The sequence below is a fragment of the Aythya marila genome, assembly GCF_965140915.1.
Source record: "Aythya marila genome assembly, chromosome: 2".
NCBI classification, from domain to species: Eukaryota; Metazoa; Chordata; class Aves; order Anseriformes; family Anatidae; genus Aythya; species Aythya marila.
The window spans coordinates 68,211,606-68,282,789 of NC_139043.1; the positions used below are offsets into that span (position 1 = coordinate 68,211,606).

Consider the following 71,184-nt stretch of genomic DNA (forward strand, 5'->3'; position numbering starts at 1 on the left):
TATATATATATATATATATATATAATGATAGAAAGTAACGTTTTAAGTAATTGTAAGAAGAAAATCGCTGCCCCCCCCCGGGGCGGCTCAGAGGGGCAGGACGGCCGGGGAGCAGGCAGGGAAGCCCCAGAGCCGCGCAACTTTCGGGCTAGGCGAAGGGCCACCTTTCCTCGGGAGGTTCCCCGGACCCGGGGGGGGTGGGGGGAGAAGGGAGTGGGAAGGGGCAGGGCCGGGTAATTAAATTCCGGTGCCCGGCTAATTGCTGTAATTTGACGCTAACTGTACACCGCGGGCAGGCGCTGGTAGCAGCGGTGCGCAGCGCGCCTCTCACGGCCCATTGAGCGCGCTCAGCGCAGGAGCCCCCGGGATCCCCGGCTCTGTCCACCCCTCCTCGCCCCCAGACCCCTTCCCCTGCCCCTCCCCGGGGACTGAGCCAAGCCCAGGACCCCGTTTCCCGGCCAGACGCTGCTGTCCTCCCTCGGTGTCGCCCTGTCTTTTGGCAGGCCTAGGGGTGACCCGCAGACGGGACAAGGTGCGGCGTTGTCCCGGCTGCGAGATGCGAACAGCTTTTTCTCTGCGCCTTCAAAGTGCAGATGGATGGCAGTCCCCCCGACACCCCCCTCCTCGGGCTGGGAAATCAAAACTGCCCTAAAGCCGGGCCGCCTTCCCGAGGCATTTCGGCACTCGAAAATAGGGTCGGGGGCGGGGGGTAGGAGGGAGGAGGAAGCGGGGGAAGAAAACAGGGGTGGGAGGTTCGGGCACCGGGAGGCCCGAAGCCCCCAGGATGTCCCAGAGGGGTCGCATCATCCCCGGGACCGCCCGGGATGGGGAACGGCGGCGGGCACCCCCCTTTACCCCCTCGTAGGGGGGCTGGGAAGATCTTCTGCGTCTCTCTTATTTCCTCCCAGCTCTCCCGGCAACTTGCAGCATCCCCGTTCCCCCCTCGGGCTAATTCGGAAGCCCCAGCCCCGAGGCGCTTTGTATTTAGGGCTGCTATTGTAGGCCGGTTATTGTTGTTATTATTATTATTATCATCATCACTGTCGCAGTTAGGAATTCGCCCCCGAGGGACCCGCCGCCCCCCCCCCGGGGAGGGGAGGAATAGAAGGGCAGGGGGCTCGCCCGTCCCCACCCCGGCCCGGGGCAGCCCCGGGGCTGCGCGGCGGCGGGGGGCAGCGCGCAGGCAGCGCGCAAGTAGCGCGCAGGCGCAGGCAGGGAGCACCCAGCTCTTTATGGCCAGGTGAGAGAGTCCCGGCGCAGGTAAGGGGAGGATTTACCCACAGGCGTCGCGGGTAAATCGCAGTCCATGACCAGCGGGGATCTGGGGATACGCAGCCCGCAGCCAGGATGTCCATCCTTGCCAAAATGGGGGACTGGCAGGTAACGCGAGCCTCCTTCGCTGTTGGATTTTTGTTGTTGTTGTTTTGGGGTGGTGTTGTTATTTTGGGAGGGGAGATAGGGCTGGAACAGGGAAAGGCGTCGGGCCCTGCGGCCGCTGGCTGCGGGGGAAGGAGAGGGCTAAATTGTGGGGTGCGCCTACCTGCGCCCCCCCAGCCCAATCCCACCGCTTGCTACCTGTTGCAGGGGGACAGCCACGCCGTGGGCTCCCCCGAGCCTATCCCATGGGGAAAAAAAAAAAAAAAAAGCTCCCCGCGGTTCCTACCTGGCCGGATAGGTGCCAGGAGCGGCCCCCGAGACGAGTTGAAATCGGGGAGGGTGGCTTGGGGGGTAGCAGCATGGCCCCGACCCCATGGGGCCGTAGGGTCCCCCCACCCCACGAGGGAGCCGCCACGCGTGGAGTAACTGGGGTAGTTTTGAGAAATCCCACAGCCTCCGGAACGTGCGGCCGCGATTTGGGCAGTTAATAAAAAGCGGAGGCGAAGGGGGCAGTTAAAGCACTCATGTTTTTGCTGCCGAAAACGATTTACTTTTTCCCGGACAGTGCAGCGCAAGATGGGAGCCCATCTTTTCTGCTCCCAACTTTTCGATTCTCGCGACTAAGTCTTTCCTTGTGCTGCTTTCTTCTTCTTTCTTTCTTTCTTTGGGGGGGGGGGGAGGGGGATTTAGGGGTTAGGGGGGATGTAGCAGTAAGTTTTCTGCGGGAAAACATGCAGTAAACAAAAATATCTCTTAAGTTATTTTCCAAGTTAGTCCGGGCGTTATTTTATCAGGTCGGCGCGCAGAAGTGATCAAAAAAGTATTTCATTATTATTATTATTATTAGTTTTCTCCTAAAAGCAACCCTTACACGATTCCACCTACAGGCTATCTGCCTTGAAATTCACTCCTGAGTTCGCCGTGTGCCCCTTCCCTCCTTTTCGCCAAGCCACCCCTGCGGCTTTGTTGGGCCGTGCGGAGCCGTGCCCGCAGCCTCGAGGGGCTGCCCCGGGTGGTCCCGGGCGGGGGGCTCCGCACTCCTCGGCCGTGCCCCGCCAGGCCGGCGCTAAGGCGCGGCGACCCCCTGGGTTCCCTCCTCCCCCGGCCCGCATTAGCCGGCCTTAATCTGCCAGCTCCATTTGAACCTCAATGGGAGTAAAACCAACAATTTACTCTCCTGCCATTTGCAGACAAAAGAGCTGGTGAGGGGAGAGGGGGAAAGAAAGAAGAGCATCGAGGGGTAGGGAATGGAGGGGGGGAGCGCTGCATTTTGGGGCTGGGGGCGCGCAGGGCAGCGTGTTTCGGCTCCCCCGTAGGCACCCATAGGGGTTCCCCGCGGCCTGAAGGGTTGCTCGCTCCCGCAGGCGGTGAATGCGGCCTCGGTGTCGGGCGGTGCCCCCTGGGGGGGTTTCCCAGGTCTGGAGGTCCCCTGCGCGCCCCGCTCCGCAGCGGGTATGGGGGCCCGACCCGTTCGAGCCGTGCCAGGCCCGAGGCAGCGGCCGCAAGGAGGGGAAAAAAATGGGGAAATGGAGCAACAGAAAAGAAACATTTCGTCTGGGCATCGCGGGAAACAAACAAACAAAAAAAAAAAAAAAAAAAGAGGAGGTTGGAAAAGAAGCCCTAGAGGAGGGCAGGAGGAGCGCTCAGTTAGCAGTGGATTGTTAGGCAAACGAAGCGCTCCACCTAAGAAACAACCCAAGTTTTATTATGGCCATTGTTCTGTCCCTCTGCCGAAGTGCTTGCAAAAGACTTTTTGGCTCCTGATGCGTTCGCGTTACCGCTCGCTCAATGCTGTCTGGGAGGTTACGTTGTTGGTTTTTGTTTGTTTGTTTGAAGAGCAATAGCCAACAGACCCGAGAGGAAGCAAATAGTTTGTAAAAGACAGAAGCTTAAAAAGTATCCACCAAAAAATATAATTTAAAAAAAATAAAAATCAAAGCCGGAGGGCGGCAGCAGCTTCCGCAGAGAGCAATCAGCCTGGACAGAGCGCGGCCCGGGTCTCGTTGCTCTCCTCTTGGGTGTTTTCAACCCGATGGAAAGAGGAGGAAAAACCCTAAAAAGGAACGAGAAGGGTGGCTTCTCGGCTAGTCCCAAACTCCAGGCAGGCGGAGGGAGCCGCGCACGGGTGGTCAAAGGCCTCTGCCCCCACGCGTGGCTCGGCAAAGCCCCGTGGCCCGTGGGTCCGTTGTACCTGTGTCCGCCGCTGCAGGTTGTTGTGCTGGAGAGCAATTGGGCTATTGTTGATATGCTAATGAGGCGATTAGGCTGTTGGTAAAGAGCTGGAAAAGGGAAAAGTTTCGACCATTAGAGGGAGATCTCAGAGCGCGCAGAGGAGCAGTGCACAGCCTCCGCCAGCCGCGCTCCGCATACCAGAGGCACCACTTTAGTGAAAGGCAGGGAGAAACAAATCCTCTCTCACGCCAATCCATGAAAATGCTTTGGAAACTGACGGATAATATCAAGTATGAGGAATGTGAGGTAAGCGCTTTCCCGGGCCGGGGCAGAGAGCCCCGGGCCCCTCAGCTGCGAGCAGGACCCCGCAGCATCCATCGATCTCTGAATTTCGTTTAGGAAAACTTCTGCTCCTTCGCCAGGCTTCCTCGCGGTCCTGCAGCTGGAGAGGGGCTGGGGTCCTTCCCCAGGAACTTCGGGGCTTGTGGAAACCCAGCTTTGTCGGCAGTGTGTGAGGGAAGACAAGCAGGACGGAGGATGCAGCAACGGTCTTGTCTCTAGGTAGATCCTCTCTAGATAAGGCTCTGTAGGATGCTACTACGCTCATCCGTGTGGATGGATGGCTGGATGGACGGATGGCTGGATGAATGAAAGGGCAAGGAGACAAAGGGAAGAGAAAGAATCGCTCTCGCACACCAGGTGCCCGAGGCACCCCTATAGATCTACTCGGGACCGACGCCTAAAATCCTATATTTCGCTGGAGCCGTGGCTCGCTCGTTGCGAGCTTCGCGCCTTGCGGGGCCAGCTGTGGAGCCGCAATCCGGGGCTGCGGAGCGGCGCCCCCCAGCCAGCCTCCGCCCCGCAGGGCCGCGCTCCCCTGGCTCTGGGCAAGGATTTTGGGTCCTCCTGGGAGTGCAGCGCCCACCTAACGAGGGCTGGGAGACGTTCAGCATAGCCCCGGGTGCGTGCGTGTGTGTATGGGTGTGCATCTGTCTCTTGAGAAAGAGGCGAGTGGCTTTTGACCTTCCAGAAAGGAGAAGACGAAGAAAAAGAAGAGCCGTGCCCGGAATGGTTTGCCTCATCCCAAACCAACGAATACCCTTGTCATGCGTTTTGCAAAAGTTGCCTGTGCCGTGCACTCGAACCGCGCAATAAAGGACTGCACTGTGCAAATGAATGTATTTCTTTGGTGCTGAGCCGGGCGGGGAGGCAGCCTCAGCCTCGGCGGAGCCTCTGCCGGCATCCATGCCAAGGGAGCGGGGGGGCACGCTCCCGTCCTCCCCCGCCGCGGCTTTTGGTGATGCTGTAGCGTAGGAAAGGGATGGAGGACTCGCCGTGCTTGCCGGAGATTAAATTATTTGGTGCTCGGGTCCTGGATCAAGCCGTTGGGATGAAGCTGCTCTCCCGGCGTGGGAGCCGAGCACTTAGATCCACTTGCTGGCGGAAGCCTGATTTCTAGGAATGAAGTGTCAGGGCTATCTTTCTATTTTTTATTTTTATTTTTTCTTAAGTGCTTTCCCCTGGCTGGACTTGGGGAGCAAGCCGTACCTCTCCCCTTCTTCCCCCACCCAGGACATGGGATTTTTAGGCGTGGGATTTCGTCCTCACTGCCTTTTGTTGCCCCCGCGCTGAGGGGATGTGGCACCCCGCTGCCCCCGGCTGCGGGATGCCACTCCTGGGAAGGGGATGCGGGCTGCAAGGGGGTTTGCGGGGGAAGGGGGGAAAAAATGGGGGGGAGGGAGCTCCTGCCCAGTGAGGGGCAGGCTCTGGGGAAAGAAAACCTGGGGGAGAGCGGCGGGGCGCAGCCCGACCGTTCCCGTCGCCGTTGCGTGGCCGGGCGGCGGAAAGTGGAGCAGCGCCCGGCCGAGGGAGTAGCTGGGGAGTTGCGCAGCCAGTCCGACGGGTTGCGCCGGAGCCCCGGCTTGTCTGGGCCGGGAGAAGCTCTCGCCGTGCCTCTTTTCCCGTCTCCCTCTCCCCCCCGCCCTCCTTCCCTTCCCTTCCCTTCCTTCCCCGCCCGCTGTCTTTTCCCCCCTTCTTTCTTTTCCCGGCTCCTCCGAGAGGGGGGCCGAGGGGAGCCCGGTGAATGCTCCCGGGGATCCCCAGCCCCCTACCCCGGGCTCGCCTCGGCCTCGAAGAGGAGGAGGAGGAAGAGGAGGACGGCGACGGGGAGGCGGAGGAGGGCTGAGACGGAGCAGGGGAGACACCCAAAAAAAAAAAAAAAAAAGACCAAAAAACTTTCCCAGCCGCTTTCCGGGACGCACGGAGGCGAGCCGGCTCGGCGGCGCTGGGAGCCCCCCGGCGGGGCGCCGTCGAGGCATGGACGGGGCGGCGGCGGCAGCAGCGGGGGGGGGCGGCCCCCCGGAGCCCACCCCGCGGAAAGGAGGCGGCGGGGGCTCCTCGGAGGGTAGCAAGAGCCAAGCGGGGAGCCAGCAGCCGCTCTTTGCCGTGGGCTTTGAGGCCGGCTTCGCCCAGCAGCCGCAGCCCGAGGTGCGCCCTCGCCGGCCCGCGGGGGCAGGGGAAGATGGACTGGTGGGAGGGAAGGGAAGGGGAAGGAAGCGAAGGGAAGGAAGGGGGGATCCCGCGCCCCCTCCCCTCTCTCTTTCTGCCCGTCCTCCCCCCCCCCCGCTCCCGCCGCACGCCCTCCCGTCTCCCACCCTCTCCCTCTCTCCAGATCTCTTTCTCTTTCACTTTTGCATGCCCTGCAACCTTTTAAAATGTTGCCCCTTTCCTGTGATTCGTCAGACGCAGCAGCATGTCCCCCCTCTCGCTCTCCCTCTCTCTCCCTTTTTGTCTCTCTCTCTCTCTCTCTCTCCCTCTCTCTCTCTCTCTCCCTCTCCCCCATCTCTGATTAGATACACTGATTCTTCATTCAATGGACGTCATTTAGAACAGGCTCTGCCTTGAGTTGCCTTCTCGCTTCACGCTCGATTTCCAGCCATTCTTCCCTTATTAAGTATTCGTGTAATATTAATAGTCATGAATATCTGCTATTAGGAGTCTCCAGGAAGGCAGCAGATCTGTTATTAGGAGCTCAAGTGAACCAGCAGCTAAGTCAAAGGAGAAAAAAAAAAAAAAAAAGAGACAGAGGAGAAAAAAAAAAAAGGATTAAGAAACAAACACACACGCTAAAAAGCGGGAAAAAAAGGCAAAAAAAAAAAAAAGAAGCGCAAAACCAAAAAAAAAAAAAAAAAAGCGACCAACTTTGACTCCTCACACCACGCCAGGATAGAGAGAGAGCTCGCCTTTGCAAGAGCCGATGAAGGGCAGCCGGGATCGGTGCAAGTTCTGATGGATTATCGTGGCGCACCCGCGGAGCAGCCCCGGCGCCCCGGTCCCCCCCGCGCCTAGCGCCGGGCTCCGGCCGCGCTCCCTCCGCGCCCGCGCAGGCTCCGCCGGGGGCTGTGCGCGCAGCTCCGGCCACTTTGCTCTGCTTTTTTGTTGTTGTTATTATCGTTATTTTTTTCTGCCCTGCCTCGTAACCCCCCGACTCTTCGCAGATGTTAGTGCACAGTTTTTCGGCTATGGTGAGTGGCTTCGCGGCTCTCTCGGAGGGGGATCCGGTGCTGGGTGTTGCTATTGTTGGTGGCGGTGGCAGCCGGGCTTTCGCATCCAGCGTGCTGGAGAGGGCTCTTTTTCCTTCCTGCATTTTTATTAAATCGGTGCTTTACCTTCCCTTCTCTCTCTCTGTCTTTTTTTTTTTTTTTTTTTCCTTCTCTCTCACTCTCGTGATTTTTTTTTCTTCGTTTCGTTTTTTTTCTCCCCCTACGATTTTTATTTTATTTTATTTTGTTTTTATTTTATTTCGTTTTTATTTTATTTTGTTTTATTTTATTTATTTTTGGTTTGCGAACGGCAAAAGGCTTTGCTTGGACCCCGCCGCTCAGATTTCTCCCCCTTGCCACCTGCAAACGGGATATTTCCAGCTTTCCCGTTTCCTTTTTGCGGGCCCGTGGCCCTTTCCCTCCGACCCCCCCTTCCTCCTCCTTCTCCTCCTCTTCCTCCTCCTTCTCCTCCTCCGCGGAGGCCATGCCTTTTTCCCCGGACGTACCTGCGGGCTCTTTTGCCCGGCCTCAGAAGCCTCCAGAGCCGGGGATCCCGCATCCCCCCGCCGACCCCTATTTCCCTCGGGCAAACGGGGGGCTCGGTGCGGCTTTGCCCCCGGGTGGTCTGCGGAGGGGCCCCGCGGCAGTGCCTTCGCCCCGACACATTCCCCAAAGTTGCAAGGGGAACGGGTGGGTGGTCAGAGCCCATTTCGGCGTCTTCTGGTAACAAGATGGCAGTGGTCTTTGATTTCCCACGTTTTTCTTGGGATGCATTAGCGGTAATCTCGGCGGCTGACTCCGTCTTAATTTTGCTCAGGGCCGGCAGGAGTGTTTTTTGGGTGGCAAGAGCGTTATTCTTATTATTATTTTCCTACGGCACGCTTAGAAATGATTCTTTCTATTTGCGGGAAATACCTGCTCCTGCAATGCCCGGGCGCGATCTGTTGTGAATCCACGCTGTGCCGCCGCAACATTTCATGAATTGTTGTGAGCAGTCCTGCTATGAGTAGTGCTATCGCCGCTGCTATCGTCGTTGTTATTGTTATTATTCGAGAAGCGAGAGTACCTCAGGATTTTGTTGAAAGGGCGGTGGGGGGGGCAGAAAAATCCTCAGCTCTGCCTCCGAGCAGGCGGATCGCCCGGCGGGTGAAATTTGGAAGCCGCTTTTGACGAGAAACAGTTTGATTTTATCTTTTGTTTTTCTTTTCTCCCCCCCTCCTTCTCCTCCCCGTGTCCTTCCCCCCTTCCCCCCCCTCCCCATTTTGACACCCCCACACCCTAGGAGCGCCACGACAGCACCAGCAACGGGACGGCCCGGCTGCCCCAGCTGGGGACCGTGGGTCAGTCCCCCTACACCAGCGCCCCGCCGCTCTCCCATACCCCCAACGCCGACTTCCAGCCTCCCTACTTCCCCCCCCCTTACCAGCCCATCTACCCCCAGTCTCAGGACCCCTACTCCCACGTGAACGATCCCTACAGCCTCAACCCCCTCCACGCCCAGCCGCAGCCCCAGCACCCTGGATGGCCGGGACAGAGGCAGAGCCAGGAAACGGGGCTCCTGCACACGCACCGGGGGCTCCCCCACCAGCTTTCGGGCTTGGACCCCCGGAGGGACTACCGGCGGCATGACGACCTGCTGCATGCCCCACACGGGCTGGGCTCGGGGCTGGCTGACCTGCCCCTACACTCCATCCCTCACGCCATCGAGGACGTGCCGGTAAGCCCCGCTGCTCGGGCCCTTGCATCCCTCCGGCATCACTCCCCACATCCCTCGGGGGGGCAGAGGGCAAGGGGAAGGGGGTCTCCCCCCAGACCTTCTCCCCACTAAGCAAAAAAGGGAGGGGGGCAAGGAGACCCTGAGCCCCCCACACAGAACAATGGGTTCTCGCGTTTCATCCCTGCACGATGCCTCCCTGTTAGCGTGCCCGCTAAAATATAAATAAATCAAATTACTGTCATCGTTAACAATATCTTTCCTTCTCAATGACAATAAGCTGTTACGATTGGAAGAATGTATAATATCACCACAGGGCCGTGCATTTGGGGATTTCTCGCTGCCTTGGGAAAAGCATTAGTCTGAAATGCGAGATCTCATTAAATGTCCTCTCAGGCAAACGTAAAGGGAAAGAGGGGAAAGAAAAGGGGAAAAAAAATAAAAGTGGGTGAAAGTGGTCTTAAAAGAAAAAAAAAATGTTCCCCATGATTACAGAATTGGCATACAGGATAATGACATCTAAAGTTGTAAGAGGATACGGGCAGATCCTCTTCTCCAAAGGAATTAATTGACAAATTAGAGGAGAGGTATATTAAAATGCTGCCTTATTCTTTTAGCAGTAGTGCAGAGGGATGACCTCATAAATCATTAGCTATAGGTTATCAAATTCTAGCCAGACCTGCTACACCCTATATTAAATTAAATGTTTGGAGCCTATTGGGTGGTGCGTTATTTGGGGGATCTAATTTTGTTATCAATAAATACAGATTAAAAAATGATTCCTAATTAAGCATGACATTAGCACGAGGGCTATTTACAAAGTGAGCCGTGCTATTGTTCAGTTAGGAAAGTGGCCTTATGCAATGTGATAGGAATGACTGCTTGTGATCAAAGTTCATCTTTCTGGGTTTCTCCCTGAAAATAGAATTAGAACATGCCAATAAATTTATTAAAGCCCACAGAGCTTGTGCTAAGGGGCTGAAGCTGCTTTACTTTGCAACGAGGAAAGAGGAGGAGGGAATTGTGGTATCTGGATGTGATTTTTGCTGAAATGCCATCCCAAATTACAGGATCAAATATTACAACAATATATTCACTGACAGTTTAATGAGTACAGTTTCGTGTTGCAAGGATAATGTTCAGATGAACTTACCTATTTTGGGGGGTCATTTTGAAATCTTTTGTAAATCATATTCGGGGAAAATAGTGAATTTATTACAGCCCTCATCTGGCTAAATTAGCCACAGAAAATTGCTGGTTATGTTTAGCAGTTTTGCAATAAACGCATATGTTTCCCAAAGTGGAGGATTTAGTAAGCAATTTGGATCCGTTAAAAACAGGTCGATTCTTTTAACCTGATATAAAATAACACGGAGGCAATAGTAAGAATAAACTAATTTGTTGACTGTGAGCCCCTGACTGCTGTAGGAACGTGACCTAAAATGTTCTCTTGAATTCCCCCTCACTGTGATTGTGCTTTGTTGCAGTGGGCTGGCTTGGGAAGCCTCTTGTGCAGATATTTTAAGTACAAATCATTTTATTTGCCTTTGTAAGATCTATGAATTAATAGCATTGCTATAGTTTATGAAAACCAAATGCCATCTGGTTTAAATCCTTAAACCAGCCCAGCCAATTTTATTTTACTCTCTGTAAAACTGAATCAGCAGGATGCATGAAGGAAGGCATAAAAATAAGATAATGTATCTTTTGAGAGCATTTATCTAGTTATGAAACAACAACAACAAAATCCTTTGCAGAAATTTGGGTCGTGGAAAGCGTGATTTTTCAAAATTTTCTGTTGCTGCAACAGCTAACCTTTAATAAAAGGGACCGCTAAATATTTAAGAAAATCAAGTAGACGGTGAAAATTATTTAATCATAAATATCTCTGTGGGATTTTAAACTTAACAGTCCTCCCTGTATGGAATATGTGTAGAAATAACACAAATAAAAGTATTATGCCACACTACATTTACTTTATGGGTTTAGGGTGCATGCATAAAGGGATCATATTTCCCCATATAGTTAAAACACAAGAACTGCAGCAGTAGTCATTTCTGAACATTTCTCAATTTAATTATACTTAAATCCAGAAGCACTTTAGGCAAGTTACAAATGAGAGCATTGAGTATAATAAAACCTGTAATAAAGCAACTTAGTACCATCCACCCGGAATCATTGAGATCAGGCACAATTAACAGGAGCATAAATCCAAGACAGAATGGAAAATGTTAGAATCAGTATTATTGTTGGACAAAGACTAGAGAAGGAAGTAATAGTTTTTTAAATGGTAATGCCTGTGTTTTGTAACGATTGCGAAATCTTCTATCTCAGCACCACTGGTGTTAATTTGTAAACACAGCCAGACATTATATCGCTTGTCATTTTTTTTGAATTAGAAAACATGATTTCATTTGACTTTCTAATCACGTTGTGGCGCGGGCGCGCAAAACCCCATCTGCAGCCTCCAGCGCGCAAAAGTGCGAGCGGACAATAGTGGGGACCCCGGGGCTGCAGGGGCTCGGCCCGGCTTGGCTCGGCTCGGCTCGCCCCGTCGGTGCGGTGCGGGCGCTTCTTTGTGCTCCCTTGCGGCGGGGAGAGGCCGGGCCGGGGAGGCAGAAAGGGAGGCTGGAGGCCGACCGGGCGTCGGGCTCGGCAGGACGAGTCCCGAGGGTGTGGGGTGGATCTTTGTTCTTTTTTGCTGTTGTTGTTGTTAGCATTATTATTTTTTCTCGTTTTTTGTGGAGAAGAGCGGGGAGGGAGGCAGGGTTCTTCCGTGCGAAGGAAGCGCCCCCGAACCCCGTCTCCTCTCCGCCCCCCCGTTGTCGCTTTCCCTCTGCCCGGTGCCCTCCGGGGCTTCCCTCCCACGCCCCGCTGCCTTTCGCCGGCGCCGCGCACTGACAGCCCGCCTCTCTCCCTTTCGTTGCAGCACGTAGAAGACCCCGGTATTAACATCCCGGATCAAACTGTAATTAAGAAAGGTGAGCTGCTTCCTCGTGCGTGGTGGCAGAGCCTGGGCGCCGCTGGCCAGGGGCTCAGAGGCAGAGCAGGGTAGCCGGGCTCAGCCCTGCCCTGGAAATGTCCAACAAAGCCGAGCCGGTGCTCTGGTGCCTCAGCAAGTGGCTCCCTTCCCAGCTCTGTGCAGAGCATCGGTATTTAATCGTTGTTACCAAACTGGGCTCTGGAGGAGAACAATCTCTTCCTTCCCCTTCGTGTTTTTGTGGCTAAAGTGCAGTGGAGAGTAGCTGGGCTGCTGGAGAGCAAGGGGCTAGATGCTGGGAGATGAGTTGTGCTTAGCTTTGTGCTCTTTGCTTTGCTTGAGATTGAAATTGCTGGGAAGCTGAAACTGCTGGGAGGCCGGTCCCGGAGCGGTGTATGCGGGGCACTGTCGGCATGTCTCCGCTCGGACGTGCGCTCCCACCGTGCTCCAGATGGGAAGCAGACGGATGGGAAGGCGGCACAGGGCGCTCTGCTCTCGGTGTGAAGGTGCAAAGCCACCCGGGGGTGCTGTGCCAAGCAAGGTGCCGGCTCACACCACTCTCCCCCCGAGCCCAGCCGCTGCGCTTAAAGTTTTGTCCCCTTCCCCTGCCCGCGAAGCCTTTGTCACGTCAAATTAGACGTGCAAGGGATAAATCTTAAGAGATGCTCTTTCCGAGCCGACATGATAATTGGCTCTTTTATTAGTAATCTCAAGAGTTCGTTTAACTCCTGGCGTATCTATTAGCCCTCCCAGAGCTATTAATGTCACAAGCCATCTATCCAAAACGGCGGGGGCCCCTTCGGGCCGGGGCTGGGGGGCACGGGCGAGGACGGAGCCCGAAGGCTCCCGCTGGGCCCCGGCAGAGGGAAAAGGGGCGCGGGTGGCCGCGGCCCCCCGGGAATCGCCTCCCTCGGCGTCCAGCGCTGGGCGCCCCGTTTGTTTTCCCTCTTCTGGTGGCGTTGTTCTGGTGTCGGGCAGCCGCTCCGCTCTCCCGCTGCGGACCAAGGGGTGCCTGCCCTCGCCTCACCCCCCCCCGGACCCCCCCTCCCGTAGCCCGGCGGCCGCCTCTCCTCCTCCTCCTCCTGCCCCGTCTCCCCGCCCGCTCCTCACCCTCACCGCCCTGCTCCTCCCTCCCTGCAGGCCCCGTGTCCCTCTCCAAGTCTAACAACAACGCCGTCTCCTCCATCCCCATCAACAAGGACGCGCTCTTCGGCGGGGTGGTCAACCCCAACGAGGTCTTCTGCTCGGTGCCGGGCCGCCTCTCGCTGCTCAGCTCCACCTCCAAGTACAAGGTCACGGTGGCGGAAGTGCAGCGACGCCTCTCGCCGCCCGAGTGCCTCAACGCCTCCCTGCTGGGCGGAGTGCTGCGGAGGTGAGGGGCGGCGGGATGGCGGCGGGCTCCGCTCCGTGTGTCTGTCTGTCTGTCTGTCTGTGCCCTAACGGGCGCCCGAGAGCTGAGATGGGGGGGGGGGGGGGGGGGGCTCAGCGCGCACCCCCCCTGCCGCCAGGGGTCGGGGCAGAGCCGGCAGAAAGGGGGCGGGGGGCGCTCCAGCCACGGCGATGCTGCCTGGAGTGGGTGCCCCTCCGTCACGTCATGTACCCCAATAGCAGTGGCACCCCCAAACCCCTGGGCTGTGGAGACCACCCCCCCCCCCTGCTGTAACGTAGTCCAGACAATTAAAGAGTGTTTGGGCAGGGAATAAACTCCAAGGGACAAAACGCAGGCAATAAACTCCAGGGTTAATTGACCAAAGTGGTCCGTCTCCTGTCCCCATCTCTGTCAGGAAGCTCATCTGTGGGGAGATGAACCCCTGTGCATTCGTCTCCCCGTTCATGTGTGGTGGTGTGGGCTCCTGACCTTCCCAGCTAGTGAAATAATGTACTGGCCCTCGCCAGAGAGCAGGCGGCCCCTTCAGGGACATGGCAGGTGAGGGTGCGAAGAGGGTTGTCACCTCACTGTGCAGCTCCTATCCACGCATTTAGCTCAGCTTTCAGCCCTTTCTCCCCCAAAACCTCCCCTCAACACCCCTTCAGTGGGGCATCCTCCCCCAAAACCTCCTCTCAACACCTCTTTGGTGGTGAATCTCCCCAAAAAAACTCTCCTTAACACCCCTTTGATAGCAAATCCCCCCCAAACCTCCCCTCAACGCCCCTTCTGTAGGAGCACGGTGTCCAGGGCCGAATCCTGTCCCTCTTTTCTAACCATCTTTCTGTCGTGGTGCAGGGCAAAGTCCAAAAATGGAGGGCGATCCCTCAGAGAGAAACTGGACAAAATAGGGCTAAACCTGCCAGCCGGGAGGCGCAAAGCTGCTAACGTCACCTTGCTCACTTCGCTGGTGGAGGGTAAGTGACTCCACGGGCCAGGAGGGTTGGTGGGATAAACCTTTCCCATTGGTTTTCCCCAGCAGGACGAGGCTTAGTTTTTTTTTTCTTTTCTTTTTTTTCTTTTTTTTTCTTTTTTTTCTTTTTTTTCTTTTTTCCCTGAGTCAGTGCTGAGGCATCGTTGTGTTTGGTCAGATAAAAACGCACGTCTCTGCCTTTTGTTTTAATGTGAAACAGGCTTGCATGAGTCCTGCAGACTCAGCAGTGTGTCCCACCGTTGGTTGATTTGCTTTGGACTAGATCTTTTCAGGGTCCTGTCCCACTCCCGTAGTCAGGCCAGTAATCCCTCCCCAGTGTAAACTGGTTTTGTTGGTGGCAGCAAGCGGGGGCTGCGGGCTTGGTCTTGCCAGTGCTGGATTAGAAGTTACAGGGAGCAGAGTCGCTGCCATCCTTCTTCCACCGGTGGACAACTAGGCGATCTTAAATGTCAAAAACTGCAGCCACGTTAGGATTCGCCTCCCTCCCGCCCCCAGCAACATAACAGTAAATCATTTGAGTTTTCCGACATCTGCATTTGAGAAATGCGTGACCATTACTTCCTGAATTAATTTGGGAATCCTTGACCTAAGCTATGAATTAATGGTGTCCTGAAAGCCTCAAAGTTGCACTCCCCCCTTTCCCTTTTGGTTCTCATTTTCAGAACATATGTTCCCTTCATTATATCATTCTCCTCTACTTTGCTCTGGCCAGAAAACGTGCGCTTACTTTTAACACCTTCAGATGTCCTATGCTTTCAGAACTTGGAGGTGGGAAGCTCAAGACTTTGCAATCATTTAGTTTTGAAACAGTTGCTTTGCCACCCTGGCTGGCACAAAGTAAACCCACGACCAGAAAATACATCCTCCTCCTTTCTCCTTACTTGTAGGTTTCACAACGTTTTGGACTGCTTCAGTCTGCAGAGTGCTTTTAACCTCAGCCCGGGCTGTGTAGTTTAGCTTAAGTTTGGTTGTGTAGGAGGGAATTTGTAGCTTTGTTTTGTTGTCACTTTGCGTTCTGCTAGAGATGTTTCATGTTCAAAGGGATGGGGAAAGAAGCACTGTGCCATGCCAGACTTCTTTTTTTTTTTTTAAAAAAAAAAATCAGATTAGTAGCTGTATTATATTTATACTGCGTGAAAATTACTGTGTCTTCATGTTTTTGAAAAGGCTTTGCAATTGCATCAACACACCGTACTAAAAAAAATCACGAGGGGAGAACTTGTAAAAAGTCTAGATTTGGTAGACACTTAACATTATTTGTGATGTTAATGAATATGGAAGATGTTTTATGGTAATCTATTGTTCTGCTTGGCTTTGGCATACAATGGCTTTAAAAGAATGATTTTATTTTTTTTTAATAAAAATAAAAAGCAAAACAGAGGCCTGATCTCCAGTTAGCTTAGTGGTGGTGGCTAATTTGGGGGGGATGATAGTATAAACATTGCTTGGGCTTTGAGTCCTGTAGCGATGAGGCAGTTTCTAGAGTACTGTTATTGTTTATGATCCGCTCCATTTTATGGAAACAAGCTCACTGGACTGAGGCTTTGAAGCTCTAATTGGCGCATGCGTTCTTCCGGAGCTAGAGCTAATGGCAGGAAGCCCTGCAGTAAAAACCAACTGGTTCAGGAAATTAAAACCAAAGATTTGAAAATCAACAAAACAGACAGACTCAGTGGAATGACCCTAAAATTCTCATGGTTAATCGTTTGGGGGTGAACATATAATTATATGCGATCAAGTTAAATTTTAAACACTTAGCTGTTTAATGCATTTTATTTAAAAGAGCTCTAGGAGTAATTATGATCAATATTAATCATTGATGCGTTGCAAAAGAATATAGAGACATGGCCGAGGCAAACAAATATTTCTGGAGTAAATAGCTTTGAATGAAATATGTATGAATGGCTGTTGTATACATGTGTATGTGTAAATGTAAGCGCACATTCTAGGTGCATGGAGCCGGTCTGTATAAAATCTGTTAGTCAATGGAAACTTTAAAAAGAAAAATCTAGTGTGAGATTTCACTTGTAATGGCTGGCATGAAAATACACATTTGCATTGCCCTAAACTGAAGCAAAGACAATTCCTACACGGTAAGACGTGATTAGCATTTCTTACCATACCTTTTTGTAAAGAAACAAGTCCAAGTCTTTTAGAAGAAACTGAGTAGAAGGTAGTACTTTCTTTCCTAATGGATTTTTGCCTCTCTGCCATGTGTACTGATGAGCTGTGTGTTTTCCTCCCGCATCCCCCTTTGCAGGAGAAGCAGTGCATCTAGCTAGAGATTTTGGGTACGTTTGTGAGACAGAATTTCCTGCCAAAGCAGTAGCTGAATTTCTCAACCGACAACATTCCGATCCAAACGAGCAAGTCACAAGAAAAAACATGCTTCTAGCTACAAAGTAAGACATTTTACCTTTCTGGCATGTTGCTCAGTTGTGAGGGGAGGGCGAGAGACCCGGGTTTGGGGCCTTTGTGTGCAAGTGTTTGCCACGTAGTCAGTGGCTAATGGTTTTGCAAATTGTGAGGGAGTGTGTGCCCTCACGCTCTAGGACTGCTGCATAACCCAGCTTGATCTCCATCGAGTTGGTTTGTGTGAGGATTACCTTGAAAGTGAGTTGTGAAAATCGTGGGTGGATGTTTAGTTAAAGAAAAGGCAATAATTCTTCAAAGAAAAACATTTTCCAGGTCTTTTCACTTAGCTTATCACTTTAGGTGGAAGGGGAAGGTTTCCCATTGACAGTAAAATAAAACTGGCGCATTAAACCAATTTCAGTTCATTAAAATCTGCAATGGTTCTTTCTTCCCTAGGAGCTTGGTTACTTAGTGAATCTAGGGATATTAAAAATATATTTTAAATGCCAATCTGTACGCAGTTAAAATGCTAGTGGAGTTTATCGTTGGTGGGGCTGACTAGACTTCCAGGTGGTGTGTGAAAAGAAAATGATTGTTTTGATATGTTTGCTGGAAATTAAAAGGGCTGTTTAGTAGCCCTTAATTACCATTGGAGGTGTCACCAAAGGGCACAGTGCCAGAGGGCGCAGGCAGAAGATGGGAGCCAGTTTATGGCTGGAAGACATTAACGTGGGTTTTAGAACACAAACTATTTCAACACGCCTCTAAGCTCTTGCTATAAGGTGTGTTATTTCCCCAAACGTTTGTGCAGCGAGCAGGTGATACAGCCTCACTTCTGCACCGTGCCCTCGTATCCTCCCTTCCTGGCTCCCTGGAAGGAAATTTCCAGACTCCAGTTAGCGTCAGCCTTCCCCTCTGTGGCAACGTCCCTTCGGATTTCGAGATATAGATGTACATATATAAGTGCTTCAGAATACCCTAATTTAAAGCCTCTGTTCCCCTCTCTGCCCTCACTCTTTCTTCCTGACACGTGGGCATGTTTTAGCCTCATGCAGAAGGAGGCCCGAGGCTCTCTCCAGTTCCAAAACATGAATAAATCCCTGAAAAACTTTCTTTGGATATTACTCCCCATCTCTTCCGTTCCCTTTCGCTGGAGAACTTTAAACTGTGTTACAGTTCTGTTCCAAAACCCAGCTGGGAAGGGATGTGTGTTTGTAGGAAGTAGGTGAAGGGGTGCGATGCGGGGATTGCTGGGGTGGGCAAAAGATGCTCGCGTGTGTGTGCTGCTTGTTGTTTGCCTGTGCATTGGCTGGGGCGTGAGGCATGTGCGCAATTGTGTGTGTATGCGAGGTGAGGGGAAGAGGTTTGTGCTTGCCTGCCAAGAGTGAGAATCGGGGGAAAGGTTGTGCAGAAGGACGGGTGGAGAGTGCGTGTGCATGTGTGCACTCGGGGGCAGCAGCCCCCTTGATCCAGGGCCTTGTGTAATCTAGCAGGGAGTACACACAGACTTTGCTGCTGACAGCGATGGTTCATTTCTCTCCCTCTCTCTTCCTCTCCCTCCTGCCCTCCCTCCCTCTCTCTGTCTCTCTGCTCCATTTGTGCTACAGACAGATCTGTAAAGAGTTCACCGACCTGCTGGCTCAGGACCGATCTCCCCTGGGGAACTCGCGGCCCAACCCCATTTTGGAGCCGGGCATCCAGAGCTGCCTGACCCACTTCAACCTCATCTCACACGGCTTCGGCAGCCCGGCGGTGTGCGCTGCTGTTACTGCCCTGCAGAACTATCTCACCGAGGCGCTCAAGGCCATGGACAAAATGTACCTCAGCAACAATCCCAACAGCCACACAGACAACAGCACCAAAAGCGGCGACAAAGAGGAGAAGCACCGAAAGTGAGGATCCCCCCCCCCCCCAAACTCCTCTCCCTTCCCCCCTTACAGCCCATCAGTCCATTCGTCTCCCTCCTCCCTCTTCCCTGCACCCAGCACCCCAGGCTACAGCAACAGAATGAGCGTCCTTCTGCCAATCTTGTTCTCTGACTCTGCAGGACTGCTCTGCCCTCTCCCCGCACCCTTTCCCAGCATCCACATTTCCATTTTTTCCCTTTTCACTTGCCCCTCCTCTCCCCCGCTGCTACCATCGTTTTACCACTCCAGTTTGGAGCCTAAGAGAACAGAACAGGGGGACGGAGCCAGCAAAGAGAAAAAGTTCTGTCTTGAGTTTGTGGACATTTTTTTTTTAAATAAAACAAAAGGAGGAAAACAAAAACAAAACAAAAAGGACCTTTTTTTCTAAAAATATATTAAAAATAATAATAAAAAAAAGAAATAAATAATACTAAAAAAAAATTCTATGAGCTTCACCGGACTGAATCACCACCTTCCCTTACATAAACTTCAGTTAAGATTGTAGCCATATTAAGAAAAAAGTGAAAAAAGTGCAACAGCAAACAAACAAAGAAAAGGCAAAAAGGACTGATGACATTTTATCAGTATTGTGAATAAACTTGAACACAAAACACAAGCAGTTCCATGTCATATCTTCAGTTATAGAACTTTTTCCTGTCAAAGGTAAAGCGACCAACTTGAACTTTCTATTGCAACACGGTTCACGGTTATTATATAAGGGAATCAGTGTTCATGTATGTATATATTTATTTATGTGTAATTTAATGGGAATTGTAAATATGGTGAGTCTGTTTTAAGCCTTTTTTTATTTATCTGGTGATCTCGTTTACCTCTTGTTTAGTGGGTTTTAAATCTTCCCCTCTTAGTTCATCATGTGGTTCATGGTACTTATTTAGATATCAGAGGTTTTTTGGGGGTTATTCTCTGGGATACATCATTTTTAGCCCTGTTGTAGCATGTTAAAGGCGACAATGAAGCAGCTGAACAAATAAAAAAAAAAACATGAATTTTTATATATAATTAGTATGACATTTAGTTTCTCATTGCAGAAAAAAATTAAGTGATGTTGGACCCTGGCAAGATTTTTAAACATGTTAGTGGTTTTACAACCTTTATGTGTTGTGGGAAATGAAAGAAGCTATTTTTATCCACTGTCCCTTTCCTGAAAGCACCATCAGAGCAATAAATTAATATTGTCTTTTAAAACAAGATTTAGCTTTTCTTTCCTTTTTTTTTTTTTTTTTTCTTCCTCCCTTCTGTTTTTCTTTTTCTCCTTTTTTTTTTTTTTTTTTCCAAAAAACTTCAAACATTTGGGACCACCTGGTATCCTGTAATTCCACTGGCCATATTGGAAGCAGTTATAGTTGTATTGTATTGAGTTGTGCCGGCAGTAGTTTCCATGCCTGTCAATGTATCATAGTCCTTTGTTGCCCAGATAAATAAATATTTGATACGCTTTATGTCGATTTTTTTATTCAGTGGCTGTCTTTACCCAGGCGTATTTTTGTTCTTGGCAGTATTTTTTATTCAGTATGGTTACAGTAATTGAGTTTAACTCTCCCTTGACAATTGCTCCTTGCAATAAGCAGCTGAACCCATTGTTTCCCTCAAGTATAATAAAAACTTACTTTCAACTTGGAGTTCAGAGCAGGGTATCATTTAGATATTCCACTGAGTCTGTATTCAGACAAATGACACAATAAAGCACAATGTATTCTTTTGGATAAAAAATTGTCTGTACTACTAACAAAATGACACACTATCTTTTCTTTAACCAATACATAATTTTATTTAAAAAATAAAGTTTTATTTTATTTATGTTGACCTCTAGGATTTTATTTATGTTTTTATATAGCATACAGAATTATAAGCCTATAAAATTTTGTACATGTAGTTGTCCTAAAGGAGAGCGGAGATAAACAAAAATCTATCTCAAGAAGGACGTTTTAAAAAGAATCATTGCTAAGCAAATACTGAAAATTAGGTGCTCTGAGGAAAAAACAAAACAAACAAACAAAAAAAAAATGGTGAATCAGACCTGAGTGCTCCCTCCTCCTCAAGAAAAAGAAAAGCTCCATAGTCGATGCCAACAACATCATCTCACGGTTGTGAACTTTAGTGAAATCTTGCAGGAGACAGATTATTTCTGATTGATGGTGTACGTTTTAGTGGAAGGCTCAGACTGACATTTTGAGATGGCTGTGTTAGGTCGTAAGGAACTGCAGTTTTTATCTTAAGTTTCTTCTTGTGGAAACCAGTTGTAAAATAGGGAAGTTTGCTTAAAAAAAAAAAAAAAAAAAGAAAGAAATGAAGTGTACATCTTGTAGCTAGGCTGTAAAAATGTGAGAATTCAGACTTTGAATCTATTTTCTTTGGCCCAAGGGGTAGGTGAAGTTTGGATCATACTGGATTATATTATATCACAGGAAAAGGGGCTAATGCAGTTGAGATTGTAAAGGCATTTTAAAGAGATGGTCTCCTTTAAGTGGTGATGATATTTTGGAGGTGGTGGCTGATTTTTCTCTCTTTCTTGACTCTGCTTCTCTCTCTCTCTCTCTCTCTCTCTTTCTTTTTGCTCAGGCAGAAATTGAGGAGGTTAAGAGGGAGATGTTTACAATAAAGCTGCAAAGAGAATTAACATTTGCTCATATATTTTGACGTTTGGTAGGGCTGGTGAAGCAAAGCATTAGATAAAGCCCAAGATGTTTCATTTTGCTTTGGTAATCTACTTATGGAAGGCAGTGTAAAATCAATCTTGCCAAGCAGAAAGAGAGTTGGTGGAGTCTAAATTCTATTTCTGAGAGCCAGCCAGTTTATAAAAATGGTGAATATTTTTTTCTTATAAATTGAAAGTGGTTCTTTTGAATGCAAAGCTGCAATTGTTTTAAAAACAGTTATTTATTATTTCCAAGAGAGACTGGTTAACTGTAAAGTAGATGTAACAAAATAATGAGGTGAATGAACCCTAACTGTACATATTCTTGACATAAATGAAATGCACAGTATTGTAGCAGGTGAAGTGAAGCATTGTCTATCAGGGCTGTTTTTCTTGGCTGCATCTCAGATTGTGTGTGGGATCCTAACCTCAGGCACAATAGCATTCATAAACAGCAATACATTGCTGCTCTTTCTACAGCAACACATAAATACTCATTTTTAAACAAAAACAATCTTATTAAATACCATTCATTCATATCTGGATTTACAGATGCTTGTTACTTTTTGAGACCTGTATCCAATATAATCGTTTTATACTGGGCAATGTATAAAGAGGTCTTATGCTAGAACATTATAAGGTCATAATAAATAATGTTTTAAAGATATAATTAGCTACTTTACGCTAGGAGAGTGCATTTTAAGTGTCCTTCTCCTGCATTAGCAAGCCACCAGAAAACAGAAATGAAATAACCTTGTGTAGATTTCTTTATTATTATATTATTATTTCTAAGGGAGGATTTTTCAGGCGATAATGGAAATCAGACCAGCTTCAGGTTCAGCCTCTTCCGCTGTGCCCAACGTGCAGTTACTAAAATGTGCTAATTACTTTAGTGTTCTTTGGATGCTTTTTTAACATTGTAATAAACCTGCAGCAGTACAATTCTAGGTTATGCTTTTATACACTAACAAAAATCTACTGTTATTTTCTTTCCCAGATAGGCTGAAATTAGGGTGAGTGGCTGCATATTAGACCGTTGCTGCGACACAATGCTGATTTCTGCATGTGAACCAAAACACAGCTCAGTGGTCTTGCACCGTAGATAAGGACAGCCCTTTCCTTTGTACTGTAATTTACCCCACCCTCCAAAAATCGAATATTAGTATAATTTGAGATTTAACTGGTGGAACAGCAATCAGGACAGCAATGCCCCACAGCTGAAATAATATTTAAAATAGAAGGGATTTGACATTTGAGAAGTCAGTGGCTTGAAATACCCAGTTGTACTTAGCTAATTCAGTCCTTAACCTCTGGTTTCAAATAAATCAATTACAGTCGATTCCACTTCAGTTCAGAAGTGCACGAGGTTTTTAGTTAATTGAATACATTTTATTCACTTGCCAGGAGTATTCATTTATCCAAACCCTTACATTTGAGGGTGATTTCTTTATTGTCCATGATAAATCTGACTGCGTAATCAGATCAACTCCTTGTTTGTTTACTCATGTCCTGCCTCGCATTGAAATTCCAGAGAGTGCACTTCCCTTTCCCTTGTCAGTACGTACGTGTCTGAGCCCAAACTGGATTCCCAGAGCGCCAGCCCTCGCCTTCAAACAGCATAGCTAAAATAATAAATGTTGCTCTGACAAGGAGCGGCGCGAAGCCCATCCCAGCTAGTGAGGGCGGCATGATTTAAGCAGCTTGACAGCCGAACAGAAAAGGTTAGGAGTGTACAAAATAAATCGTGCATCTGGTTCTATCCTGTGCACCTTCCCTGAATGGAACAGCTCTGTCACTGCTCCCTGCCCTGCAAGTGCCAGGAGCTGTTAACTCTTGGAGAGTGTTTGGAGCCTGCTTAGCCTCTGCAGGAGACGATTTTGTTGAGCGCAGGGCGGTGAGGTTGTGCCACTGATCCATTCCGAACAGATAGGGATATACACAGTCCTTTGGATGTGGTGTTTGCAGAATCCTGCTGGTGTTGGTTTGCTGTTTTGGAAAGGAAAGGGGTTAATTAGCATCATTATCAATCACTAATGCTTGTCTAACGTGTCCAAAGAATAATCAGGTTAGAGGACTGCATGAAGCTAACATCTGCTTCATTCCAGCTAAAGATTTTTCCCTATATCGTTCAATTATTGGAAGTCCACACCAGTTTCAGGCTTTGTCAGGGCCATAAAACAGGGTCAGATCGTTAGAAATCTAGAATGGAGGGGAAAGTGCAATATAAATAACAAATGGCTTCATTATTTGAGTTACAGGTGCAAGAATGGCCATGAAAATGAGCAGGGATTACTAGAATGTGTTCCTTCTTTTTATCTCCAGGATGGAGAAAAAAAAAGAAATCAGCCAAGCCTGGTTCTTAAATCATTTGTCCTCTCTAATGCAGTATTTAGTTGAGCAACCCCAAACTCCCCCAAAAATAAGTAATTTAAAGCAATTGGAAGCAGAGGAAAAGTAAAACTCTGCCATGGCTATTTACTAGTGGAGCCTTACTGGTTCCAGTATAGCAGAATGGCCTTGTTTCTCTTTTTTTAGTTGAAATTGCTAGACTTCCTTGGGTGGCTAATGTTTTGGGCAGGGCAAATAGAAATATAGCTTATGACAGAGGGAAATATTTGTGTCCTTGAGCTGTTATTCCTCTGTTCTGGTGCCTGGTGCTGTAAGCAAGCAGGTGACAGATCTGTGGGCTTTCATTCCCTCTTACTGTCTCTGCAGTCACATCTCCGTGAGGTCGTGTTCGGCTTGAGTGGCCCAAATTAGAGGGCCAACGTTTCTCCTCTCTCTGATGAAGTGGTTGGGGCACCTTCACTGAGTGAACATGATGTGGAATTCAGTCTATTAATTCTGTGTCTACCTGGAGAGCTTTTTAGTAGGGTAGGAGGGACCCAATGGTTTCCAGCTTTTTTTTTTTTTTTTTTTTTTTTTTTTTTTTTTTCTCAAGGCAGGCACTGGCGTCCAAATATCACCATGAGCTCTGCAATTATTAGTCTGCTCATAGTCACTCATTTGCACAGACACCTTCAGACCAGGTGGAGGAAAGCATGTCCCGGGTGCAGAAGGAATTGTCTTTTTTTCAAAGCAGGGGGGTGAAGGGCTGCTGGCTGTGAAATGAGTGTCATTGCTCAAGTGAGATGTGCACACACCCCAGTCCTGATTTCCATGTGACATTACAGGATCTATGTGAAGACCTTTCCTGTCCAGAGGTACTCGTGAGCCATGCTGCTCTTGTTGCCTGTGGTGTGGTTAATTCCCTTTGTAATAGTCTATTAGAAGCAGATGGGGGGGCTCTGAATGGATAGTTGTTTTCTGGCAAGAGCGTGGGCCATGCAGTTGGGCTCTCAGGCTTAGGGATGTACGTTACTTCACTATGATGGTTTTGGTTGTGCTCCTGCTGGCTTGTTGGTCCTGCAGAACTCCTGCCCTGTGCTTCTCTGGGCACAGCTGCCCCCTCCTCTCTTTGTGAAATCTGCCCAAAGCTGAGGATAAAGAAGCAGAGGTGTGAAATACACGGGGCACATTTTCAGTGGTGCTTGGGGCTGTGGGGAAGGAGAGAGCTGCCTTTCCAATCTTCTCCCTTGTTCCCTTCCTGAGCCTGCTGGCTGCCTCCCAGCAGCTCCAGCACCCCCTCCTCGCCTTCCCCCTGGCTGCTGGGTGCTGCTCCCATTGCTAGTCCTGTCTCTCCCGCAGCCCTTCCTCTTCTGCTTGGGGATTGTCTTTCTGCTCTGCAAGCAGGGTGGCCTGGACCTTAGCTGTGGTGAGCCCCTGCTGTGGCCTCAGCTCTCCCCTCCCCTGTAGACCAAAAGAGCTAGAGTGTAAATATGCCAAAAATGTGCTCCTGCTGTCCCTGCTCAGGTTTGGGCTTTTAGCAGATGGGTTTTCCTATTGCCACTGAGATAGGGGGCAGGATGTTCCTGAGGGCTGTTGTGTAGGCTCGGGCTGGCCAAGGGGGCTTCTCCCCATCTCTGTGCACTCCCCATGCAGCCACCTGACTGGGAAGGACAGGATTTTGCAGGGAGCTGAGGAGAGGGAGAAAATTTGATGGAAAAGGGTTTTGCCCCAAGCCTTCCACGTAGCTCAGGCAGGACTGTGAGGGGGCAGGGATAACCCCATCCCTCACTGCAACTGCCTCTGGGAAGTTTCTTGGGAAGGCACTGGGGAAACTGGAGCCTGCAGGAGAGCACCGGCTGCTGCTAGGAGCCTCTCAGAGGCTGGCTGCTTGTTTGTTCGCATCGTCACACCCACGGAGGCTTTCCATCCAGGGTGTCCCTCTGTCCATCCGTGTGGCCGTGCTTGGAGGTGTGTAGGCAGGTGGCTGTATGCACAAGTGTGGGTGCCTCTGCCCTTGTCCATGGATGTCCATGGGTGTCCATGAGTATCCCTTCGTCTCTGCAGGCGGGTGTATTTATCTCACCATCCCTGCGATTTTGGAGAGGCTGGGAGAGGAGGGGGTTGGGAGGGCTGTCTCCCGGATAGTTGATATTCCAGGTTCAGCCTCTTTCTCCGCTCTCATTCTCTAAACCCAGCCGGGGGGAGTGTCGCCCCAGGCCGAACATATGCTTCTTTCCATTGCACTAATCCACCTTCAGCGTGGAGGAATAATTGCTCGAGTGTCCATGGCTCCTCGCCGCTTTGTCCCTCGCTGGCTCCCATCAGCTTGGCACACGCCATTTCAATCAAAGCCTTTCAGAGCCCTGTCTCCTTTTATCACTGCCCCGCTTCACCGAAAGGAAGGGAGGGCTGCACCCCGTCCCGCAAGGTGGGGGGGACGGGGTTGAGGGGGGGCCAACCCCCTCATCCGCCCCGCCGGGAACAAAAGGACAGTAAAAAAAGAACAGTACCGGGCTGAGTTTACTCTGCCTGCATGTACGGCGTTGGAGTATTTTTGTTGTTGCTGCTGCTGGAAAAAAAAGGGCGGGGGGTGTGGGGGGGGGAATGAAAAAAAAAAAAAACAAACGGCCCGACTGCGCTGCAAGTGGCGACCGGCATTTCCTTTCCCCAGGTTTGGGGAGAGCCCAAATGAGACGGGACGGGAGCGGCCTCCTCCGGCTGGATCCGACCGGGGGGGGGCAGCGGGGACAGGAGGTGCCCTGGGGCAGGGGCAGCCTCCGCAGGGCTGTTGCAGCACCCATCCTTTCTTTCCCTATTTTCCTCCCTCCAGGCGAGGGGGTCGTGGGTGTTGCGAGGGTGGGGTGGAGGGCTTGAAAATTCCTCCCAAGAGCTGAGGGAGAGAAAAAAGGAAAAGGAAAAGAAAAAAAAAAAAAAAAGAAAAGAAAAGGAAAAGAAAAGAAAAAGAAAAAAAAAAGGAAAAGAAAAAAAAGAAAAAAAAGAAAAAAGGAAAAGAAAAAGAATCCAAGATCAGCGGGATTTTTACATCTTTGAGGGACCGCCCAGCTTTTTCTCACCTCCACTTTCCTCGCAGCTGCCCCCGCCGGGTGAAGGGGGGGGGGATGCTCGGTTTTGGGTGTGGGGGGGTCCTGCCCCGACCCCACCTGCAAAATGCCGGCTCCCCGGTGGGGGCGAGGGTTGGGACGAGCTTTGACCAAGAGAGAGGGGTTTGCTAACCCCCCGGAGGGACAAAGAGCGAAGGGAAGCGGGGCTGGATCCGGCCGGGCACCGTGGGAGCGCACAGGGGAGATGCGCGGCGCTCGGGCAGCTCCGGCTTTTTCCCCTCGCATCGTGAATCTCTGGATAGTTTTGTTAAGCACGGGGCTTTTCCGCTGCTGAGAAAAATCGCCTTAAAAAAAAAAAAAAAAAAAAAAGGGCTAAATTTCCCCTCTCCGCTAGGTTTAACCGCAACACCCACAGAAAGTGCCTTATGAAAACCAGACTTTTCTATGAAAAGACTCTTCTGGCAGCAATTAGTCTGGCTTTCTTTAACAAAATTCTTTGTAATGTCATTCAGCGGGAAAAAAAAAAAAAAAAGAAAAATTCCAGGACAATTTTGATTACTTACTAAAAAAAAAAAAAAGTATAAAAAAGTATATTCGGTTTTGCTCTAAAAAAAAAAAAAAAAAAAAAAAGCATTTAAATCGCCCATTAATCGGAAAAAAAAAAAGGCTAAAATTTTGCGAGAATGGGTTTTCATTGGAAAGAAACTTGCTCGTATCATACGTGACGGGCGTAAAAACACACCCAGAAGGTACGGATTTATTTAGGGGGCTTCAGCACCACCTTGGTTGGGAAGGGGAGGGAAAGCAGGGGTGCTGGGAGGCGCATTTTGGGGCCCATTCATCTGCGCCCGCCGAGGTCCGGCGCTCAGAGGCGGTCCCAAAACCACCCCCGGCAGGCTGCGCCTGGAGGAGCCGCGCTGAAAATCGCGGCGCTCCGGAGCGCTCAGGGATCGGAGCTCCCCCGCGCCGCGACAGCAGGGGCGAGGGGCGGCGAGATCCGAGGCCGCCCTCTGCCCACCTTCAGGCGGAGGAAGAGGAGGTGGAGGAAGGAGAAGGGGGGCACCTACCTGGGCATTTGTCGCGGGTGCTGGGGCAAAGCTGGTCCCTCTGCCTCATCCGCAGGTTTTTTCTGCTTCGCTTCTACTCCCTCCCCCCCCCCCCCCGTGCTCTGGTGAAAGGTTGTGTGTTCCAGCCCAGAGATTGAAACGTTAAATTGCTAAAAAGTCGGAAAGAGGGGTGTAGAGGAGGGAGGCGTGTTTATATTTCAGATCTGTTCAAAGGTCGGCTTTAATTAGGTTAAATACAAGTATTATTGGCCCAGAAACACGTAGTGCGTTAAGCTCGTTACAAGCCTAATTGCAAGGCAAAAATAAATAAAAAGAATAATAACAAAGTACATGGGAAGAGGAGAAAAGCTGCGCTCCTCCATCCCTACCCGCGGACCCTGCGCCCACCTGGGCACATCTCGCCCTGGCCTCCCTCCTTGAGGGGGGCGTTTTGCAAGGCCCTGCCGAGCCCCTAAAAAGGTGGGGTGGGGTGTGTTTGGGGTGCGTGAACCTGCTCGGAACTTGTGGAGGGCCTGGTCCCACGCGATCCTCCAAAATCCATCACCCCATCTGGTCCTGCTCGCTCAGCCCCTTGGCAGCGCAACTTGGGGGGGGGGGGGGGGGCGGAGAAAGGGGAGGAGAGGGGGAAAAAGGGAGACATTTGTCCCGAATCACGAATTTTCATGGCTCGGAAAGAAAAAGGTAAACCTCATGTCTAGCTCAATTAATAAACATGGTAATTTCACACCCAAAAGGAGGACATTATTTCATGTGAGTGCTATCGGCTCCATCACAAAGGGTCACAGCGCAGCTGTGGCGAGCCCGGGGTTATTATGCAGCCTGATGATAGGATCCCGCTTGCCATCCCGGCTCCTTCCTCGGGGCTACCAATAGCCCCCGGCAGGGCTCGTGCCACCTCATGATAAAGGACTTACCCAATGCGGGAGGAAATGGAGCAGCTTTCAGATGAGAGGTAATCAGCTTGCAGGCGCAGACCCAGCCTCTCTTTCCCCAATCCCCCCACCCCTCGCCCCCTTCTCCTGCCTTTCCATTTAACTTTTTTTTTTTTCTCCCTCCCCCAGACCCAAACAAACCCCCGAAGTTGTTTGCAAGCCCCCGAGCGCAAAGCGGAGCTGGGAGGGTCCCCTGCTCGGCCAGCGCCCCCCCAGCCCCGGTGCATGGGATTTCTGGTGTCAGGAACCGGGTCCAGGAGCCGTGAGGCGACACATTAACTGCGATCCCATAATCTCTTAATCACATTACGTTTTAAGTGAGCATGTGTAATTTCACCCATCAATGATTTATTTAAGCATCGGAGCACAATTACTCGTCTCGTATGCAACCGCCGGTCGGGGAAGCGTTATTTGCTCGAAATAAAATCTGGGGTCCGGGGGGGACTGCCCCTACCTCTGTGCTGAGACCCCCGCAGCCAGGAACTGCCGCTGGCTGCCTTTCTCTCCTCTCTTAAAAAGCGAAGCCCCCCGAAGCACTCCTCAGCAGGAGGTTTGCTAGCGGCCGTGGGACGGGCCCCGGCTGCACCCTTTTGGCTGAAGCAGGTGCAAGCTGGGGGGGGGGGGGAAGGGACTGATTTTCACGCATGGGTGGGGCCGGTTTCACCCTTCCCGGATCCTATGTTACCCATCCCTGGCTGGCTGCCACTCCGCTGTGACAAACGACGAAAGGATGCTGGCAACGAGCGAGGCGGCTTCCCTGGGGGTGGGCAGGATCCTTCCTCCTCTTTTTTGTCCTTTTTCCAGCCGCAGCCCACCCCATATTCCCGACGGCAACAGATTCAATCCGTTTCCCCGGATGGGCTGGGGGACACCCCGCCTGTCACCGTCGCATCGCGCCTAGGGGCCACGGACGTCGCTTGTCCCTGCAGAGATGGGGCAGAGGGGGGCCCCGAACCCCCCGTGCCGGGGATAGCACCCCCCAGCACAGTCTGGAAGTATTATTATTATTATTATTATTATATAGTGTTATTATAATTTTATTTCCCCGCGGATTGCAGTGCTGCGGGCCGGAGGAAAAGGCGTCCCAAAAACACGGGGGGCTGCTGGGGGCCAAAACCTTCCCTAAACCGTGCTGGGCTTTCCCAGATTTTTGTTCCACACGTACCGGTATTTTTGTTAAATCGTCGATACAAGGAGATGCCTGAGAGAGAAAATCTTTTGGTTTGGGAAGAGACGTCCTTCCCCCCCTTTTTTTTTTCTCTTTGCACCCACTTGTTTATTTATTTTTTCTTTCCTAGAGCTGCTTTAGTCAGGCATTTGGCAGATTTAACGTTGCAAAGGAAACAAAGGAAAAAATGTAATTACATTTTTGGAAAACAAACAATAATTACACGACACAATCGGTATAATAGTAAGTGAAACACAGCAGCGGGAGTTAGAAACAATATTCAAGCCGTGGAGATGGGCTCCGCTGCTGACTCAGCGTTTCTGAATTCTACAAATTATCCTTACATCGGATTTCATCGGCTTCAGCTGCAGTCTATTGGCTTTTAAATTAAAACATATCTCGCTGATTAGGCACATATTAGCTGCCTAAAATAAAAATAAAATAAAAAAAACACAAAAGGAAGGAAGCAGGTTTGCTGAGACACAAACAGTTTTGGTGAATGGAAGATATTTTGGTAGCCCTGCCTTCTACCTGTGCCCTGCTCCCCCTCTATTAGTGCCTTTGGCTGGGGTGAATTTCTGCAACACCTGTCACCTGGGAAGGCTGTGCGTTTGCATGGCCCGGGGCTGCAACTTCATGTCGGGGCACGTTATCCCCTGCCCTGGATAGGGCTGACAGTACCCCGTGACATCCACTCCACAGCTTCGTCCCGGCTCTTGCACAGAGATTTAGTTCTGGGGGGGCTCTCTGGGTACCAGGAAAGTTGTGCATGTGTTCATCTGTTTTTCAGTGGCCTGGATTTTACTTTAATTGAGAGCCTTTAGAATTAGTTGTAATAATAGGAGTGGTTAAGATGGGAAGGTCTCAAGGCTGGGAAGAACTCTCTTTGCCTCCGAATAAAATACCAGACATCCCACAGAAACAACCTTGTAGGGTATAGGTCTTGTGCGGACAGAGGGAAATCATTGGGCTGTTGGTGTGCTGTGAAGTGTATGTGAAATCAAGCATTTGCTCAAGCAGTCCTTCGTTCTGCTTCCTATTAAGCACCAAATCAAAAACATGATCAAAAATCAAAAAAGAAGGAAGTGAGAGATTAAAAAAAAAAAAAAGAAGAAGAAGAAGAAAAAAAAAGACTACTTTAAGTGCCCAGCACTGAATCAGGAGAATCCCAGGGAGAAGTTTGGAGCTGTGCTGCTGCTCAGCCCCCCAGTTCTGCTCTCTGGATTCCCCAATTCCCAAGCAAGCAGGCGCATTACCGGCGACAACAGCAGCAGCAGGAGCAAACACGAGGCTCCTTGCTGCCCGCTCCTTTGAAAACAAACACGGTCTATTTTTGGTCAGGAAACTCCAGACAGAAGTGGCAAGTAAAGCTTTAAACCATTTGGAAATTCCTTTATGATTTAAAGAGAGAGCCGGGGGGCTTTAGTCCTCTGCCTGCCATTGGTTGCAAAAAGGGAAACAAAAGAGGTAAAATGCATTCTCCAACTAACTGGCGAAGCGTTTCATATGCATCAAAGGGAAAGAAAGAGCTAATCCGAAAATGACCACTTTAATGTACACAAAACCGTTGCAAACCCATGGCTACAGCGGCAGAACCGAGGGGGATTTTTAACTCACTACCACAACAAAAACCTACACTTAATGTCATAATAACAGATATTAAACAAAGGGGAATGAAAGGATCTCACGCTGGTTTTTCTGCATTCTTGACTCTAATTAAAAATATACAGAAAGAAGAAGACATAGTTTGGGTCAAAATGGCATGAGAGCTGCCTTGTGCCAGCAAAGGGTCTACAATTATCAGCTTAGAGGCTGGACCTGAGAGGTCTCACTCTCTGGCTCTGGGGGAGCCATGAGCTGGGCGCGGGGGTCAGGGTGGGATGAGCTTGGCAAGGGCTGGGGGACAGGGCACCTAGTCCTACCCCTAGATGGCCATGGGACATCAAAAAGGGACTAAAACAAACATTCAAGCTTCTTTTTTTTTTTTTTTTTTTTTCTTTTTTTTCTCCTCTTAGTTTTGGAGGCTACTTGGACAGCCTTTCCAATTTGAATGGCGCCAGGGTGTGTGCCCAGCATCAGGTGGTGACTGCTCCCATCCAACAAGTGCCCTGCATGACAATACCTCCCCAGGGAGAAAATGCCAGCACAGAAGGAACTTTCTCTGAAACTGGGGGCCAGGCGCTGGAGCCAGACACATTCAAATGTGAGATAAGGCACATGCCGGCAATTAACTACTTGAATAAGATACTGAGGGCAGCAGCGGTCTTGTTCCTTGCTGTATTTTGGCAGAGGAGTGGATGATACTGTGGTTTAGTCTAATCCGGGTGCCCGGGCTCCACACAGAGGCAGCTACGTACAGCTCAAGAACCTGCAGTATGCAAGAGGTCAGATGGGGACCTTCCAGCCATGATTCACGAGTGACTTCAAGACTTTTTGATTTGACCCCGTAGTAATATCCATAGTGGCGTGTGCTTTGTGTTACTGATGTTTCAGTGTAGGAAGTGCCTCTTCCCTGGTTTGTATGGAGGGAAGCATCTTTAATGCTCGTCTATTTTACTTTCAGAAGAACCAAACTTGGCCAGGTATCAAGAAGACAGGTCTGATGTGAAGAGTCACCAGTCTCACTGCTCTCTGCAGGCCTTCTTCCATCTTTGCAGAAGACTTTTAGGTGCCTGCAATCATCCTGGGCTACACTTGAGATATTCTCATTCACCAGCAACGGAAAGGGCTCCCTCAGTTAAGGTGGTTGAGGAAACCTACAGATGGTGCTCCCAGCCTAGGGAAGGGACAAAATTGGAAACTGAGGGAAGTCAAGCTGTAGGGGCAGGGGAGCAGTGGTGCTCTCATCACACAACGTTCACACCTGAGCTCATTGTCCCATTTACCTGCCCCCAGAGCTGGTCTGAAGGACTGACAAGGAGCTCCTCCAAGAACTATATATGATCTCAAGAACAATATATGCTTCAGTGAATAAGGAAATAGCTGAGAGCACCCTCCAGACTTGCTACCTGATCCAACCTTGCATCTTGATATCTTTAGCTATTTCCTTCATGCAGAAAGTCCTCTCATGGTCCTCCAGAGAGGCCAGAGACTCATTGTCTGTGCCTCATCTTCAAAGGCTTCAGCAGCCCAAGTTGTCCTCACCTAGCACAGTCACACAGTTGGTGCTACAGGGAGAGCAGGGTCTTTCCAGCAAAGCCTACCTAACCTGAGGGCCTTTGCAAGACGCACAGGAAAACTTCCCCCATAATTGTAGGGTGCTCAGCTTGGGGCTGCCTGTGTAGTGCAATTATCTTTTACCAACACAGTGACTCCTGCTCACCCTGCAGCACAGCTGCCTCGCAGGAGCAAAAGGTTAAGTATTAATTACTGCCTGTAAATCCAAGAGGTCTTCTCCAGACAGCATCACTAACACTTCCAAGACTGGCTTTATACATGTTGAGTAAAAGCTGTCAGATGGCGATTTCAGCTAGCATCATTTTTCAGCCTGTAAAATCATAAATGGGGGAGAGGAATACCTGACATTTCAGGGCTTGAGCTGGGGCTCTTTGCCTCTACTCTGTTTATGGCTTTGGAGTGACACCTACACAGCAGCATTTGAAATATTTATGTGCTGTTTTCGGTGAACACCTGCAGAGGAATCCCACTCCTCATTACAGAGGATGCTCACAGGACTGGAGAGAGAGGAGCGAGAAAGCTGATTTTCCTGCTGCAGGTGTAGGCTCACACTACTTAATCCTGCACTCATCTTTGGCTAGGGCACTTGGGGGAAGTGAACCCCGATACTCAGCATCGCAAGGGCTCAGCCACCCCCTGGGATGGATGCCAGTCTGCATCCCCTCTGGGCCCATGGTCTCCTGTACCAGGCTATTAAAGATATTGCTACCTGGTCTCACAAGGGGAACAGTCCTGCCTCAGACAAGACAGCTGTGAGGCAGCTCTGATGCTGTGGATGCTTTCTGTGTGGTGGGGTGCCCACCAGACACACGAGGTGAGCAGGATGCTATGAGCATGTCCAAAGCACACTGCCTCTCTCCTAAAGATAGGCTTTTACCTGCAGCTTGCAGAATATTGATTTTGGAGGTGCGTTTCCTTAGTTCCCTTTGTATGAGACACAGTGTGTGTTGGTGTGGCTGAAGTCCTCATCAGGACAAGTACATCAGAAATAACAATGGACAGATGGATTTTAAAATAAAAATGATTTTGTGCAGCAGCAACTTTGTATACAGTTCTTTCTTGGAGAGATGATCTTAACTAGCTATCCTATTGTAAAGCCAGTTGGGCTCTTGAGATAAAAACAACAGGAGGAATTTGAATCTAATAATAAAATTATCATCATCATCACCAAAGGAAATGGTAATGACAGCCAGGATGAGCTTGACCATTTCTCCCAGGCTAATAAAATAATCTGGTTTGCCTTGCTCATATCTGATAGTGCCTAATTGCCATGCCAGTTGCAGTCCTATTGCCAGTGTAATTTTGAAGCGATTTACCATTTGTCTGCAAAAATTAGCCCTCTTGTGAGTCTTGCTTTATACATTCTTCCCCAGGATGTGCTAATTTTCTTAACCAAAATTGTGAAGAATGATTGGTTAAGCCATAAAAATAAACACTGACATATTTAGGGCCAAAATGTGTCATCATTTCACTCTTAAGGGTGTGAGCACTCACGGCATGTTCTGCACGGGCAGGTTTTCTCATGCACCTCTTGGCCAGCTTGATGGCTTGATGGATGTGCTGAGATGGGGATGGGAGGAAGGGCAGTGGGGAGGCTGGGAACCAGACCAAGACATAGGAGACCTGCATTTGCTTCTGTTCCTCCTGCAAGAGGGAATAGGCAGGAGGAGGTGGGATCACAGTTCAGTGTACGTGCCATGCTTTTTGTGGTCTGCTTGAGGAATATTCCTACAACATAAATGCAAGCTCTTGGTACATCAGAGGAACAAAAGGCACCATACCCCTTCTGTAGCCAACAAGTTTGTTCTTCACATTTTTCAAGTACAGAGGTGCTGAGATCACATTTATGAGCCTGTGCCTGGTCCTTCTGCATGGAGAGCAACGGGAAACAGCTAGGTGTCTCTCTGCACTTTCAGGTGCTTGAGTGCTTTAAAAATCTGAGCCCTGTGTGTCTGTGTCCTTGTCTTAAAATAGGTCTAACTGGTTTGGAAACAGTAGGAAATATTACCGCAAACACTCAGTGGCCTGTTTCTAACTACATGTTAGAAAATAAAGACAAAAAGGGCACTGTGAATCCATGCTACCCTTGCCAGGGGAGCATCTAATAAGGCCAGACGGAGAGCTGAACCCTGCAGATGGGATATGTGGGGTTGGCTGTGCCCGCTGAGTGTGGGGGGATTGGTCCCACGAGGAAGGCTTCCCACACCTCAGCATTTGGAGACCTGGGCACAGAGGTGGGGCTGCCAAGGCACTGTGACATCCCTTGCACCCTTGGCATCACCTTCTGCTGCTCTGCAGATTTTTAGTGAAAAATGCATGAGAAGGAAAATTCTCAAGGAGAGGAAGCAAACCCCACAACCCTGCTTATAATTAATGCCAAGATTTAAACCCAAAATGACGGGGAGCTCACATTTTAAGCTGGGTCTGTGTCCTGTTTTCTCCCTGTTGAGCGAGAATGCAGTACTGTTACTTCAGATTCCTTGTTTGCTGTGGCACTGATAGTATCCAGGGTGGGAATGGTTGCACTCCTCTACTGCCATGTTTCTTCAACGACAGAGTTGTTTTTCTCTGGCTACTCCTCAAGTGGGCTATTTGTCCCTAAACTCATTGGCCTCCATCAGACCCAGCCTCTGAGATTCGGTATGAATCTTGCTGGTAGTGTCCTTCCTGGTGGCCTTTAAGGTAGGATCCTCCAAGTGACAGACAGACCTCTAGCTCCTCAGTCATTGCCCTTCGTCTTGTCCCTAAGCGCCTCCTGTGAACTTCCACAAAAGGACTCTGAGCATAGCTGCAGAGTATGATACGTCCTGGCATCCCTGCTTAGGCTTCTTCAAAATGTGCTTCCCCTTGTTCAGAGCAATCAGTCCATTCCTGATGATGGTTCAGCAATGCCTCCCAGGCAAGTGAGGGCATGATCGGTCCTCCTTCTCCAAATTTTATTGTGAGTGAGTCAGATAAATCAGCTGGGCATGGAGAGGCTCTGTGAGGCAGGGGAGAGAAGAGGCTGCTGGTGCCTGCATGTCCCTCACAGAGGAGACAAGATGGCTCCTGGGGCTGGGAGGGTTTGGTGCCAGCACCCCGGCACCTGAGGCCACCACACTTGAGGCATGAGGCCACCATGCACCACAGCTGAATTTAGGGATTTTCATGGGTCTTTTTTTCTGTAGAAGCAGACCTGTTGTTGCATCCAGCTATGCCTTCTTGAAAAGCATGGATATCTGGAGGTACGGCCATGTGTTAGCAACAGTATGATGAAATCTAGAAGTGACTCCTCTGTCAGTTATCATAAAATGCCTTCTGGGGTAGCAACAAGCTTTTATTTTAATGGCAAACAAAGAAAAAAAGTATGTCTCTTTTCATTGTTAGTTGGTGTTTCAGTAATCCATTAACTTTTCAAGAGAAATCCTTTTAGGATCCAGGTTTAATTTTATTCACAGTTATGTACAGGACAGAAAATGGTACCAAAAAAGGACAGAGTAAGAAAGGAAGGTGTTTTCTATGATTACTTACTTTTGAGGTAGCAGATAGCACACATATCCTATCCTCTCCAAAACAAAGAATCCAATAGATAATTTTTAGATGGTAAGTTGCCACTGAGAAACTTGATTAACCCTGGTCATGGTCTAGCATGCTAGCACTTCTCCTATCACAGCAGTACATCTTAGACATGACAGCTGATCAGCCTTAACACTGCTGCGGCTGGCAAAAGCAGAAGCAATTTCCCTCAGCAACGTATGGCCCACAGACCTCACTCAGCCAGCTCACCCCTAAATTAGCCTCTAGTTTGGGCACTTCTTGTTACCAGGAGAAGGCCTTGGGATCAGGCCATCTGGGATCTGGGGCAGCCTTGAGCAGAGGAAGAGTGAGCTTTTGCTGTTCTGCCCTGCAGCAGAGTGATGCCATCAGCAATGACAGCCACACGACCGCTTTGTACTTGCAGTGCATGGCACCTCTGGCTCAGACGCGTGGGACAGTGCTAGTGCTGTCCTCTGCTGGGAAGGGAATCAAAGCAACGGGCTGTTAAGGGAGCAGTTCAAGGCCAAAAATCATGCCCCACACAGAGCTGGGAAGAAATGCAAGACACTTGCCTCTCAAACCCTGTATAAACCACCCTTCCCCCCTGCAGGGTGGTATAGGATTTACAATGGGGAAAATAAGCATGGTGTAGACATATAGAATAAAGGGAAGATGTGAAAGAATTTGCACAAGACTGTGGATTTTCAGGGAGCAAACTACATGTGCCTTGTAATTGCTTTTTGAGATTATTGGGTGCAGAGAAGGGTTTGGTCTGTTTCCATGTATGGGAATCACAAGTGAAACTTGCTTTAACTAAATCCTGCCAACATGATATCCCTGTGTGCTTTTACTGCTGGCATCAGGAGGTAGGCTACAGCTATGAGCACAGTGCTCAAGACATGCAGAAGGTGAATATAAGGATACTGCAAAAGCAATAGACATGAATAGACGTTATACATTCAACTTTAACTCCTGCTTGATATGTGAATTTGCATTGCCTAACTGGTGAGGGGTGGGTGTTTCTTTTGCATTACTTGCTCTTTAAGGATGTGATTAAAATGAGGCTATAAAACATCCTGTGTTTTATTCCAAAGTCACCTACTAGACAAAAAAAGTGAGAATATCCTGGGGAGTGTCAGTAGTGGGACCATCTCCCATCATCAGAGTGCTTAAGCTAACCTCTTCACAGCACATATGTAAAACTTTGTCCATTGTCCAGTGCTGGGTCTATAACAAATGCTTTACTAACACCAGGACAAATCAAAATGTCTGCACAAGACCTGCAAAGGATGGCATATGTTGAACATCTCCTCATCAGCTCTGCCCCCAGTGTGGTGATGTCCCCTTAGGGATGTAGACAGCAGCCCCCATCACTGCCAGTGAACCCCATGGGGTTCCAGAGGAAGGAAAATCCCAACCAAAGCCAAAAGTTAGTTCTGCAGCATTATCATAAAAAGTATAGTTGCACAAGGGGCTATTCTCTGGTTGTGTTTATGTGGCTTGCCAGTTAGTGTTAATAGCAGCTACTCTTGTATGTCCCACAGTGGGAACAAGCCTCTTAGTGAATAAAGTAGTGTTAAATTCTGGGTAAGACATCAAAGTGCCAGTAAAACCAGTGCTATAAGATTACCTCTGGCAGCTCCAGTTTGTGACCAAGCTATTTTTAATATTATAAAATCTGTTGCTCCCCTCCCATGAATAGGCATACTATATTTTGCTCTTTCAAGTCAGAACATGCCTTTGTGATTTTTTTTCTCTCTTGCTTTCTCTTTTTTACGTGTCTCAATACTTTCCCCTGTTCTCTACAAATGAAACTAAAACTGAGGGCTCAAAGATTCACGTCAATGAAGACCCCACAATTTTAAGTCATGGGTGAGACCCTCATACTAATCTTTGAGGGCAAGCTGGGCATTTGTTGTAAACCAACAGCAACAGCATGACTCAGTATGAATGCACATATGGTACCTACAAAATATCATGTGCTTCTTAATTTGGGACCTCAGCAACACCTTAGCATACGGAGAATATAAGAACCACAAGAAAAGGCCATGGGAAGAGGAAAAGGCCCTTTTAATTCCACCTTCCTGCTTTTTCAATCTCCTCCCCCATCCTCTCCTTCTCCACCAACAAATGAAGGTGTCTGTGCAACTCATTTACATGCTTTGCTTAGACTGCCTACTCTGATAATTTATTCCATATGTTTATTGCCCTTTGTGTGAAATACTCCTGCCTGTGTTCCCTATTTGCTTATAATTTCTGAATTTTTCAGGTCCTACCTCCTGTTTTTTGTTTCGTTTTATTTTGTTTTGAACCTGCTCACCCATGTGTGATCTCTGTGAAATTTCTGCTTACAGCAAAGTTAGCAGCCGATATTACTTTTAGCCTTTGCGAAGCAGTGCCTTGTTCAGGGGGACTATGCTGAGGCTGCAGACAGGATGGGACCTACTGGGAGATGTAATTAGTGCCAGCCCTGCTTTGGTGAGTCAACGCTCCCCTTCTCTTCTGCTGTTTCAGGAGCCACAGCTTTCCAGAATGGGCCCATAAGGAGAGGAAGTGTCAAGGCACCTCTCAATACATGGCTGGGTTTAACAAAGCACTGAGCTATGTGAAGCAGCTCCAGCTTGAGAAGGAAATGCTCTGAGAATGTGATTTTGAGCCTGAGATTTGGTTTTTGAAATCTCACCTGTGCTATTTTCAAGAAAATGGTGGCACTTGCCACTGCCACAGTTCTATTACACCCTCATGCTCATTCATGAGTTTAGTTTATGGGCAGCATCCATGTGGCATCTCCTGTACACCCCTCAGACTGGACACATTGATGGACACCCTGTGAGCATCACCCAGCCACAAGACTTCTGAATGCTTGGGCAGCTCATGCTTCCCAAGAATGCTGCCTGAGCAGGACTTGGAGGATTTTCTGCAAAATGGGAATGCAGTACATAGTGGTGGGCATCATGTGCACCCAGCACAACCTAGTGGGAATGTGAGTGTTCAGTCCTGCTGTGGCAAGGTGGGAGCTCCCCAGGAGGCTGGTAGGTGCTGGGGTGGGATGTGCCTCTGGGGCATCAGAGGGTGAGCCCTAACAGGCATGTGACATTTCTCAGCACCCACACTGTTTGTCAGGCAAGGAGCTGCTGCCAAGCTGGGTTAGTATTGCCTGCAACATGAACTCTTTTCCTGATGGCTGCTAGGAGAACATCAATTATTTTTTACTATGGAAAAAAAAAAAAAGTTTTGTTTTTTTTTTTTTTTCTCTGTGTGTGCATGTGTTTGTGGGGGCACTTTAGAGAATTTCTGTCTCATTTGGTAGATATCATCCCTGTTTTTCTTCCCAGTGATGTGAGAGTGCACATATTTTTGGTCCCTTTTTGTCTTGTTGGCTTCAGTATTTCCAAATAAATGGAAGTGATTGCTTCAGTTGTGGCTGAATTCTTTGTGCAGAAAGACACTTAAACTTGTACTCAGCTTTAAACTTGGGAGTTATCGGTTTGACTGTGGGTCAGCCCCACAGATTCTGGATGTGCACCCATGCCATCACTTTTCGTGGTGTTGTGTAACCTCTTCATAAATTTCTCTTATATATATATCGGTGTCTAGGTCAGGATCTGTATTTTTTCAGTGACCCATTCCAGAAGATGCAGTATTATATACAAATAGATAAATCAATAAGTACACATGCACATATATAAAACCAAAGTGTGCAAATATAATTTGCTAGAGAATCTTGACTGTAAAAAGTCTTGCAGAAACATATGTGTAACTAAATATGAAGTATTGGTATGTCCCAAGACATATTCTGTGTCATTATTTCCATATCCATGTCATTGCTTCTAAATTGTCTAATACTCTTAACCGTGCTTCATGTTTTCCTACCTGGGATGGAAATGCATCCTCTTTGACCATCGCTATGTGGCTCGTGTGAGGGACAGTCTCCATGATATTGCTAAGGATTTTGGTTCAGGTGATGCATCTCTGCAATAGTTCCATTGCCTCTGATTTGACCTTAAATCTTAAATTTTGTGATTGTGGTGTAAGAATTTTACATACCATGATGTCAAGCTTTGCCTTCCAACACATTAGGCAGCCCCCACCAGAGACATCACCTGTGCCCAGGGACTCTTCTTTTGGGGGAGATTTTTATTAAAAGGGGCCCAAGCAGCACATGCATGTACAAACAGATACTGTGGGTGTGTAAGACATGGGAAGAAGTGTGCATGGGGAGCATTTTGCTTTTGTGAAGGCTCAGATTAGCAAGGCTGCCTTTGTGTCATCCCACCCTTCTCCCAGGGCTATTCATCTTACCCAGGGTTGCTCCTGGGCACAAGGGAGCATCCTGGGATGTAGTACATCCTGTCAGAGTTTATCTGATCTACACAGGAAAAAAATCTGACCTCCTATTTAGAAGTTTTTTCTGCAGATCAACATTGGTAATTTTACTCTTGTTTTATTTAACATGTCAAATTGAGACTAAGGTATTCACTCTCCTGGTTTTTAACAGTTACTGATTTTACCACGTTTGGTTTGGCAGTTAAAAAAAATCAACAGAAGGATTACATTTCAATGGCACAACACCCTAATCCTCAGGCAAATGATTTGTCCAAGCTTAATATGAAGTACTTAGGATGTATTGTTTGATGTAAACACTAGTTCTAATAAAATGGTGCCTGAGGTACAGTTCTTCAACTTGTAATACCCTATTTGTGTTGGCCTGTACACATTGGATTTGAAACCATTATAATAAAATATATCCTCTTCAGTCTGATAAAAAATAAAAAATAATTTAAAAAAATCACAGTATAGGGCCTCCTCTCCAAGGGAGGACACAGAGCATAGCCAGGAGTCTCCTGTGCACAAGGCGGGCCATGTTAGGGTCAGCTAGGATTGTGCCCCATCATCCACAGCGTATTTCTAGGGCAAAAATCAGCTCTGTCCAATGGATTTTTCCCTTGCATGATGCATGCAGGGCAATCCCCACAACACTCAGCAGGCAGAAGGTTGCAGCAGGCATGTGCTTGGGTAGAGCAGTGGGGCTGAAGGGAAGGAGGTTCCCTCATCCCCATGCTGTGTCCCACATTTCCTGCCCCATCATGGTAGGGCAGGAAGTGTGTTTGGTGTGTCAAGATGTCACATTCACCTTACCACCTCATTAGTACACGAGTGACAGAAAGTCACCTCCAGCCACCTCCCCTGCTGCTTGCACTACTGGGTTCCTCTGAAAGGTTTTCACAGAAATAACAAAAAATGTGCTGTTCTGGCAGGGTTGCAGCAGTGCAGCTCACTGATGACTGAATGCGTTTTGGGAGTAAATACCTACATTTTGGATGAGTTTCCTCATTCTTGCTGAGCTATGACTTGCTCAAAGTAATGTTGTCTTCATATCTGTCTTTAATGCTGTCTTGTAAATCCTTTTAAAAAATGAGGCACAAGTGATGAGGACAGAGACATCCCATTTGACACAAAGGTTTTGGTTTTGATGGGAGGGGAAGGGTACCCTACATCTTGTTCAGTAACATTTCTGTTTTCTCCAAGGAAAATCAGAAACATTAATTGTGTAATGAGGAAACATTCAGCTTTCTTGCTCAATGCCCCTGAGTTAGCTTGTGGGACAAGCTAATGAAACTGGAGCATGATCAGATATTCCAATTTCCAGGGCTCAGTGTCTGTTGTCACATGCATCAGACCTTGTGGGACTGAATAAGTCAACCCAAACTTTGTAGGGAGCATGGCAGAAAATGCCACCCAAAGCTACAGGGGCTGACTGGTCTTAACAGTCTGTGTGGGTTGAGACAGTTAAAAAGGAAAAGGAAAAAGCTAATTCCCCACACTGGCTCTAGAAGATGAACAGGCTTCTGTTGGGGAGGAGCTGAGGAACAACAAATGCAAATAGCACCCAGCCTTCTTCCCCTTTCTGGAGTTTTGTTTCACAACCAGCTTTCCTGTGAAAACAGAAAAATGTGGGCATCAAAACACAGGAAACAACAACACCGGAAGATGAGTTTCTGCTCTTTCCTCAGAAGATACCACTCCCTTCAGGACCTGTCCCTAATTCTGCGTTAGTTCTCAGCTTTGCCTGTGGCAGCTGTGGAGAAAGCCTTTTTGGGGATCCCTTTTTCAAAGATGTGGTGTGTCCATTTAATTGTTGGTTGAGGGAGAAGATAGGCAGAGTGGTTGGGGAAGGTGACCAGGTGTCAGGATTTCCTAAGCAGTGTGGAGATGCCCTCTCTCAGCTCCAGCAAGATGAATTGAAACACCATTGCTGCTGTTCATGGCCATGCACTGTGGAGGAACAGAGCCTTGGACAGTGCCAAAAACACCCTGTGGAAAATCACCAGGGTTAGCTCCAAAGGTTTGCCTAGGTGGTATAGGGAGCCCTGTGTGCTGGTGGCCATGCCCCTGCCACCACCGCTACCACCTCTTGCTCCAGTGGCCATGTGCCCACAACTGGAGGTCCTGCTCCCAAGCCGTGACCCAGATTTGTGGGTCGCAACCTTTCTGTGCATGTTCTCAGGCATTTTTAAAACAAGCACTGCAATGCTTAGTCCCAGACCTTGCAGGGAATTATGCATGGAGGCTGATCAGATAAAAACTGTGCCTTCGCTCCAGGAGCAGGGGCTGAAATTACACCCTGTAATTATAATGTAGTTAACCTGTGACTGTGCTTGGTATTTTTTTTCCTTCAAGCCAATTATTACTAAAACTGTAAACTCAGTATGACTGAGTTGTTTATCACTGCCCTGAGAGGAAATCATCATTTAGCTTCACACTCCTCAGGAGTCAGGTACTTCTTACCTTATATTTACACTGCTGTTAAGATAATGTTAGCATTAATACCGCTATTTTTCCTGTATTAATGCAACATTGTTGGTATTAATAATATTTAATTCAACTCCTCACTTCCTTAGGAAGAATCAAAGCCCAGAGTTATTATTAAGTGTGCAACTGGGTAATAAGCAGCTTGTCTCAGCAAAATTACAGCCTTTATGACAAGGTGGCAATAGGCTGTGGAAGCCTTGCCTGCTTGCTGAAGCTTAGCAGCAGCTAGCATTGCAGGGGAAAAATAGTATTTGGTCCTATGGATGGAAGAGTTGGGCCTGATTCCTCCAATAATTCACTTGGACTACTTTTTTATTCTGCTCTTTGAGAGTTCATTTTACCTGCATCAGTATAAACCCTGTTCTGGACCTGGGGGGTTTCTCTAGAACACTCTTCTGTCTGGCTTTGGAATGAGAGCAGATTACTGGGGGTGCTCTAAATTCCCAAGGGAAGAGACCTGCACATCTTCAGGTGACCCACACTGGGAGACTTTGCTTTACAATTCAGAAACCTTACACTGCAGTTTAGCCCTCTGATCACCTGAGAAAGTCAGTCCTCTTTTTTCTCCCTCCACACAATTTTTTTTTAAACTCCTTGATCTGCAGAGAAAGGGGTCTGCTGTTTGTTTATTATAGAAATGACACAAGCTTAGGAAAACATTAGTTTATGCTAATACATATTTTTCAGCCTTTCTAAAAGTAACATTTATTCCCCAAACCCTCCATGTGAAATCTCCTGTAATCTGTCAGAGATACCCCTTCCCTTACGCCACCATGTAAACACATTTTTCTCTTCCAAGCTGCTCAAAACCCATCTATTTTGCTTTTGGTAGCTACATGCTTCCCTGTGCCTCCTCATACAGAAACCAGCTCTGGCTCCACTGCCATTTTTGCTCCAAAATACCCAGGCTGAGCACAGCACTCTGTACAGGGCTTATTAATAAAGTGCTCCACTCCTGCCACTGTGCTGACTCCTTGCAGACCCAGCAGTGGGCAGAATGTGATCAAGGAAGATGACACCGATAGATGCATCTCCCCAGAAAGCCTCCAAATAATTAACAACATCTCGGTCCATAGCCTCAAGTTGGCGTGCACTTGAGAAACAGTTTGGGTCTATCGCTTTTCACTCTTGACATGGATCAAACTGGCCGTAACGGGGCTCACTTTGAGTTTTATGGACTTCATCAATGCTAAGAAAGGATTTTTTATTTTTTTTAAAGCATTACTTTTTTTTTTTTTTTTTTTTATGTGTGGAGAAAGAGCATGCTGCCTTGCCATCCCCAGTCAAATCTCCCCACCTCTTTGTCTACAAAATAGCTCGTCCGTGCCCAAACCCCCGGCCGCAGGGCAATTAGGGGGCGTCCCGCTGTGCCCCGGCCGGCGAGCTGCTGCTCCCACGGGCGGCCCCCTTGCAGCCCGAGGGTCCCCCACGCGTGGGCTGGGGACCCCACGCCCTGAGGGGAGTGGAGCATCCTCTGCCGGCAGCCGGCTGGGGCGGCCAGGGACTGAATTTGATGTATGAGCTTTGGCTCGCCGTTGTGAGTCAGCCCCGAACTAGCCGCAGGCGAAAGGAAAAAAAAAAATCTTTTGTGATTAATTAGAGAAACTGGACAATTATGAATTGACTACGCTCAGGCAGCGTGCGGCGATATAAATAGTAATGAAGGCGGCTAGATGTGATGGACGCGCCGTGTTTGTGTGAGCTCGCAGGGAAAAGGATCCGATGAAGCTGGTGTCGCCTTAAATCACGCAATTCCTGTTCTCTGACTCTTTGTTCGCTCCGTCCCCGCGATTAGATTTGAAACTTTACAACATAATTTTGGTTGTATTGTCTAAACGCCGGGTTGTGCTTTTGCTGTCTGCCCACAACGTATGCTTCTTTTCAACGAGCATCTCAAATTATTATGGTATGACGACTGAATAAGTCCAGCGGTGCTGTAAGTGGTGCGCAGTCATCGTTGCTCCTTTGTGTTTGTCAACAGCCTTTGCACAGGGGCTGACAGGCTCCGCGCACAGGGAGCTGAGGGTTATTTGAATTCCCCAGCTTCTTCCCAGTTTGTAGAGCGGGGGAGGGGGAAATAACAACAAACAACAACAACAACAACAACAACAACAATAATAATAATAATAATATCTGTAGGCAGCTCTCTAACGCACAATGGGTAATTGCATTCACCGCGTTCTACATCACTCTTCATTTGGCCGCCGCCTAATTAATATATATATATATATAATGTATTTATATATATATATATATATATATATATATAAATACATTATATATATATCGGGGATGAGATCGCGTCATTGCTCGCTTTTGCCCCCGGTTTCGGGGGAGCGGCGCACTTCGTAGGAACACACGCGGCTTCTTCGTGTCGTGCGGGAAAAACCCACGCGGTTCATCCAGGGGCATCATCTGCCCCTCCCCCTCTCCCTCCGTCTGTCTGTCCGTCCGTCCGTGCTTGCCCTCGCAGCCCCAAAGCAGGGAGCGGTTTCCCGTGCTCATCTCTATACCCGTGCATGCAGGGGCACCGCTCTCGGTGCTGGGACAATTGCAAGGATGGGCTGGAGCCTCCTGCCGCGTTTACTTGCTAAAATGATCAGGGGTTACACATGCACACAACGGTTTTTTTTTTTTTTTTAATTATTTTTCTTTTTTTCTTTTCTTTTTTTTTTTTCTTTTTTATTTTTCCCACCTTTGCAGCTTCGATTTTTGCCCTTTAGGTTTTGTTTTCACGGGGAGGAGTTTAACACCAACATTTCATGCTTGCAAACGTAATCGGGGTAAGGCAGTGCGTGGGCTTTTTGCTTCACCGCCCTGCCAAAAGTGCGTGGGCACCCACGGGTGCTCTGCTGAAGAGGGCTCCTGGAGCCGAAATTACTTCTTGCCTCCTCCAACTGAAGAAATGGGGTTGGAGAGGTACACTCGGTGTTGGATTATCACAGCAATTCTCCAACCAAAAATGCAACACCGTAACATGAAGGCATGCCTCTTCCACAGTTTGTTGCACTTTTACTGCCTCTGAGTCAAAGAGCAAACATATGATTGGGCAGGTTTGAGAGATAAGACAATAATAAACGTTTCTTCAAGACTACTAATGATCTTTCAGTAGATACTGTTGACAGAAGATGCAGATAACATCATGCAAAACAGGGTAAATGGCTCCTGATGGCATTAACTGTTCTCAGGTCCTATGCGGCGTTTTGGGGAAGGGGTGGGGTTTTTTACACTTTGGACCGTGCCTGAATTAACAGAGCGCTGATTAAAGGCTTTGAGTACAACTGCAAACTACTGCAAATAATAGGAGAGCAACTGGGGGCATTTGTTGTCAAATGTCCCACATAAATGTAGAGATGTGCAGAGTGACACTACTGGAGACTGTATTTTTTGCTGATACATTATCCCTAACATTAAATTTAATGAAACTCTGTATTGGTACAGACCACTAGTATAATGTTCTAGTCTCACAAGGTGTTAATTGGCACATCTTTGAAAATTTACAGAATCAGTCTAAATTTTGACTGAAGCCATCAGGCCATATTCATTTTGAATTCCATCTGGAAATGTAGGGGAACAAGGACAATATCAACCCCATTATCCTGCATCTCTACCAACTCACCTAAAAGCAAACGCGGGTCTTTATCTTGCAGATCCTCCATGCACAAAATTTCCATTACAGTCGTGATATCTGACTTAGCAATTGATTTTCTCATTATTGTTCCCATGTCAATAATTCCCCATTCCAAGCCAGAGTGTATCTGCTTTGCAACTAGGAGCCTGCCCTCAGCACAACTGCTGCATGCTAGTTTTTTATCTGGTGACCTGGAGCATCTCTAAAATGCTAAGGCATGGCAGCAAGGGCTCCAATCTCCCAGCCATGTGCTGTGCATTTGCTGGGTTTGGAAGACCTCTGTAAAACACACAAAAGTGTATTTTTATTTCTCTTTGCAAATTGTGTCCAGATTGCAGCATGGACAACCCCATGAACTTTGCTTTGCCGTACTGTGTCAGGTTCCTGGTGTGGTCCCTTGCCTGGACACGCCAAAACCTCCCTTTAGCCCCAGAGATGCTCTCTGGCTGCCCCTCCTCCAGGATGTTGGGCTAACTGTGTCCCCATCTGCTTTTTATTCCCTGAGCAAGTCAATCCGTCAGAAATCTCTAGGTAGGTCATCAAAGTTATTTGCACTGCACTTGGTGCATTTTGGGGTGTAGCCAAGCAAACCTCACTTCAGCCTATGTCTTATACCCATGATATGGTTGACACTAACAGCACCATTCCTGGACTGTACCAGGGGTGCTCAAGCTTAGTGGTGGGTCAGATCCAAATGGCTGCAGTGATGTTTCCTTCTCAGGGTCCTACTCCAATAAACAAACAAACAAACAAACAAAAACCCCACCACAACAAAAACACATTTTGCTTTCCATTATATTATGTATCATGTTATAAGGTAGTCTTTTAAAGTAATACTGATTTAAACTTTTTTTTTTTTTTTTTTTTTCTGGGTACTTTTTCTGCCATTAGTGATAGCTGATCATTGTTGCTGTTCCTTTTACCTAGGACATAATTTTGTTTCCAGGCCTTGAATGATTGCAGTACAACGACTGTCACCTCAGGTGATGCCTTTCACCAGGATTTGGAGGTTGCCTCTCTTTGCATCTTTGACAGGGAGGAGCTCTAATGATTTTGTGCCCTGAGCTCCTTCACTGAGCCAGGGAGAGGAGGATTATGTCCTGACCACAAGGCAGGGGTCAGTGTCTGTTCACTCCAGTCACTGCTGTTAAACCACACCTCTGAAAAGAGAGACAGAAAGAAAAACAGAATGCAAACAGAATGAAATAACAGAATCCTCTACCTGCTGCCCCCAAATATATGTTCAAATGGTGGCAGGGGTGGGGAGAAGACCAGAAGCCCCTCGATGCTGAGAGGCTGTTTGGCATCACAGGGCTTGGGTTGCCGACCACTTGCTGGGCATCTCTGACTTTCTCATTCCATGCTCTGCTCCTCATCTCCAGCATCTGTTCAGCAGCACTGGACATCAGTGTTGCTTTCACTTTGTTGTTGTTGCAAGGTGGGCTTTTGTCACTTCTGCTGGCACAGGGGCCATGCCAACTGCTTTTGGGTGTCCTCAAGGTACAGCTGGTAGCTCCTGGTCTTCCTACAGGGCTTCCTGTTGGCCAGGCTTCTCACATTTGACTTTGGCACAGCCACAACAGTACTAGGTATGTCATGTTCCCAAATACTTACTGAAATCTCCCATTTAGATAGTAGCTATTAGGCAATTTTGGATGTTGCTCTTGTCCTGGCATGACCTTCTGTAACTATACCTTAAGATTAATTGTATTTGCTCAAGGAGTTGGCAGAGTTGTGTTTTGCCTTCTGCTTACTTGCCCCAAACTGGTGAACTTAATAAAGTGTTGTGAGGTGTGTTGTGATATTCCAATGATGACAAATATCAACCTTTTTTATCTACCAAGACTTTTTGTTATCTAGTTCATCATCTACCATCTGCCAGCCTGTTTGACATTGCACAGTGTAGACTTGGCACATTACTCCTCACTGATATATTAAAGGGAATTGGTCAGAGGAACCACTTACAGCCTATGCTAGCTGTTTCTGACTTAACTGGAAATGCATGTGACGCAAACTAGGATTTATAATTTGTTAACCTGCTGCTATGTGCTGTGCTGTGCAACACCTTATCAAAACACCCAGAACTGAACTAGAAGAAGACAGCAAATAAGAGGCATGTCACTCAGTGACATTTCTGTTTTCCCTCAAATAGGTATTCATCAGTCACATACCAAAAATTTTCAGGAATTTCATGTTGTTTCAGTGATTCTGTAGTATGTTGCCTCCTCCATTTATTACAGCATCACTTGGTTATCTTATCTCTGGTGGGTGCACTGCTATCTACAAAGGAACGTCTCCTGCTCTGCTTTTATGCCTCAGCTGAACGCTGAAGGCTGTGACTAAGATTTCTGACAGCTTAGAATGACATGATAGTGCATTCATCTCCTGTTAGCCAAGGGAAGATTTTTATCTGGAAGTACCTAGACCTTGTCTATTGGCTGTTCATCTGGAGCCATGCTTTCAAAATCCTGTCAGGTTGGGTCAAGTTCTGGGTTTGCCCCAGCACAGATGCCAATTGACTTTGGTTCAAATAGGACATGAGGAAATGTAGGGCTAACATTTACTTCACATCAGCCTTTTGAAATTCTTTGCTCCCTTTAAATTGAGCATGAGCTCATTTTGAAGTTTTCTGGTCAGATTTGTGCAGTTTGGGTACAATTTGATAAATGGTGTCCTTAATATGATTTCCAGTGTTTTATGGACTTACTCATTTTTACCGTGGTTTATTTCTGCCTATATTCATAGACTTGAGATTTGACGTATATATTTTTTTTCCCTTTCCAATTTTCAACTAGAGTCTATTGTATTTCAGGCTATGACTTGCTGAAAACAGCCTCCAAAACCAGGTGAGGTTGTACCAGGTTCTTCTGTTACTCTCAAGATTTTTCATTAGGAATGTTTCTCTGACTCTTTTGCATAATTCCCAGAAGCTTTTCTCTTGTCAGACATGCTAGTGGCACTCTGAATTATCCCAAAGACACTCTGAATAGAGCACTTAACTGAAGCCAATTAGAGGATGAATTTGCTTAGGTATGTTAACTTGTCTGTGAAGGTATGGGAGACTGTCTTGATTTGGTATCTTTCCACTAAATAATCTTCAATTTATTTGTATTTTGCCAAGCTACTTTTCTTCTCAGTATGCGCTCTGTAAGTTTATGGTTGAATTTAGCTTTTCCTCCTCTTATGTTTAGAGTTCCATACTCACACTCATTCCTCTTTCTACACAGCGTGACTATTTCTGACCTCAAGTCAGAAGATCATCTGAAATTGTGTCAGCTTATCTGAAACCTTCAAGACAAGAAACATTGCTGAGAATCTTTTTTTGTTGCCTGTACAGATTGTTTGCTATATAGACTAGAAAAATTGAGACCTATTCTCTAGATATTACTCTAGTGCAAATAACCACAATTAACAGTTTGCCCATCTCCAAAGGAAGGCACCTGCCCACATACCATATCTACCAGTAAAGGAAGGAAAGAAGCAATGGCATGTTTTTCCCATAGCAAATTGGATTGGCTAAAGACAATTGCTTGCATCCAGTAGAGGAAGTACTCCTATTTAGTGCAGATTGGCCATGTTTTCCTCTATTGTCTTTACCTCTTTCTCTGGCTGACATTGGTAATCAAGTCATCCAGAATTCTTGCCATTGACTCCAGTCAGAGAGGGAAGTGGAGCCCTGATGTTTGCAATGGAAAATAACGGGACTTGCTTGATACCCAACAGTGTTGAAAATGCTGTTCCATAATGGTCAAGGTGTAGTGTTGAGCCTCAGCATTAGGGACAATAAAATGAAGAGCACTGAGGAGCAATGTGCTGGAAGTTACAGATGCTGTATGGCCTTGGTTATGTTATGCCTTCAGACCAGTGTGTTAATAGATATAACTCCAGAAAACTGCCTTTCTAAATTTGGTGATTGTTCCTATAATACTCACAGGTGGCATCAAGAACATGATTTGAGAGTGCCTTCACAACACAAAGGGCAATTGAACAGAGTATCTGAGAGGAACAGAGTCCCTCCCAGAGCGAGGTGGTCACTCCAGCTGAGGTACAGCTGGTGTAATTCTTGCATCCACCAAGAACAGCATGAAGGTAAGAAGGAAAATAATATATTCTTTCCGCCTTCTGTGTATCTATGAAGAAGCATCCAAAACCCACACTGTAAAACACTGAAGAGGAAAAAAAAAAAGAAAAAAAGTCCAACGCAGTCATGTACAATGACTGAATTGGAAAAAGGATGCTCCTCCCCCAGCCCTGTGTCTGTTCTTCCCACATCACCTTTGCTATAGCCTCCAGGAGAAAGGAGTGTCATGGTTGAGAGATTGTTAATATTTCTCCCATTTAGAAGACATGTTTATGAATTAGGGCACTTATTCTGGGCCTTGAAGAAGCTGATTTTTCTCTCTGCTCTGCCCCAGGCTCCTCATGTGCCTCTGAGTCAGTGACTTTGACATTTTTGGCAAGGAGGACATGCCTAACTTCCACTACTTGTGAAATTTATGTTCTCTAACACCTCACTGAGCTGCCACCTGACTTGGAGACATCAGAAACCTTAAAGCACTCAAGGATGTATTTGGTGTAGCTGCTGCAAGTCAGACACCTCAGTTCCTGGTAGCACACTGCAGGAGCACAGGGCTAACAGCAACCACTGGTTACTGAAGGGATGCACAACTCACTTCAGGCTGCTGCAGCTGTGTGACCAGCAATATCTGCAGAGAGAGCTGAGCAATCCTAAGTGAGCTTGCTGCACAGGAAAACCTTAGATTTTGGTTGTTATGGCCCATATTCACCACAAAGTCAACTTATGTATGCCCCTCCAATGTGTACACTGGGGGAACAATTCAAATCCCTGTAGCTCAGTGTGCTGTTATCAAGGATGATCATTAGTGGTTGTTTAGGGGTAGAGTATAGGAAATGAGACAAACGTGGAGTGAGCCTTCACCTGCTCTTCTCTCCCTCAACCTCTGCCTGCTCTTGAAGGTGTTGGGTGGACACTGCAGGGTGTTGGGGCTGTATCTCGCAGTGTGGTGGCCGCAGAGTCTGTCTGCCAGCTGGTCTGACAGTGCATGTAGCTGGGCTGGAAGGGCCTGAAGTGCTTTGAACTTGTCTTGCATCTGTGGAAAGTCCTGAAACTCTTCACCATTGTGGTGCCTAATGTTGTTTGTAGGTCTCACCAGCAACTCTCCGTGACTTGTTCTCACTCTGCAAAATGAGCTCATGGTACTTCCCTATGCTGGCATAAGTGTCATGAAAACAAACAAAAGATTGCAAAATTCAAGTATTAGAGCAATGGAAAGTCTTTAAATATTTCAAAGAGATGGCTTGAGTGACATGTATACTCTGTTACGTCATGCAGTATTTTCCCTGGAAAAAATGGAGGACTCAAGCCATTGTTTATAAGTTGGCAGTCTGATTACTTGCTTGTGTAGTGATGTTGAATCCAGAAATTACACCACAAGTGAATCTGGCCTGATATTCTTTAACAAGTTTGTTAATGAAGTCTGAAAGCCCGACTGTATTTTAGGATGTTCAGTTATTAATCAGAAGATTTTAAACTTACAGCTGTGTCACCCCTGTGAAAAGAATACAGAAAAGTAGATCTAAAAGAAACCAGAAAGAACACAAAAATAAATTTTTTAGGGGTAATCTGATGCTTGCTAACAGTTGGTTCCTGGGAGAAGTTGCCTGTTTTCTTGACAGTTAATTTCTTATTGTTTATCAGTTTAACTAAACCAAGTTGAGTAACCTCTGGTTTTGGATGATACTAATGAAAGACATCAAGAAAAGTACTTGTATATCTTTATATATATATATATATATATATATATAATTACTTAATTTGTTCCTTACATTATTTCACAGAAATATTACAGCTTCATGAGTTCCACCTCCCCCTGTTGAGGTTGTTTTGCCAAGGAGCAGCCTCCAGCCTGATGAGGTCATGACTGCACTGGCTCCTTCCACACCTGGTGCTCAAGTGCCATCAGCTTCAGTGGGAACAGGGGGCTTCTGGTGCCCCTAATGAGCTGTTCCCGAAAGGCTGAAAAATGCAGAAAGTAAGAAGTAGATGATGCAGAGGATGTTGTTGTTCGGATGTTCACCATCCAGGTGTAGATGCTGATGCTGTAACTTATCCTGCTGAAATCTCTTTGAACTATGGCAGATTTCTAAAGCAACGGTAATGCGTGCTTGCCTCTGGTAAAATAGGAGAGGCCAACATGTAGGCTTTTACTGCCTCAATATCCCAAGGAATTTCTAACGAGTCAGAGTTAACTCCAGTGTTTAAAAGTAAAATATGGTTATGGCTCTCAAATGCAAGCTACATTTAACAACCATATATTGATTTTTCCCCCTTGTAATTTTATTTCTGTGAACATTTCTGTTTTCTTAATTAGTAGCCTTTTAAAGAGAGATTTAACATTTTCATTATCAGAGGGTAACTTATGAAACAGCTGTATGGAGAGAGGGAAAGATAGAGAGGGTGGGACAAAAAAAAATAGCATTGATGAAAGACTTTCTATCTACTTAAAGGGGAAGCGTGCACACACATGTGCGCACATGCATGCACACAAGCTAACCCTGACTTTACAATTAAGACAAAATAGCAGTGGCAAAGCTGGTGACAAAACTCAGCAATTTCCAATTGCACAGTCACTCTGTAACGGGAAGAACTGTTTACCCCATGTTCCTTATTAAATTGAAGTATTTTATTTAATGAGCATGACTCATGCAAGGTGTTCCCATAAATCATCAGCTGGTTTACAAACTCAATAACTAGGCTTCCTGCTATAACTAGGCTGTGCACACCTTAAATTATTAACACGCCAGGGCCTTAAGGCAGATCTTTGATGATGATGATATAAACACTGTGAGGACAAGGTGCTCTCTCAGCAAAAGATTATTGACTCTAATTACCATTTACCACAGGAAAAAGAAAAGAAAAGACAATAAAATATGAGGGAGAATTTAAATCTCAGATTTAATTTTATGAGGAGTTTTAAACCCCAAACTTTTTGTTGTTGTTGTTGTTTTTGCCGTTGCTCTTTTCAGCTGCTGCTGTTGCATGATACTCTGTAGTTGGCTGATCTTGAAAGCATGACAGTTGTTAAGAAGAAAAGAAACAAAAAAAATAAAGCATGAGAGAATGTTCAGTTGATGTTACGTACATTCTTTGAAAAGGATGGAAAAAGGCCAGAGGGAACAGAAAATGATAATACATTGGAAAGAATCCCAGCCTTAATTGTTTTCATGTATGTAATGTAATAAAAAGGTTAAAGCACTAATATGCCTGACTACAGTCATTTAGTTTGTAAACCAGAACTGCAGGTCAGTCTTTAAAAAAAGAATAGTATCCTCTTATTATATGCTTTGACTTTACTGAACCCTCATTAACTTGAAGGGTCTGGGGCTGAAATACAGTTATAGGAGAGCTTTACTTTGAATTCTGGCCAGGTGAAAGGGCAGGGACAGTCCCACGTACAATTTATACTTTAGTTTGGTGAGTGCAAATTTCATTGGAGAGTGGCATGGTGAGGCATCAGAAGCTGGATTCGGTGTAGTCACATCCTAACAGATGAAAATAAACCTTAGATTTCACTGCAAGAGGAAATGGCTTTTGTTTTAAAGGCGTTTACAATGTTGTTCTTTTCTCAACCTCATTTTTGAATGTGTGTTTTTATTAATGTAAACAGCAACTTCGTACATTTTTAATGATCCTTCCACGCCATTGGATCCCCAAGGTACTTGGCAGATGGTACAACAAGGGCTCACTTTCTGCCTGCTGCTGAAATAAATCATTTGGGATTGGAAAAAGGCTATCCTCTTGCCTTATAATAACAGGAGCATGTCTGTAACTTGTGTAATCAGGAAGACTTCTCTCCTTCCCAACATTGGTGCACCCAAATCCTCCTGTTTCCTAATTTTTGTTTTACCTGTCAGTCATTTGCAGGTGGAAACAACAGCGCCCCTAAGTTCACTCCTAATTTGTCACTGCTATGCAGCTACCAATGGACTTTGTGTGCACTGATTCTGCAGCTTATACATGCAAAGGAAACTGAGGCCAAACTCAACACAAAAATGGAGGCAATGTATTACTATTTCTCTTCAAAAAGTCTTGGAGGTCAGACTTTATATTTCTCTTATAAACCAGCACCTCCTCCAGTGAGTCACAGCTGGAGTCCGGGTTCAATATTAAGCATCAGGGATATGCACTGCATAGTGAGCCACTAATGCCGTGTTCTGCTTTATTTAAGCTTTCCTTGGAGGTCCTCTATCCAAGCTCTGATCAGTCCCACTTCTACTTAGCATGTGATATATAACATAATCGCAGCCAACGGTTGTAAGCTACAGGCACTCACTGGGTATTCTAGTGTGGAAAGGTTTTAAGTACTGGTGCTGCTTCCATCTCCCTAGCAAGAGATGTTGGTGCTTTCACATTCTCTGAGGTTTATTGTCCCAACAATGAATGGGAGACTTACATGAGTAACTCGTGTTAATATTACTGGAAGCTAGGAAACCTTTACAACATGCATTGTGTATGAAACATATATAATGTAAAAAACTGCATGAGCATGAACATGTGAGAGAGATGAAGAGAAAAGAAAGATAAATAAGTGTTCGCAGATAATAAAGTAAAAAAAAAAAAAAAATAAAAAAAAAGATAATTTATTTTTCCCTACAACTTCACTAACAAGGGATAGGGTTAACTTTAACTATACAAATCAGAAAATTCTGAGTTTCCATAGAAACCTGAACTCTGTTTCCCTTTGTACTTGCATTTCTAATTTATCTTTATTTGCTCACAGAACATAAATACAGTTGTACAGAATGAGCACTCTCTAGCAATAGAAGTGAATGCTCTCCCATTGTGTTGTATTGTGAGTGTGCTGCGTGACAAGGCTCTTCTCAGCAGAGCACCTATGAATCCAAGCTGCAATGATAGAGGAGGGACTCCATCATGCCCTTGTACTTATGGCAATGTGTGATTTACCTCACCTTGTGTCACATTGCCCACTAACAGCCTCTTGAGAGAGTCACAAAGTGACGAGAACTTGGGAGCTTTGTCAATCAGGGATGAGGATTAACTGACTAATTACTGCCTGGGAGGTACAGAAAACAGAGCCTGCTGCTGGTGGAGGTGCCAAAGTTGTTGTGAACAGAGATGCAGGCCTACTGAAAGCACAGAGAGTGAAGGGCAGCAAATTATTATTATTATTATTATTATTATTATTATTATTATTATTATTATTATTATTATTATTATTATTATTATTATTATTTTAATTTTGAATAATTGAATGCAAGATGGACTCCAGGCATATTCTGGGCCCTTTGTGTTGGTGGTTTCTTCATGCAAAGGAAGGCTGTGAGGAGAAATGCCCATCAGTGTCATAGCCACGCAGCAAAGCATCTTGCAAAGCCCTGCAGAGACAGCCACCGAGCTCATTTCTGAGCCTCACCATCACTGCTGCCCTGTCTCCTTCCTGATGCTGAAGCTACCTCTTGCGTTTTTGCCAGGCTTTGTGTTCCCAGCTGGCTCCACATCAGCTTAGATTGGGGTGGGAGAAACACGATGCCTGTTTTCTCATGTCTTCTCTCAGAACATAATCTCCTTGCCACGTCCTGCCCCATTCAAGCCTCTCCACACTAACATGTATCTGTCAGCTCTCCCCCAAGCCTGAGAATATTACTGGTTAGAGATGCAACAACACTTTCAGAAGGAAAGCTGTGAATAGACTCAAACCAACAAATACAAATAACTGAACAGTTGCATCCTGTCTCCTTTCTTCCCATTGAAAGAAGTTTTGGAACTGTAATCCTGCCTGTTTCTCAGAAGGCTGTCTGCAGGTAGCCACCAGAATGGAGGCCTGACATCCTCTGGGACATCCTCTGCCTCAAAGGTGTGATTGCAAGGCTTCACTTTCTGCATCACTCAGTTGTGAGCTGTAGGGTTTGTTTTGGGTGAGATGAAAGTCTGAGACAGAGAGCGAAATAATTTCAAATGTAAGTAACAGTCCTGAGCTGTTGTGGCATGACAGGCCTGGCTTCATCACCATTTGGTCCATGTGTTTTGCAGAGTGGCTTGATTGTAGTAAATGGACACCCCAATTTACCGTGCAGTTGCTTCTGGGCCAACCAAATCATAAATCTGATTTATGCCCTGTTTCAGTGACCGAAGACCCTTACCATGCAGTGGCTTGCATTATGGCATAACTAGAAATGGTTGCAGCAGCCATGACAGAGAGGAAAAACAGCACAAAGACAAGTGGTGCTGCAAATAGAAGAAATGGCACTACCAGGAAAAGCAGTTTAATGAGGGAAGTGATGGAGATGCATCTCTCATTTTCATTTTTGCATATGGGTGTGCTCCAGCATTGGTCTTTGTTATGTCATTGCTTTACAAATGATAACCAAGGTTTTTCTTGTGTTTTACTGTGTGTGTGTGTGTGTATGTGTGTGTGTCGTTTTGTGCTTTTTCTTCCCTGTGGTTGGTTGACTTTGGGAGTGTGTTGTTCAAAGCCACTGTAAGTTTTGCAACACTGGAAGACCTGGTAGGTACAGATGATCCAGCAGGGCACATGTGGCTGTCAGTTTAGCTACAGGACTGGTATCTCCTACTTTACCTAGAAAGGTAGTACACACTCGCCACCACCTTAAGAATGGGAAGAGGAGTTCTGGAAGCAAGCACAGACACAGCTGCACATATAGCACAAAGCCATCACAACAAGTCATGCCAGGAAGAATGAAGAATTTCTCTTTTCTGGTGCAGGAAAATAAATAAATAAATAAATGAAATAGCACCTTTCCAAGATAGAGGTCAACACTCCCAGCACAAGCAATGGGAAGCCTTGAACTTCCAAATGCATGTGCATTTCTGAAACTGAGAGCCACTGCATCTTAAGATGGTTGATTTTGCCTCCCAGCCTACACCTGGAGGAAGTGTTTTTAGGTTTGCATTCTAGCTCTTTCATTAAACGTGTGTAATAAACACTGTCATAACTTGTAATACGGGAACATACTAGAAAGTAACAATTTTAACTGCTTTTCTCACTTTTCCCACTCATTCATTTAAATATAGTAGTGGCTTTTAAACAAACAAAAAAATGGGGAGGAGAAGTATTAGGAGTTCTAGGCAATTTGTACAGCTTGTGTGTGTGAATGAGATGGAAATTTAAATCTCTACTACCAGTTTGTTGCTGCTCTGGGAGGAAGCAGCAACAACAAAAAAGTGCCTGTAAGTACTTGTTGAAATAATGGCCCCATCATACCAGATGTTGGCCAGATGAGCAGTCTTTTTCTATGTGTTCATATTCCCCTTGCTAATATTTGATTTCTGTGCAAAAATTAAAACTCACTTAGTGCCTGCCTACAAGCTGGCAAGCCTCCAGATTATTAGGATATTTTAACACATTTTAAACAAAAGGCTCAGAAACATTTGCTATGCCTTTTGTTAAAGGATGCTTAGGAGAACAACAACAACAAAACATCCAAAAGGCCTTCCCTTGCTAGAAGGGAAGGTCCTGCTGAGGAGAAAGGCTATGTTATACTCGGATGTGTCATACAGAGCTGTGGATGTTGTCTCATGGTCTGAGTAGGAGATGCACACTGGATTAGGTGTTTAAGGCATCACTGAAGACTATCGACCTGCCACTAATCATCAAGTGCCTTTCAGTGAAGCATGCCAAATAGTAAACTAGTCATGATAACCTGACTTTTTAGCTCTTGCCAGAGAAACCTAATTCTTATGCAGTAACATAGAAAACATTTTTATAATGAAGACTTCACAAGTCAAAATACCGCAGTTTTTGTGACTCTGGATATCCCAAGGGTAAAAATTGAATGAGTCATTAATTTCCTGAAAAAGCAATATATTCATGTAGATTTAAATATGTTCACAAGTCAGGCGTTTCCCTCTGTCATGACTCCCATTATGAAAAATTCAGAGTCCTTCTCTGACGGTAAAGCTGCCACATGTGGGAGAGGAACTCAGAAAACATGATGCAGCATCTCCAAGACTTTCTTCTGAGTGTGTCACAAGATGTGGCACAAAACAATGGGGACAATTTATTCAAAGAAACGTGATGTCCTCACAGGTATTTCCTGCCTGGCATTATTGTATATTGATAGAAACTGGGGTTCTGATTCTTTGCACATATTTACATAAGAGAGGCTGGGTAAAATTCAGCGGTCAATGGTTTAACACTACTGCATGGCCTCTGACTTTGGGAGATAACCTTTAGAATCTGGAGTACTATTTTTTCCAAAGGGCAGGGAACTTTCTGTTCAAATTATAGTAAATGGAAGCTCTGATAATTTTGTGTCACTAGAAGTTAGGCCCCTTGGTATTTCAAGCAAAACACTAACATATCAAATTACTGCAACACTAAACTACTAAAACATCTCAGTTCTTCTAAACATTTTGACATGAAAATAATTATTGGTCCCAAAACAAACTGTACACTAGGCAACTGTGCTAAGAGTGCATTTTATCTCATATTCAAGCAAAGAATTGAATAGTCTCTTAAAATATGTTTGTGATGAACTATTCACTAAAGATACACTCAACCATGTAACTTCATCACACTTCTCAAGTGTTTGTATACTAAAGTGATTGTATTCTTCACAGCTGGGGATGATGGGGTGGTTGCATCAAGTCCTGATGTTGGCTTACCCACAGGTTTTTTTCTGAAAGTTCATAAACTCTGTCTGTGGCCAACTTCACTTTTACAGGTCCAAGCATCAAATGAAGTTCAAGTGATATCTGGATGCCTAATGCAACTCTGTGGGCTCATATCTGTATATTGCCCATGATGCTTTTCCAAATTTATGACAAAATTTCTAGATTTATGCACTCTATGCAAAACCCAGTCCTTCTTCATGGCCTTATTATATGATAAACCCTTGCTCCTTAAGGGTTTTATATATAAAGCAGCACAGATTTAATATAGCATGTGTTTTATTTTGAACAGACTCTACATTATAATGCAGCAGTGTAATAGAGCTCTTCTGGTTGACAAACACTCTGGTGTAAATGATTTAATTTACTAGCTGAAGCATGAGTCTACATATTATTGTAATGATCAGTCATTGCATACTAAAATCACTCATCCTTAATGTAATGATTTGGTATCCCTACAGAGAATTTGAGTCATCAGAAAGTCATTAGATACAGTAAAAAATGAAAATTACTATTACACAGCAGTAAACACTATTAACTGTTAGTTAAAACAGCATTTAATTTAGCAATGCAACAGTTTACAAATTTCTGCAGTTTACTTAGTTCTCATGTAATTGTGACTACAAAGCTAATGCTTCCAGTACCAATAACCTGAAAGCCATATCGGGTGGGGAATACGACTATTTCAGCTCAAAGTGGAGCACCTACACATTGTTACAGCATATCACGTTAACCTCTATCTTAAGGGCCCAGCCATATGAAGTAGAAGCCATGGCTGACTGAAGAGAAGGCAAGAAGGAACATTACTGTTCTTTAAGGCATTTAGGCACTGAACTATTGCTCCACAGAAGTATATTATTTATTCTCCTGTAGCAAGTGGAAAGCTTTCAAAGGAGTGTAAAGGAAAGTAGAATGCAATAAACTTCAGTGCTCTGATATGGTCTTCAGACTTAGAAAGTACATCATCTGGACACCTGTTATGGTTGGTTCATGTTGCTTCTAAGGAGCAAAATAATATTCTTAGGCAATGTTGAGGCTCCTGACCATGTCTTAATATGAGTACACCTTTTCCGGTGGTCGTGATCTGAATGCAAGATGATGGGGTCCCAGGCCTCTGGGAGTCTGAGTTCATCAAACATCATAAGTAATGATGTGGTAGATTTGATTACCAAGGCAAAAGTTTGGAAAAGGACATTCAGTGTTTATGAATGGCATGCAAAGTTTATGCAGGTTTAATATCCTTCCATGACTGAAACTTCTACTGTGACCATCTCCTCTCATGGCTATGGCTAAATATTATGACATTTCTTTAAGCACAAACTACCGTGCAGCAAGTGTGGCTTGCCAGGACAATGTGCAGTGTGTGTGTGGTGGGGAATATTTCTCAGGCTTTTGCTCCCTATTAAGTATATGTCTAACGTACATGTGGGGATGTAAGTGTATATTACTGAGGGATATATTTGGCCTGGTGTCAGTAGCAGCTGAAAACCTGACTGGTGTTTGCTTAGCAATAAAACACTCCTTTGAAGTACTGTCTCTGTTTTTATACATGGATAATTGAAGTACAATTTCTACAGGAAGACAACATGCATGTTTCTTTAGTTTCTGGTGGATTGGTCCTGATGAACATTGCTTGTGGTGTGTGAGATGTTGCCCCTCCTCCAAGAGGCAGTGGGGCTGGTACAGGGGGATGTGTGGGCCCTCCATCCTCACCACCTGGTTGTGCAGCTGAAGCTGCTAGCCAGAAGGCTCCCACTGTACCCACTCCACCAACAGGCAGCTGCTTAAGGGAAGGGGAATCCCAAGCCAGGTGTGATTTCTAAAGCTAAAGCTGTCACAAGTCTCCCTCCCTCCCTCCTTCCCTCCCTTCCTTCCTCCCTCCCTCCCTCCCTCCCTTCCTTCCTTCCTTCCTTCCTTCCTTCCTTCCTTCCTTCCTTCCTTCCTTCCTTCCTTCCTTCCTTCCTTCCTTCCTTCCTTCCTTCCTTCCTTCCTTCCTTCCTTCCTTCCTTCCTTCCTTCCTTCATTAGAGTTGTTAACAATTTGGTGAATATGTTTTCCTCTGGTACAGTTTGGCCTATGTAGGTTCGTGTAGGGTTTTAAGCAGAGATTAAAGGGCATTTGCACTAGATGGAAGCAAAACGTGCAAAATAACAGTTTTCCCTGGTAAGGTGTCCTTTTGCAGACAAGGCCCAGGATGAAGGTTTAATTTTCTTTTTCTTTTTCTCATATGTGAAACTTGTGGCAAATCTCTGAGTAGAAACCATAGCTCCCAAGTCCAAGATTAGCTCCTTAACCACAGGGTTGAGGTTCCTTTTATGTTGTTTTCCTTTTGTCACACAGTGTTGTATAAATGTCAGGGGCCAGTTTTAATTCTGTCAACCATAATCAACACAGGTTGCACAATGGACTATCTTCTGTCATCGTGTAATTCAGCTGAAGTTGCTGGAATAACACCAGAGGTGAATCTAATCCATCACTTTGTGCATGCACATATATACTTTGTGTGTTCTGTGTATATATAAGCTGGGGAAGTATTGATTTGATATGCAGAGGATCAAATGTTTGTGCTTAGACTTCAGAGATAAAATAGAATTGTGGGAATTCTCTCATTTTCATATGTTTGAATGAAGAATTGGCTGGAGGGGCATTTTTTGTTGGTATCATATGAATGTCTGGTGATACTTTTCAGTTAGCAATAATTACATTACATCTGCTGTGTACATAACAGGAAACTAATTCTTCTTATGAAGCTACAGTACATGGATATAGATTTTGAGTTTTGTACTGCTACATTTACTAACCACATAATTGCATATTTAGTCCTATTACTCTAGATCCTGAAATGCTATGGTGCAGGGTATAATTACATCATTTACTCTTGAAGAAACCCTCAAGATATAATATAAATAATAGGATTGCAGATTCATAGAAATTAGAGATGGGAAAAAAAGCCTATTAGGTCATCTACAACCCAGTGAGAAAAATTATAGCAGTTAGCTGGAGTGCATCTTATCATAGGCATTGATTTTTCTGCCTCCTTGTGCATTCCCCCAGATCCCCGCAAAAGTGCTGCTTGCTGCCCTGCGAGAGAGACTGAGAGACAGTGTCCCTGCACAGGCTAGCAGCTTTGCAGTAGAGTTGTTTAGAGGACACCAGTTTCACCCGGTGGGGGGAAGTCTGCCCAGAAATCCATGTAATGGTGCCTTCTCTTCACCAGAGACATGTAACCCAAGGGCTGCATTGGTCGCTGGCAGATGCAGGATGAGGGCTGTTTTAGGAGGTGCACTGAGGTTTGTGCAGGTCTTATCATTCTGTTCATTTTTAATTGAGACCTTGGTCTTTTCCTCCACTTAGTTATTTAACTGGAGCGTAAACAGCAATTATAAAGTAGCCACAAACAGTAACAGCAGCTCTTATCTAAAACAGCTATCTTCCCTTCAGCCCCTTTTTCTTCGATAATGGACAGCAATCTTCTAAGAGGTACAAAGGATGGAGTGACCATGAACTGATCCAGCAGTTGTTCAGGTTCTTCTCAGTTTGGTACCTCTTCCCACCACTCTACTCTCCTCTAGTAGGCACAGCTTGCTCCATCCTTTTTGCACTTGTCTTTACTGTTTTTCATATTTCTTCTCCCTTCACTTTCTTGTCTTTCTTAGGGAAGCTGGTTCTCCTTCTTCCTTCCTTCTCCCTTTCTTATGTACAGGGAGACCAGCCTAAACAAGAGAGTGTGTGGGCAAAACCACCTTCTGCACACACACACCTGCGGCACATTTAGATGTGAGTGGAAGGAAGATAATTGTAATTGGAGTTTTATAGCTTCAGCCAGCTTCACCTTTGTTAGCTCTTACCACAGATATGTGAGAGAGAAGGTACTGCTGTCATCCTGCCCATCCTTCTTCCTTGTTTTCCAGACAAGCCCCTGGTGATATGTTTTCCACAGTCTTCATTAGCTCCTGCTCACTGCTAGGGTTTTGTTATTACTGTCTCTCCTTCCTATGGCAGGGATTAGCATGATCCCTGGAGGGCTCTGCAGCTCCTGAAATGGTGGAAAGTGGCCATATCATAATGCAGCACCCCTGTTTATTTTCTTAAATGTGGCCATGCTTTGGGGAACTGGGTCCTTTCCCTGGGATGAAGCCAGTGGCACATCATGGGACTGGCTGTGAGGGGCTGACAATACTTCTTTTTATTCATGTTTTCTCAGGGTCAGAGACTGACCTGCTGCTGATGATCGTAGTGCCTTCATTAGCTTCAGGGGATCTCCATTGGTGATCTGGCCCTTTTTCACTTTATGGTGAACCAGCGGTGCAGCATTCCTGAAGGATGACTAAAATGATGAGGCAATTAATTACAAAGCTGACTTAACTTTGTGCTCAGGTTTAAACAAGTTTACATCACTAACATTCCCCAAGTAATGGTTTTTCAAGGAGTGAGATCTTCTCTGTTAAAGAAAACAAGGGGGCAGAGGGGGCTGCAGGGAAGGGACAGTGTGGCCAGGGCAGGGAGAGCTGTATGTGTAGCTTCAGCTCTCCAGGAGCACTGCAGCCCAGCAAGACTTCATGGCTTTGGGTTCAGCCTTGGTGGTTGCCCTGTGAACTGAGGTTGGTTCTCTGCAGGACAGGGTCAGGTTGGTTGCCACAGCTAGGATGACCCTACTAGATATCCCAATAGACCCATTATCAAACCAGTAGCTGAGAATAGCTGCAAAGATGCATTGGAAATACTGGTTCTTACTGATGCCTTCCAGTATGAAAGGCCATGTGGCTTTAGCTCCACAGAGTCAAAAACCATGTCACCACTTTAGCTTAGGGATATGGTTTAGTGGGGACTGTTAGTGTTAGGTCAGAGGTTGGACTCGATGATCTTGAGGTCTCTTCCTACCTAGAAATTCTGTGATTCTGTGATTCTGTGACTTGTCATGGGTTGGTGCATGCAAACAAGTGGACACCCACATGTGCTCGTCACCCGTGGCACTCACCTCTTTCAAGATCACTGACCTTTTTTGTGCCACCACAAAAAAAAAAAAAAAAAAAAAAAAAAAAGGCTGAAATGCATGTGAGACAGAGTCAGTTAATAGCTGTCTTTTGCAAAGAGCAGGAGCAAAATTTATGTGACATTAAAGGCATTGGGAAGTACTTGGAACCATGGGAAAGGACACTTTTCAAATTATTGATGCCATTGTAACCAGTACCTCCTACTGCTGCTGTCCTTTGGACTTTCTAACCCATGTTGAAAGCTTGTTTCAGTGGAGCCTTTACACGTGTGAGTGAGTCCTCATCAGCCTGAAAAAAATGATTGCTTCACTGAGAGCAGTGTGTCTTTGCTTGAGCAGAGTCAGGTCGCTGTAAAAAAAATAAATAAAAAAAATTGCTTTGTGCCAAGATCTGCTTTTAATGGATTGCAGTCTAGGTGGAATAGAGTTTCTGCACACAGCCAGCTGTAGCAAAGAGCAAAGTTGGTCCATGCTATCCATGATGGTTATAATACATAGAAATTCTGATTTCTAGCTCTGTTTTTATTTAACCCCTATCTGTAGATGTATCTAATAAACAGTAGTGGTAACTAACTTATATTCTAAAATCTATTAATTTAATCATACCCATTATATAATCAACCAATAAATAGCAAGTAAAGCAAGTAGAGTGAGCCAACCAATCTAACTTAAATAATGGCAAGCACTGCAATCTATAACAAAAAAATCACACATGTTAACACTTAAACAGCATTTGCCTTTTCATCCAATAAATATACATTACACACCAGTCTACTAGGTTTTCATTTTTGGTGTGACAAAAGTGTGGGAAGAATAAAAACAAGTGCTTATGGGCAAAATTCAATCACGCATGCGAAGACAGGATAAAATCTTCCCCATTTTTTCAGTCCTATGGAAGGCAAAAGAAGAAGAGCTACTGGGTAGAAAATGCATGTTTCTCGGAGGCAACAGCGATGGCAGAGCCATGAGGCCAAGGAATGAGTCCAGACTCAATGTGTCAACATCTTGATATGGAGGATGCTGAGTTGCTGTTGTGGTTCATGAGACTGGAAGAGCAGCTGTTTCAAAGCTTCACAGCCTAACTGTAGGGAGGAACATCTTCTCTACAGTGTTTTAAAATGCAGACATAAACTGGAACGTTTCACCCCAGAGAAAGGGTAACCTGGTATTTTGGACACAAAATGAGATTAGCAAATCTGGGTTTTTCTCCTTTTACCCACTGAGTCTCTTTCTGGCAAGAAATGTCGCTAAGCTACAGCTTTTTCTAGAGTTTAAATGTAACTGCAGAGCTGGTGTTTATGGTGGTTTTACCACTCTGGAGAGGCAAACAGAGCCAAGAGCTGGTGATGGCTCTCATGGTTTGTTGGCAGTGTCTGTAGTGAAGACACAGATCAGATAGACTACAGAACCTGGACTCTTGTAGAAACTCTCAGATAGTGGAACATCTTACATGAAAGAATGACAAGACTTTGCAGTTAACACTTATGTATATTTAAAATCATACCTCTCCAATGCACCAGACTTGTCTGCTGCTCCCTCTGTTCCTAAGGCAGTGACCCTTTAGCCTCTGCAGGCATCTCTATGTCCTCAAACACCAGATCTGCTTCATGCGCATAGATAAAGCACTGTCCGTTGTGCATCCACTGATAGTTAGGAAAAGAGCTTTTTACCCAAGGGTTCTACAGCCCTTGGATGTTTTTACAGAGGAGTGCTCATGGTTTTAGAGAATTTCTCATTATTTCTTTCTGAGCTTCTCACCCCAATTTCCTCCTGTCTCAAACAAGTCCTGAGTGCAATGACTCCTCCCTGAGGGAGGAGATTTATTGTTTTGGCAAGAACCACCCACTGGCCAAGTACTTGCATAGGTCAGTTTGTGAGTGGTAAAGCCTATAAATAAATTTGTTTAGAGATTTGGTGATGCCCCCGGGAAACTTTAGATCAACACATCTGTGTAGAGGCAGTTCCAGGCCTATGCCTCCCTCATTCCTTTTATTTTTAGAGACTTTTTCCCAAGAACCGCAGACTTCTTTCTTGGGGCCATGTTTTTTAAAGTGGTCCTATCTCAACATTCAGGTATGAAACTATAATAACAACAACAACAACAACAACAACTAATGGTGATGATAAGAGTAATACCTTTCACTTATGTATTTCTCATTGCTCTGATTTGCATTACATCAGAAAAGTACAATAGGGGCTCTCTGCCAAGCAGATAACCAGTGTTGACCTGAAGAAGTTATGCTCCAAGACATAAGCAGGCTCCAAATAAAAATATACATGCAAAACTATATACATCACATATATGGAGTCAATCTGATTCATCCAAAGAGATGAAAGCAGTTGGCAAACAGCAATTAACTCATTTTCATGCAACAGATAAGCATCATCTTTCTATCTGATGGATGAGCAAGACAAGTTAAATGACTTGCCCAAGGTTACACAATGCATCAGGGCAGAGCTTGGAAGGAGTATAAAGGAGGCCTGATTCCTTAATCTAACCTTCCTCTCTCAACTTTCATCTGAATTTTCAGTGCACAGAGGAACAGACTTTCAGAAATGTGCACACACACACATTTGTAAACCTGGAAGATAAAAAGATATTAAGGTTGGGCTGTAAGTGTATATGGTTAGCAAACTTCCCTTGAAGATCTGTACATTTTCCATGGCCTCTTAGCTTGCTTAGTTTAAAAGATGAGGGCCGATTAACATTTGATTTTGAGTACCAAATCTTCTGTTGCAACAGAAATTAGATCTGTGTCTCTTTTGATGTTGTAATTCTCAGTTTTAATGTCACAGGATTTTGGCTTTGGGTAAAGAAGAAGCAAGAACTATTCTGGTGAACTGCTGAGATGCTTTTCCTAATGTCAGAAAGACTGTAACCACTTAACTTTTTTTTTTTTTTTTTTTTTTTTTTTTTTAAATTTTGGTCAGAAGAAAGCACTCACTCTTAATCTCATGAAGTAAATAGTAAATTGCAAATAATTCTCACACTCCCATAATATTATCTGTTCAAAGATCTTTAGGAATATTATACATTCAGCATGACAGCACTGCTATAAAGGTGCATGGGGCTTCTCTGCATGTTACAAAGGAAGAATTTTACAGAAGGAAATTTGAAGACCAGCTTGTTAGCAACCATGCTATATGAATGGCATGTGTAAAGAGACAGGCATAAATGTAATCCTCCACTTCCAGGGATGAACAGGAATATGCATATATGGCAAGCTATTGTACCCGATAGCTGTGAAATTAAATATCAGACAAGTAAGTGACTTAAGATCTCAAAGGAAATCTATGGCAGTATTGGGAAAGCGTCCCGCTCTTGTACTTGAGCCACAAAACCACTCTCCTCTTTGAACCTCCAATCAGCCTTTTCTTTGATATAAGGTTGACTGAGATGAGCTGATTAAGTTTCCATGTATCATCTGGAAGCTTCAGAACAGTCTTGTTTTGCTAGACATTCCCATCAGCCCCCATAGTTTCAGGCCTTTTGATTATAAAATGCTTTTTACGTTAGTCTTCATGGAAACTCCCTTTTTCTTTTGTTTTAATCATTTACAAGCTGGAGCCTTGCCAATTTATGTAACATGGTCTCATCCTACTCATTATTTCATCATACTCCTGCCAGATCTTTATTAAATGTATTTCTCCCCCCACTTTTTTAAAAAGAAGGGATGGGTGCCTGGGAACCTGAACATGCAAAATGAGTGGGAATTCAGAATTCTTTCTCCCCCTCCCCCCTTTTTTTCCCTTTTCTTTCTTTTTCTTTCTCTCTTTCTCTCTTTCTCTCTTTCTCTCTTTCTCTCTCTCTTTCTCTCTCTCTCTCTTTCTCTCTTTCTTCCTTCCTTCTTCCCTTCCTTCTTCCCTTCCCTCTTCCCTTCCCTCTTCCCTTCCCTCTTCCCTTCCCTCTTCCCTTCCCTTCCCTTCCCTTCCCTTCCCTTCCCTTCCCTTCCCTTCCCTTCCCTTCCCTTCCCTTCCCTTCCCTTCCCTTCCCTTCCCTTCCCTTCCCTTCCCTTCCCTTCCCTTCCCTTCCCTTCCCTTCCCTTCCCTTCCCTTCCCTTCCCTTTTTCCCCTTCCCCTTCTCTTTGCCCTTCCCCTTTCCCTTCTTTTTTTTTTTCTTTTTTTTTTTTCTTTTTTTTTTTTCCTTTTTTTTTTCCTTTTTTTTTCCCCACCCTCTTTTTTTCTAGACTCAGAAATGTCAGTGGGAAGGGTTATCTTTCTCAGTTTTGGTATAGCAATGTCTGACAAATTTAGGTAGGTTATTAGTGAGAAAGCAGGGGTTTCACCCTCCCAAACTCCATGTTTCCCACTAGGCAGGAGTCAAGGCACTGATGTTAAGATTGGTAACCCTGACACTCACAAAGTCTGTAAAATTTTCTCTATATGTTAATGGAGAAAGGCTGGCTTTGTTAAATAGCTCCCAAGAGTTGTGTACCTGCAGTTCAGGTATTCTAAGGTCTTCTGTCTCCTTTTATCACATTGGTACTTTCCTTCCCATCTCATCTCCTATTTTTAAGATTTTATGTCTTATTAACTGAAGGAGCTATAAAGATCCCCATGATCTTTCACCACCAACCCATATTTTTTCATTTGAATGCCATGAGTGCAACACCTACAGTGTGATGCAAAAACTGTAGCCAAGAAATCCTTGAGGGACATAGTGATGCTCTTGACTTGGCCAGACAGTTCAGGGAGCAAGAACATGGGAAGCAACTGAATCCTGCTAGTGAAGCTTGGCTATGGTAGTTGTCTGTTTGTGAGGACTTGCTTGAGGACTCCTGTTGTTTTAGAAAGACTCATGTTGTGAGGAAGTGGCCATAGGAGGCTAGTCCAATACTGTAAGCTGTGTTGTACATACTTGGCAAAACTACATTTCTGTTTTGAGTTTTTGGTTTTAGACTCAACCAAAGCCATTGAGAGACATGTTCCATGGAGCTGTTCCTGGATCAAGCTCCTGCTGATGGTGTCCTAGAGCAGGCTACAGGTCCCAGTCTGTGCTGTTATGTGCCCCACCATATGTCCAGAGCCAGGTACAAGTGGCTGCCGTGGGTTCATGTTACAACTCCTTGTTGACAGCTACTAGCATGTACTGGGCCCATTCACTTTTCCTTGACATTTTTGTCTGCCATAGCCCCTGGATAACACAAGGTTCTTGCACCCTGTGCTTGCCTCCCATGGGCATAGACTGTTTTGCTTGTTCCCAGGATGAGAAGTTTCTGATATATTTTGCATATATTTTGAATCACAAGCTTTTGTACTAGTTTTTGAACACTAACCCATGGTTTTCCATGCACCCTTTACCCACAGTGGTTTTCCTGACCTTATGTTTGTGAAGCTATCTTCTCTTCAAGGTTGGACTAGAACAGGAGCTCCTGTAAGTTAAATCTTCTGTGGTGTTGCAAACATTTTAACAAGAAAATCACACAAAGTTTTTCCTTTACTTTATGCATATCATGTCCATGTTCAGAAGGGGGTTTGACACTGGGGGGTCCAACCCAGGTGGGTTAGCTAGGTGTTGACTGTACTTGTACAAGATATTTGTGAAAAATAAGATGTGTACATATAGCACAGCATGGTGCTCTCTTTGTGTCAATGGAAATGTGCTGTCAGCTGAGACAAGGATCCCGCTACAGTGTGTTAGGAGTATTTTACTTGGATCCCCCTCTCCCCACAACTCACTTCAGTGGATTTTGAGTACAAACATGACTGCTCTTCAAAAGTACTTTTATGAGCCTAGAGGGTAAGTTATCTCTGGCAGGGATGATTTAGCAGTGTGCTTTTGTGAGGGTGAACTCCAGCAGAGGCAGGGGAATCACCCCCACCCCCTCACAGAGGTGGTTGCAGACCTCATAATGCAGATCCCTAGAACCTCTTCTTGCCCCTCTCCGGAACAGCTCCAGGCAGAACTAGGGGATGCAGATTAGGGCTCTGCATTGTACCAGAGACTTGCAAAAGTAATATAAAATGTGTTGTGGGCTAGAGGTAAGTCCCTGCCACTGACAATTGAAGGCACCAAAAACAGGATGTTTGAACTACATTCAGGAGGACAAGGTGGCTCGTGTGTAGCCCAAACAACTGGGACAGCAATGTGGAGAGCATGCTAAAAACCTATGACTATGTGCTAATGTCCTATCAGAGAGGGGAATGACACCATCTCAAAGACCTTTGGCTTCAAGGAAGTGCTCACTGGAGGTAGAAAATGGTGCCAGCAGGCCAGTGAGAACAGGGAAGAAAACCTGAGACAAAATACAATGGGGATCCCAACAGTCTGTAAACACAGGTCCATTAGCCAGAGGAAATGGCATGAAAGCTGGGCCCCAAGTGTTGTCAGACACTGTGCTGAAATTATTATTAAACTGGTATCATTTCATACCTGGCTTCTGTCCCAGCTCATAAGCGGTTCTAGAAGTAGGAAAATATATTGGGATAGCAAGAGTACCACTGCTTGTCTCAGCTTGGCTTTTACCTGCCTTCTAGTTGGCTCCTTGGTAATTGCTGAATTTGTGTTCCAATTTTGTCTTAATTCATGGAATTAATGGTGTGGAAAATGTGAATTTCTAAGGATCTGCAGCAAACTTAAGTAGGAAGTAACTTTTCAAGGAGTTGTGGTTATTGCATGGTTATTTGTTACTTCGGCTCAGAACACATTGCTTGTGGCTTTATCATCTCCAAAGTACTTGCAAGTACGAATTCCAGTACCAAACATTGTGATAGAAACTCCTTTCAACAATCTCAGTGTCAGCGAAGGGAGTATCACCAGG

General features: G+C 46.1%; 1 protein-coding gene across 2 annotated transcripts; it reads left to right on the plus strand.

Moving 5' to 3' along the window:
* Positions 1–5,404: 5,404 nt before the first annotated feature.
* TFAP2A (transcription factor AP-2 alpha) lies at positions 5,405–20,468 on the plus strand. 2 transcript variants are annotated; one of them, XM_082754804.1, is made up of 7 exons: positions 5,405–6,036; positions 8,374–8,808; positions 11,735–11,786; positions 12,926–13,157; positions 14,010–14,128; positions 16,406–16,547; positions 18,108–20,468. In XM_082754804.1, the coding sequence occupies exons 1-7, from the start codon at positions 5,866–5,868 to the stop codon at positions 18,394–18,396; spliced, it is 1,440 nt and encodes a 479-aa protein (XP_082610930.1). In that variant the 5' UTR covers positions 5,405–5,865; the 3' UTR covers positions 18,397–20,468. The 2 variants fall into 2 exon arrangements, with proteins under 2 accessions (XP_082610930.1, XP_082610931.1); XM_082754805.1 differs by lacking the exon at positions 5,405–6,036 and adding an exon at positions 6,222–7,073.
* Positions 20,469–71,184: the final 50,716 nt, after the last annotated feature.

Excerpts from the sequence above, each read along its gene's own strand:
- TFAP2A (XM_082754804.1), top strand. The coding sequence starts at position 5,866 with ATGGACGGGGCGGCGGCGGCAGCAGCGGGGGGGGGCGGCCCCCCGGAG. Across the intron at positions 6,037-8,373 it reads CCCAGCAGCCGCAGCCCGAG|GAGCGCCACGACAGCACCAG; the intron begins GTGCGCCCTCGC and ends CCCACACCCTAG. Across the intron at positions 8,809-11,734 it reads ACGCCATCGAGGACGTGCCG|CACGTAGAAGACCCCGGTAT; the intron begins GTAAGCCCCGCT and ends CTTTCGTTGCAG.